Here is a 72,089-nt window from a genome sequence, read left to right as displayed (position 1 = left end):
CTGAACTTTGAACTAGTTCATGTAGAAAGTGAACTTTCCCAACACTGGTGTGTGTGTGTGTGTGTGTGTGTGTGTGTGTGTGTGTGTGTGTGTGTGTGTGTGTGTGTGTGTGTGTGTGTGTGTGTGTGTGTGTGTGTGTGTGTGTGTGTGTGTGTCAGGACATTCACAGGCAGCGCGTTCTCTTTTGTCTTGTCGTGCTTTCATGGTTTAAAAGCATTTGCATGAAAAAGAGAGTGATCATATAATGTAACACTAGCCAAAGGATGACAGAAAATATGGATGCTACATTAATTGCATTCAATATTTTAACGCATTAAACTGGACAAAAATAAAACGCATGTGTTAACGATAACTATTTATAAAATGTAACAACTTTACCTGATGTGACATTTGTGATGCGATCACAATTCAACAGAAGTTTGGTTTTCCCTATTATTTGTGTTTCATGTTCAGGACCCACGGTAACAGCCATACTGCTTAACTTGCTACTTTCGAAATACACATTAACCCTCTGAGGTCTGAGCTGTTTTCTGGGCCATGGAGGTGTTCTGACATGCTCTGACATTTGTGTTTTTTTCAGTTACTAGTGACATTTTCATGGCTAAAGTCTAATTACACTGTATTCAGCACAAACTCTGCTACAATAATATATCAGCAGCATGTACGTAAAAGTTTGTAGTTTTGAGATAATGACATTTATGCGTGGTCTGTGAAAATACAAAAAAAAAATCTCACTGAAATAAGGCCATGAAACCCATACTGATTATTTCTTCACAAGACTTTTGAAAATTGTATGACGTAGCCTAGAATATTTGCTCCAAAACTATGTGAAAATCACCCTGACTGCTCATTCAGATAAGACAATATATTGATTTTAAATTTCTAAGACGTGTTTTGTGTGAAAAAGCCTTATGCGAAAAGGCGTGATCATCTCATGAATATGTAAGCCTTCAACACCTGAGAAAGACAAAGACACTCCCCTAACTGCCCTATTAGGAGCGATCAGGCCCTGTCATTCAGAGCAACCTTGCACAAAGAATGAGGAGATTTAAAAAAGAATGGCTTTTAGATTGTTTGGATTTATTTACAACACAACATAATCCAAAAATACACAACAAATGACAAAAGAGCACATTGAAAACAATGATCCAAAGACAGAGACCTTTGTGCCATTCCTAAAAACATTGTACATACCATTTCCAAGGTGTTTGATTTTCACTTTACCATGTTCATGTACAGAGACTCATGTGAATGTTGAAGTCAGCAGGACTCAGTTGCATCTGGTCCCTGAAAGAAAAGAAAAAAGTGAACATACTGGTATCAAGAGAAACTAGGCCTGCACGATTTTGGGAATACATTTTAGATTTTTCTGGTTAAAATTGCTTTTTAAAATTCACAGAATACACACACACACAAATGTTTCCAACAATATATAATATAAAGAACACCATATTTGTTGTGCCTTGTAGGCATAAGCTATGTGCAGTACTGCATAAAATAATTGTATTTTACAAAGCAGCCTATAAATCTTCCAAAAGATTTCAGTAACAATGCTAGAGAAAAATATATTGATTATCTTATGTTACTTCAAATATTTCCATTCGTTATGATGATATGAAATGAGATAATAGTAAAAACATAAAGCCTAATGTTTGGTGCATTTTTTCTTTCAAACGCAATCGCGCTCCAAAATATGATACATTCAAACGCCATCGCGCTCCAAAATATTAAACATTATGGTTATACATATCTATGTTTGAGCAGATATCCACAAACAGTATTTAACAGTAAACACGGGTCTAAATAGTATAATATTCACCATATATCTAGCAACAGTTCAACTGCAATGTGAAGTTTATGCAACAATACCATAAACTAATAAGTAAGAATTTCTTACCTTATATCTTTCTTGTCTTCAAATCGCGTTCTTCTTCTTCTGATGTAAATCCAATGTAAGCTCACAGCGCGTCTTCCAAACTCGACGAAAAGCAGAGACTTGTGAAGTGTTTTGGTGTTTTGTGTTTGAGGTAACGAGGGCGTTCGCGTCCCATGTGGAGATTTGCATGTGAATCTCTTTTGCGCGAGTGGGCGTGTCGAATTAAAAGTAATTAGCAAGCGTTTGAGATACTGGACATCCTGTTGGTTTTATACAAATTACTTAAACAGAGAATATTTGTTTGCAGTTTGAATCCGATCATTTAAAAGTACACACTTAAATGTGTGTAAAGGTATATGGCTCATAAATGTGTGAGAAGTATTCGCTGAGTTTTGTTTCAGTTTATAGACGTGCTCAAGAAAAAAAAGTTCACCGCGACGGAGAGGCAGAACGCACACCCTGTTTATTTTCTTTATTTTACAAAAGCACAATGTTTTGATTTGATTGTAAGTGGACACATACAAAAGTAGAAATATCACAGATTTTTTTTTATATTTCTTTTTTCTGTATAACCATAAATGACGGAGTAATTTAAGTTTATTGTACTACAATGTGAAGAAAATCCAGCAAAACGCGGGGGCGCGCTTTCCGACCTCAGAGGGTTAAAGACATTTTAAAGACAGCAAAAACTGTTTAAACATGGTCATTACAAAATATGAACTAAAGAGCTTTTTTTTTGGTAAAATTCTGTTTTTAAAACAGTAACAATTTTAACAATGTTATGAGCAGTGGCAGGCCAGGTTTACAACAATTCACAACAATAAACTTGAGTCTCTGACGCCAACATACATAATTTGAAAACAAGGACTTTTTGTGAACATTGTCATTTCAACAAATGTCTCTGTGTGCCCCATCCGATATTTACAGTGTTGTGGCCCTGATGCGGCATTTGTTTATGAAGGCTTTTTTGACCTTACTTTTCTCAACCGGTGTCCAACCATCCAGTGTACTACAGCGCATGACGTAAGCTGCAAGAATAAAAGAAAAGAAAGCACAAATTACAGATTGCATTGAGTAACCGCAGTTACCACAACAGTATTAACAACTTTTTTCATCCTGATACAACAAAATTCACATTGTAATATCTCTATGGATCACACATAAGGAAATGCAGCAAAACTGTGAGGACAGTGAAACAATCATAACATTTAACGTAGCTATGTGATATATGGGTATCCAACACCTCTTATTGGGTTCCCACACATTTTTTACCTATGAATTTTCACAACTTTTTCCACAAATTGTTAACAATCACATGAGTAACATACTTACTTAGAATTGCATTGACTTTGAACTTATCCAGGACTCTCTTCCCATCTGGCACCTTTCCGTGTTTCCCAAATGCCACAGCATTCTGGCACTCCTCTGCAGTAAAGAATTCATCAAAAAGAAGATGGAACAAGCGAAGGCAGTCCTTCTTTGCGGTTGCATGGATTGCAGCCAGGTGAGTCGAGGACAAGAAGAGGCCACTTCCTGGATATAGCTCCTGCTGCCGAGATCTGCCTTTTGGAGCCCAAACACCAGCCTGAGGTTGGATCTGTTCCACTTTGTCCAGAAAACTTCTGAATGCCTCGATGTGCTCACCACCTGTGACACAAAAGATGTATATTACCTTACAGGGACACAGCAGCATTCATAAAGTAAAAAAAAAAAAAAAAAAAAAAAGACAAGTTTTTAAAAAGTCCAAAAGATTTCATGATTGGATAAGAGTTTTACCAAATTGTTTAAAGCTTTTAAGATTTAGCTTAAGCATCAAATAACTCCCAATGTCCAAAGTAAGACCATGTAGTAGAACTTTAAACATATACCAATATAAAAACATAATTACAATTTTATGTTGCACAATTTAATACACTAGATTATTACCCACGTTTTTTTTTACACAACTCTTCTGAATAGATATTAGGTGTGTTAGAAAAACTGTGAGAGGAAAAAAGAAGTGTTAAAAGAACAAGTAATTGCAACAGAGAGAACAAAACATACTTACTTATACCACACAGCACATCATGCAGTTTGGCCTTTTCCTCCACTATTTTTCCACCTCTGTCTTGCATGCTTCGCATGGCTTCCATGATCTGTCTTCTGCTGACTCAGGCGAAATGAAACATGGTTCTCCATATTCTGGAATTGGATCACGCTCGATGATTAAAGTATCTGCAGATGAGCTTGAAGTCTCATGTTCAGAGGTGCTTGTCTGGCTCTGGTCCCCAAGAACAGCAGGTTTTTGATGTGTATTAGGACTGTGCAACATTTTGAGGAAGCTTTCTTTGGCTGTAGGAGCTGGTGGCTGTCTTCGCTGATCCAAATCTGCCAAAACAGGCTGCTGTTGTGTTTGGTCTGAAGGTGTGGGTAGTGCTGTGTGAGGCTGGTGATGCTTTGAATACTGCGAAAGGCTGGAATTGTGTGAAATTGGAGACAGAGTGGTTCCATACTGGTTGAGCGACTGGACTGGTGAATGCTGGTAATGTTGTGGCGTATTTGGTGATGCCTGGGAAACTGGAAGTTGGTACTGTGGCCAGGCAGTTGCATGCTGGTGCTGTGGCTGGACAGGTAGAAATTACTCTGTAGGTGGAGGCTGGTACACTGGCCAGGTTGTTGGAGGCTGAATGACATTTTGGTCCACAGTATTTGGGTGATCCTGTGCAGAGGTGGACTGGCCTGCTTGAGGTAGGAATGGAAGGTTGTAGAATCTTTGTGCAGCTGCATCTCTTTTTTTCATGTCCTTCTTTGTCGCCTTCTTGGTATCCACCGTTTTGTCAGCTGTTCCAGTGAATTCTACTGTAGCATTGTAGAACTTATTGTCAGACCATCTTGCCAGTACTTCTTTTCCTGGTGTCAGATCTCTAAAGCAAGCGATGGGTTTATCATCTTTGTTTAGTATATCACAGAGATTAAAAATCTTTGCTGTGTATCCATCTTCAAAGGTCAAAAATACAAAAAGTCCTGAAAATGAACACAAAGTAAACAAAAAGGAGATTGTGAGTAAATCAGTGCAGGCTAAAAATCAATCTTACTTAAACATGCTACTATATCTTTATTGTCTTATTTCTAACCATCTTAGCAAAGCAACAAAATTACCTCTTCACTTTAGCCTTCAACTAGGATTAACTTTATTCTTTTAGCACTTTCAAATTTATTCGCTCCTGCAACTCTTTGATTTATGCACTCTCTATTCTATTTTTTCAATGTTTTTAATCCCTTTCATTATTTAATTATCACACATTTTATTTGTTTATTTATTTTACACATTGTCTATGAAGAGTATGGCGCAGGAATACTTTTTTGTAAAGAACTTTGAGCTGCAATTCCTATACAAATTATTTTATCCCTTCAATTTTGAGATGATTCGCAAAATTCACTAAAATGTACAAATAAGTTTCACTCCTTTTTCATGACATTCCATTAAAAATTCCTGTAGGCTATAATCAATATTTGTGCCAGCTACCAATATACAGTATTTATAAAAATTCCAGTAATAAGAGACCAAATACTGACGAATATTTTGGTTAGTAAAGTGTCCAAAATACGTTAAAAATAACCACTTAAACCAGTTTTAATACTTAACAAAATTAGCTAAGCCGTAGTATAGTAAAATAACTCAATTACCATCTTGGTTATCTCTGGGGGAGCTGGGGTCTGGTTCATACAAACTCATCTTTTTCGGAGGGTTTCGCGCTCTTCTGGGCAGTTTTGTATTAGTTCCTTCTGCACTCATTCTGTAAAATAAACAAAAGTACAACACATTTAATTATTGGGGTCTCACTGCACGAGATCAAATTTTTCCAATCATACACAATTTATGATTTTTTTTTTTTTTTTACATAAAGATGTTTATTGCAGACAGTGTTAATTTTGACAGCAAATTTTGATTTACTTTTAGTCATAGTCTTTTGACTAAAATGCCATTTAGTTTGTCATATTTTAGTCATCTGAATTGTTTTAGTCTAGTTTTAGTCGACGAAATACAGTAAGATTTTAGTCGACTAAATCTACAGTAGATTTAGTTGACTAAAATATAATGGGTTTCAATTTCTCTAAAATTTCCAAACCCATATACTCCTGGAGAAAACATATATTAACCTGCTAATATGATTTTAAAGTTTGAACGTGCAATACAGATACAGATTTAACTACTGTAACTTAAAAAATATCTTAAAATTAAATAAAACCACTTTTCCTAAAGTAGAAGAGTCTTTTTTTCAATGAATGATATATGAATTCTTTATAACTACTTGCATACATCATTCTCTATTCTTTCAAGCAGACATATTTATTTGTATGAATTAAATATAATTAATCCTTATTAAAGCTATTAACGAGCAGTGAATGCTTTTCTCTTTTTCTTTTGTTGCTTGATCAATATTAAGGACACAGACCGCATTAGGTTTATTACCCACTGTCACTTTAAGACATCGGATCATGTCCAATGACATGCGGATCCAATGCACTGATGCACATCCGATACACTCACAACTGTTTAAGACATAACCGACATAGTTTACGTGAATACTCTCCAAAACGGACATTTAGACATAATATTTGTGCAGGGCCGCGGGAAGTGGGGGTGCTGGGGGTGCTGCAGCACCCCCTGTTTTCACAGAATTGTAAATGCAACGCATATGTTTGTTCATTAAAATGTATACATTTTTAGCATTTAGTCATTTATTTGTAATAAACACTTTAAGTGGGCTATTTAAAAATTGTTATTTATATGTTAAATTATCTTTTTAAAACATAAGCGCAGAGTGTTACGTAATATTGTGTGTGTGTCGAAAGAATTTGTCCGCAGCTGCTCAAAAAAACGTCAAAAAAAACCCGTCAAAAACCCCACTGTCAGTGTTTTGTAAGGAACAGGCAAATATGTAAAATATAGCAGGAGACATTTTAATTGTTTACTAATAAAACAGTTAGGCTATTTTTTATGTCAGTGTCGGCTAGACAGATGAAGTTGACGACTCGCGATCTTCGCAGCGCCAGAGAGAAATGCACATTTCATACGAATTACATAAGCAGCGCAGTCTGTTTTCTTTCGTTTTGAATTGTTCTGCTTAAAAGTAGACATTTCAAGCTATCTATATGTCTCAGGTCTGTGAGGCAATAGGCTACCTTATACGCCCACGCTGAGTTTCATTATGAGACGAGCTCCAGGTTCGCCAGCGCCTCCGTATCCTGATTATTTATTTTCTAATAGCCTATATTTAGGCTACTTCTTATTAAATCCAGACAATTTGTTGATGAAACATCGATTAAAATTAAGATACAATTAATACAAAACGAAATTAAATTTAAAGACAGGCTTTGTGCTTTCAGTTTGAGGTCTCTGTGAAAGTTTTAAAACATTATTTTAGTGCCGCTTTAGAGCGCTCACGTCCGTAACGGAGAACTGTCTGTAACATTTTTTTATTTATTTTTTGTGAAATAAATGTAAAAAAAAATGCGACTTAGTCCAGTGCGACTTAGGCTATAGATGTTTTTTTCTTCCCCGTGGCGCATTTTGTGACTGATATGCGACTCCAAAATAAAAGGGACTCCGGAATAAAAACAGAATCAATAAAGTCAAAAATGTGATGTGCAGTTAGGTTTGAGTGTGTGCGCGTTTTTTGAGGAGTTTTATAGTCTTGATATTGTTTCTTATTCAAAAGTGGTGACGCCCCTATCCCCCCCCCCCCTCCCCCCCTCCCCCCCCAAAAAATCAGCACCCCCAACCTAAAACCTCTTCCCGCGGCCCTGTATTTGTGTGTATTTGTCCATTCAGACACGAAAGAGAGCTCAATTCCATACTCGCGCGCTGTATGTCTATGTGAATGGCTGCACGCTTCGGGTCAGGTGTGTGCGCACAGAAAACCGTACCGAATATAGCTCTTTTTTTTTGCGTCGTCACTCTTATTCAGATCTTCATGTCTGCTCTACTCATTCTCCCAGACGTTTACATGTTTTAACGTTTTATGAGACATGCAGCGCATGCCAACTCGTGTGCCGCTGGCGGGTAGATCACGTACGTTACAGTATCTACCACAAATGCAGGACATCAGACTGGATCGCTTCCCAAATCGTCACTATCTAACATTTTCGTCTAGTTTTTATTCGTTGACGAAAATGTCAATAGATTTTCGTCATAGTTTTTGTCATTCAAAACTAGTTTTTATTTAGTTATCGTTTAGTTTTCATCTGTGAAAAAATGTCGTTGACGAAAATTATTCGTCAACGAAATTAACACTTTAATGTTACCATGGCCTTCCTAGCAAGCCAACTATTTGCTACAAAATACGACCAGTTTCTTCAGAGAGTATCAGAACCCGCATACACTCGCCATTTAAAATGTACCCAAATTCTGTTTTAAAAAAACATGTTGCTTACCTTCTTTTGAGTCCTGTAACTGTTTCTTCCTCCATTCCGTCTGCCTGCAACTCCATACGTTAACTAACGCACGCCTTAACCTCGTTGATTCAGCAGCGCCCCTCCACTGTGAATTAACCAATGACGATGCAGCATTTGTGACTGATGGCGCTCTCTTCTAATGCTGACGTTGGGGCTGCATCATCTACAAGGTTCAAGGTTCACAGTGTTTTTGCGCCAACTGAAGCTCAAAAAAGAAAACAAAGGTGGAGGTGCAGCATCTATAAGCGGTGAGTGGATACAGCGACTTTTTAATAATAGAATAAACTTACTTGTGTTTTCTTTGTAATTTAAGGTTTTTGTGAGCTTTGTAAATGTACAACACATTATCTTTTAGTACTTGATTTTTTATTTTTACATTCAAAAAATCAAGTTTTATTTTTATTTCAGTTAACTGAAATAGTTCTTACACGCCCATTATTTCAGTGTCATATAATTTTGTTTTCATTTACTACAATAACCTTATGAAACCCTAATAATGAAATGGTTAGTATAAATGATTGTCACATGCCAAGAGTTTTCACTTGTGCATTCTGTACCAGCTAATAAATGTTACAACTGCGATCATTTTCATTATGATCATAATTTAGTCAACTTTATGTTAATCAATTTCTATTTAATAGGAAAGGTTGCACGTGTGTATAATTATTCATTTAATGTAACCCTTTTCAGTCTGAATAAATTTAATATATTTTGTGCCCTTTTATGAACTATCTGTACCTTTTTTTTCTATCAACCACAGGTTATTTTCCCTGCAGCCCCCGACACCAGTCAATATGGCTCTTCCATAGAAGTTACTGATACATTTGATAGTAGGGGGGGTAAGTGTAACACTATTTAACACTGTGTATTAGACTGCACTGTCTATACCACCATCATCAAAGAAGAGCATCTTCTATATTTGTGTGTGTGTGTGTGTGTGTATTATACAGTTGGAGCTACATATATTTTTTTTAAATAAAATGGCGCAGAAGTACAACTCACGTTGGAGGAGAAAGGTGAAGAGCCAGCAAAATACTTGCAAAAGATACAGAAGAAAGGTTGGGAAATTTACATTTTATTGTTTTTATATTGTCATCTGCAGTGATTGAATATAAGCACATTCACCCAAGTTCTGTATTTACGTACCATTTGAGGTGTTGGAACTTAACTTGCCACTTGATATTTCCACTCCACTACATCTTAGGGAAAAATTATATTTTAATGTTTACTACACTACATTTATCTGATAACTATAGTTTCCATTTGCTTTACAGATTACATGAAGCTTCAGAGTCAAAACAGCACATTTTTAGATTAATTTACATGAATGACTTAACTGATTCAGGTCAATAACAAATCTGATAATTGGCCAGGACATAATCAACCAACCCATACATGTAAATATTATGTAATTTACTTACACTTTTGAAACTGAAGTACATTTACTGTGATATCATATACTTTAATACTTCTACTAAAGTCTTTTTCATGTGGGTAACTAGCTTTTACCAAATATTTTAACAACTTCCCTTTTACTGAAGTGTGACTTTCAGGTAATTTATAAAAAATAAAAATAAAACATTTAGCTGCTATGTTCTTTACTCAGCTACATTTCATCAGTTCCATTGGTTCTGACAATGTTCCTCAATAATTTTATATAACAATAAAATATTTGTTTGAAATGACAGTCTGTTAAGATCACCTTTATATGTGGGATTAGCAAAATATTAAGAACATGTCTGACCTAGTAGTGTTCAACAGCACTACAAAGTACAGTTTTCAAAATGGCCATCCAAGTAAATAATCACCTCTTTTAAACAGATCCAATAAAATGTTAATATTTTAATCCCCATGAGGGGAGAATTTATAGCAGGATTTCCTACAGTATATACTGCATTGTTGTAACCTAGGTATGCCTTTTAAATTTGCATGCGAGTGTTAAATATGCTTAATGTATTATCATTCTCGGTTTTCTGCAGGACACACAAGGACAGGAAAATAGAGGTAAAACATGTGCAAACATGTAAAACAACTAACTCCATTTCCTTCAGTCTCCAAGATGGCATGTAGTTTATTTATTCTGTGGAAATCGCATGTTGCAAAGCTTTAAATTTTGATCGACTGGAGCGTTAATTCAAATAAAAGTTAATGTGTCCAATAAAACACTGTTACTGAAGTGAGACCTTCAAACCTCACTTGGGTTGTCAAGGGTTTACTGACAGCTCAGGTGATTATTATAACACTTTAATAGTCTAGTAATTAGTAATGTGTTTAGCATAAGTATAATGAAAAATAAACATGTTGAGACTAGTAAGCCATAAATTCACCAATCAAGTAAAAGCAAATTAATCAATTGATTTTTTTTTTGATTTTTTTTGAAGCAACAAACTGGAGGTCAGATGATTGCAGCACCGAGCAAGTGACCAGATCTGCTAATTTGGAAGACTCTTCAAACACAAATGTGTGTAACATCCATTACGCCAACCATTCATCCCAGTGCTATGGGCACACAAGTGAGATGCACACTCTTAATGTTGAATCAGAGCCTGAACAGCCTATTTACATGGGTACATTTCCTGAGCACTTACCTGAATTTGTTGAAGAAGGGAGATGACAATGCGTTATTTGATGAAGACTTTTCAATTGATGATGACCTATCATTTGAAGACAGTTTTGAGCTTAACCAAGAGGAGGGAACAGAACTCGAAAGCTCTACAAACACTGTAGATCATCCACTGTACAGAAATGCACCAGTTTCTGTTTCAGTCTTCTCCTCATAATGACTTTTGCAAACAGACACAAAATAACAGGAAAAGCTCTCAGTGATTTGCTTACATTAATATCTCTGCACTGCCCCTCTGATACACAGACTGAGTGTCTTAAAAATTTACACAAATTTAAACAGTTTTTTGATGATCCCTCCTCTCTGCTTTTGCACAAATATTGTAGCTCATGCTTCATGATTGTTGAGAGTACAGACACCCAGTGTAAAACCTGTGAAGCCAATGTGTTGATGGAGGGGTCAACCTCCTATTTCATTGAGGTTCCCATTGAAGCACAACTGAAGAGATTGTTTGCTCAGGAAGGTTTTGAAGAAAAACTTAAGTTCAGGTTTAATAGACATAAAAAGTGTCATGACAGTATTGAAGAAATATATGACGGAAAAACCTATCAGAAATTGACTACTTGCAATGGGCCTCTCAGTGATTCCAGAAACATTTCGTTAATGTGGAACACAGACGGCATACCTATTTTTAAGTCTTCAAAGTTTTCTGTTTGGCCTTTTTATTGTGTTATAAACGAGTTAAATTTTGTTGAACGCACGAAACGAGAAAACATGATATTTGCAGGTGTTTGGTTTGGGGATTCAAAGCCGTCAATGTTGACATTCCTTGAACCACTCTGTGGCACTCTGAACAAAATTGAAAGAGAAGGAATTTCTCTTCAGTTTGCAGGAGCTCAAGAACCTTTCATATGCAAAGCCTTTACCATTGCAGGAACCTGCGATTTGCCTGCAAAAGCTTTGGTACTTAATACTGTTCAATTCAATGGACATTTTGGGTGTCTAAAGTGTGAACAGCCAGGTCAAACAGTGAAGACCGGAGAGAGAGGTCATGTCCAAGCCTTTCCTTTCCAGAAGACAGATCCAAAAGGCCCGCCTCGTACTCACAAGGGGTTTGTAGATTATGCTAAGATGGCCTATGATTCCAACAGCGTTGTTCGTGGGGTGAAGGGACCTACGTTTCTCAGCAGACTAACAAGCTATGATTTGGTCTTGGGCACAGGTATAGACTACATGCATTCTGTACTACTGGGAGTAATGCGTCTATTGATGTTTTTGTGGTTTTCCACAGAGTTCTCTCGATGTGCATTCAGTATGGTCAGATCAATCAAAGAAGTTGACAAACGTCTGAAAGAAATAAGGCCACCATTTATGATTCGATTCCCTCATTCTGTGTCTTCTCACAGGATGTTCTTTAAAGCATCTGAGTATCGGTACATTTTGCTGTTTTTCGGGCCAGTTGTATTCCGGGGCATTCTTGCAGGACTGCACTACAACCATTTCCTGCTCCTTAGTGAAGCAATCTTTATTCTTCTGATGGAGTCAATAACCCCTGCTCAAATAGATCATGCTGAGAAACTACTCTGGAATTTCTGTTCCCAAATGAGTGGACTCTATGGTGAGCGATACATGACAGCCAATTTGCACTTACTTGTCCATTTAGCTGATAGTGTGAGAGCTCTTGGACCTCTCTGGACACACTCTTGCTTTCACTTTGAAGACAAAAATGGGTACTTGCTCCGTCTTATACATGGAACCCAGAATATACCTGCCCAAATGGTAAATGCTGTAAAGACTATACAATCTCTCCCTTAGCATCACACAAAACATAAAGCTGAACATAGTAACTACTGAGTTTTTGGCCAGAATGACAAATAGCAATAGTTATCAACCAAGTAATGTTGTCAATATTGTGGCTATGTTAGGGGCATCATTCAATAGATGTCTTGAAACTGATGATGTTTTTCTTCTGGAACAGTTTCTTGGTCAGGCTTTACATAGTAATGTCGTCAAGGCATATAACAGAGCTCAAATAGGGAAAATAATTTACACTTCCCAGCAGAATGTCAAAACCAAAAGACGAAACAATTACACAGTGTTATTTTGTGATGGTGCGCAGATCAAATATGGACAGATTAAATTATTGTGTTCCTACAAAGAACCCAATGAAGGTCAGAATGAGATAAAACTTGCATTTTTGAATGAATTTGCAGTTGCAAGCATAAATCTTCTACAAGATACTTTGACAGGTGGAACGTGTTTCCATATTGTTAGCCTCCTGGAAGTTCCTGTGAGAAAGACAGTGGTAGGACTTGAAAGTATTTTGGGCAAGTTGATGTTCATTGATTTGTCCTCAATGCCTGGTATTGTGTTTGCTGCACATTTCCCTAACAAACTTGAAAGGGACTAAAGATATTATAAAGTCAAAGATATGATCTTATTTTGAACAGAAGAGCCCATGATTTTTCCAACTAGTTGAAAATCCTTACTGAAAATGTAAAATATGTTGATGGACAAATAGTTTATACTGTGATGCCATCTCAACTGTTTTATATGGGCAAATCTATTGTCATACAAAAAGGTAACTTTGGGGCTAACATGAGAAGATGCATACATCTGAATATACAACATTAAATTTATTAATGATATGAGTTTTTGGCAGTTAAACTTTGATACATCTGAAATGTTGAAATTGTAATTTCTTTGCTCTCAAGTTACCAATAAATTACTGTTTTTATTTTACAATGTGTTTTGTGTGGTTAATAAAATTATTTTACTGAATTACATGCAGTGAAATATTTCAAATCATTTATAGAAAATAATATAAAAGAAGAGGGTCTTTGCAGAATATCTGAATATACAACATTACATTTATTAGTGATATGAGTTTTTGGCAGTTAAACTTTGATACATCTGAAATGTTGAAATTGTAATTTCTTTGCTCTCAAGTTACCAATAAATTACTGTTTTTATTTTACAATGTGTTTTGTGTAGTTAATAAAATTATTTTACTGAATTACATGCAGTGAAATATTTCAAATCATTTATAGAAAATAATATAAAAGAAGAGGGTCTTTGCAGCCTAAAATAAAAGATGTACAATTAATTTATTCATACAGTAATACATTATATTAAAAAAATCATGTGGATTAAGATATGATATGAAACAACCAAGTCAGTGATCCAAGTCTGAGAATTCAATGAGCACTTGTGGAAATCTCTTCCTTTGCTCTATCTGAGTTTAGCATGAGATGCATGAATTGAAGCTGGGATGAGAGTATATTGAGTTCATGGAGAGAACTCTCTGATTTCTCTGTCTGAGATCACAAAGAGACACAGAAGTTGAGAAACTCTGAGCATTATATTAGAGCTTGTTGAGATCTCTTCTGAAACTTTAAAGGAGACTAAATTGAGATTTAGTGCATCTTATTGCTCCAGAGAAAAGCCTGAGACACAGGAGAAATAAACCTTTGTCTCAGTTTGGTGTCATATGGATCTCAAAGTTGTCTAGGAGAAATAAATGAAACATTTTGGAGATCTCTTTTCAGATTTTCTTTTCCTCTGGGATGTAAGCTCAGACGTGTCTTCCAAACTCGACGAAAAGCAGAGACTTGTGAAGTGTTTTGGTGTTTTGTGTTTGAGGTAACGAGGGCGTTCGCGTCCCATGTGGAGATTTGCATGTGAATCTCTTTTGCGCGAGTGGGCGTGTCGAATTAAAAAGTAATTAGCAAGCGTTTGAGATACTGGACATCCTGTTGGTTTTATACAAATTACTTAAACAGAGAATATTTGTTTTCAGTTTGAATCCGATCATTTAAAAGTACACACTTAAATGTGTATAAAGGTATATGGCTCATAAATGTGTGAGAAGTATTCGCTGAGTTTTGTTTCAGTTTATAGACGTGCTCAAGAAAAAAAAGTTCACCGTGACGGAGAGGCAGAACGCACACCCTGTTTATTTTCTTTATTTTACAAAAGCACAATGTTTTGATTTGATTGTAAGTGGACACATACAAAAGTAGAAATATCACAGATTATTTTTTTATATTTCTTTTTTCTGTATAACCATAAATGACGGAGTAATTTAAGTTTATGTTGCTGCTATGTGAAAAAAATCCAGCAAAACGCGTCGGCGCGTTTCTCGACCTCAGAGGGTTAATGGACTTCCAGTTCCTCGTCATAGACAAGTGCATGTGAAACTGAGAGTGCAGGTTGAGAAGATTCCACTTTTTTTTTTCTTTTTATAGAAGAAATCTTATAGAAGAAAAATATATATTTTTTCGTTATAGAAGAATGTACATATAAAGAAAAGTTCAAAGTTAAAGGAATAAATGTTCCAGGTTTGTTTGTGTTTGTGGGAGTCTTCTCGCACTACATCGTATACATTTTAAAATATTGCTGATTACTTACAAAGCACTAAATGGTTTAGCTCCGCAGAACTTGAGCGAGCTCTTATCGCATTATAGTCCTTCACGTCTATTGCGATCTCAAAATTCCGGCCAGTTGATAATACCTAGAATATCAAAATCGACTGCTGGCGGTAGATCCTTTTCCTATTTAGCACCAAAGCTTTGGAACAGTTTTCCTTACTGATGAAGGACCTGTGCCTGGACGTGAGGACAGCACAGTCCTGAAGTGTCCCTTCCCTGTGAAGGCCTCCCTCCCCTCCCTTTACCTCTCTACAGATAAAGCGTTGTCGGGATAATTCTGGTTCGCGTGGCTACGTGGAAGCGATAAAAATTCTGTATTATAAATTTATAAATGATCAAACGCACATACCTATAGACTGAACTCGTAATACGCATGTGCACACCATCGCCGTTCTCACTGGTTCGCGTTTTTGAAGTTTGCGAAGAAAGAACTTAAGAGTTCTCTTACGAGAGGTTCTCTCGTACTTGCGTAAGTATCTTACGCTAGGGGAAAACCTCTTTTCCTCGAGATATTGAAGGCAAAAATTATCCTTAATTTTGCAATAATGTAAAACGCATTGCAGCAGCATGCAGACATGGGCGAGACAGCTCGCGCGCCCATAGGCTGCTCTGCGGCAACTGCACCAGCCTATCGATAGAGGCCCCTCATGACGTCAGAAACAATGAGGGTGCTTCGCGCCCATTACGTCATGTCCCGCCGAAAGCGGGTGGGGCTAGGGCTATAAATACGGCCCAGAGAGGCTGGTTTGGTCAGTTTTTCATCTCTTCAGCGGACTACGCATCGCTGGATCCTGAGAGGAAGCCGCGCCGTCTGACTCAAGCACCCAGCGGGATTTATCTGCATCTGAAGCTGCCGGTCGACAACTCGCCGCCTTCAGCCGCCATTCCTGCTGACGCTTTCCGGCGTACCTATATCCTTTTCATTGCTGTGCGTGTGTTCGCCGCTGCGACACGCACACTTATTTCCTAAAAGAGCACGAAGCGTCTTTTTCAAGATGCCTTGTTCTTCCTGCGGCTCATGCCGAGCTCCACTCAGCGACGGGGACCACCATGTCATCTGTGTTTCCTGCCTGGGTGAGGAACACGCAGCTATCGCGCTCGCCGAGGGCGGCTGCCCTCACTGCGAGTTAATGTCTATTGTGACTCTGCGGACTCGCCGGGCATTCTTTCTCCAAGCTGCGTCTTCGCCCGCCGGGCTGCCGCGCCGTAAAAAGCGCCGCGCTCAGTGGGTCCCTGAACCTCCTCCATCCCGCGAAAGCTCGCCGGTGTGCCCGCTAGCTTCGCCGCCTGCTTCACCCGAGTCTCTCACCGCCGGTCAGCGGTCGCCGTCTGCCGCCGCTGCCGCCATTGAGGATTACGGGGAAGCCGTACAGATGGAGGACGACAGTTGCTCTATCCTAGCGTCGGGCAGTGAGGACTGGTCGAGCTCCGCGGACCTCGCACCATCTTCTCACCCGCCCTCTGGGAAGAGAGCCAGCATTGAGGCGGAGCTTATGCGTCTGCTCGAGCAGCCCCAGCAGCCTGCACTCAACCGCCTGGACGGCTGTTTTCTGCAAAGGGACCGTACTTCGCAGCCTTCAAGACCAGCCCCCTTCCTTCCTGAGCTTCATGAAGAGGTCGCTAAGTCTTGGAGCGCTCCCTTTTCAGCCAGAGTGCGTACTCCCGTTTACGCAGCATTCTCCGTAGTCGACGGTGCTAAGGAAAAAGGGTACCACTCTCTTCCTCCCGTCGAGGAAGCGGTAGCCGCCCATCTTTGCCCGCCCTCTGCTGGACGGCGTGCTAAGACGGCGCTGCCATCAAAATCCTGCCGCACTACATCAGCTTTGCACGGTCGCGCTTACACCGCCGCCGGGCAGGCTGTTTCGGCGCTTCACTCAATGGCCATACTCCAGGTCTTCCAGGCCAACCTTCTCCGAAAAATGGACGAGGAAGGACCGGAAGCTGTGAGCCTACCGGATTTAAGGAGCGCGACGGATCTCGCCCTTCGCGCCACTAAATCCGCCGCGCAGGCCATGGGGCGGAACATGGCTTCTCTCACCGTTGCTGAGAGACACCTGTGGTTAACGCTCTCGGAGATGTCGGACTCGGAACACTCTGCGTTTCTCGACGCCCCCGTCTCCCCCGCTGGCCTCTTCGGATCGTCTGTCAAAGACTTCGCAGACAGATTCGCCGAGGTTCAGAAGACATCGCAGGCCATGAAACATTTCCTGCCCAAGCGCTCATGCTCCGCAGCAGGTCGCTCTAAACAGCCGTCTGCTCGCAGCTCCCAGCCGCAACCCTCAGCTGCCGCCGCCCCGCAGCGCCGACAGACCCGGGATCAGAGACCGCGCTCCCGCTCCGCCGGCCGCGCCCCCCGCCGCGTGGGCCACGGCCAAAGATTGAGGTAAAGCCCGAGGCCTCTAAGTCTTCCTAGCCAGTCTACGGAAGCGACGGTGTTCAAGTCCCGCTGCGGCCGGACTTCCACCAAAAATTTTCGCTCGCACAGTTCCAGTAATTGCGACTGTTCCAGCATATTCAGCAGTAAACGAGTCGGCAGCACAGCCCGCTTGCCTGCACACAAACGCCGTTTTTACGGCGACCCAGATAAATCCCAAAAAGAGTGTATTTTCTGGTATTCCGGCCACGGCCGATGGTGTTATGAGTGTGGTAAAAATGCCCACTGCCCAGTGCCCATTCCTACACACAGACACGGCCCGCCACACACGGCCCGCATGAATAAAATCGACTCATGTCGGTTGTGCACCAAATGTAGTGATTGTGCCCATGTCCCAGTGCCCACAAACACTACATGCTACATGTCTCACGGTTTCTGTAAAAACGAAACCAACACACATACAGTCTGCACAAACAGACGGTGTTTTCAACGTTATAGATGGGCCCGTTGTCCCGCGCCCTCATTCGCTCACAGACATATTAAACCCCACGGGGCTCACCACGCTCGCTCTCTCTCAGCACACCGCTGCAGAAGAACTGAGCGCGGGCAAGCTGCACGCTGTGATCAGCACGCCCCTAGTCTCACACGCTGCGAACGCGGCGCTCATGTTACAGCACACCGTTGCTCTCCGCTCGCCACTAGATTGCGACCAGAGCCCAGATATCATTCTACCCCTAGCCACTCACGCGAAAGCGTGGGCAGAGCTCCCCGGGGTATCAGAATGGGTGCTGAACATTATAGAAAGAGGCTATTCGCTACAGTTCGGTCGACGCCCGCAACGCAAAGCGGCGCGAATCGATACTACGGTAAAGAAGGAAGTAGCACACCTACTTCGAGCTGAAATAGCGAAGTTACTGAGCAAAGGGGCTATAGAACCCTTATCACAAGCTCAGAGCGAAGGGGGCATGTACAGCAGATATTTTCTGGTACCCAAAAAAGACGGGGGTCTCACACCCATTCTAGATCTAAGACGACTAAACAAAGCACTTCTGAAACGACGGTTCAGAATGCTCACGACCAAGAAAATCCTCTCGCAAATTTGCCAAGGGGACTGGTTCATGTCGATAGATCTGAAAGACGCTTATTTTCAAACACAAATAGCGTCACGTCACAGGCGATTTTTGAGATTCGCCTTCAAGGGCCAGGCATATCAGTACACAGTCCTGCCATTTGGCCTATCCCTGGCACCTCGCGTATTCACGATGTGCATGGATGCAGCGCTCGCACCCCTCAGGCTCCGAGGCATACGAGTGCTGAATTATTTGGACGATTGGCTGGTTCTAGCTCGCTCACAGTCGGAGCTCGTAGAACACAGGACCATATTACTCGATCACCTCGAGAATTTAGGTCTCACAGTCAATTGGGCGAAGAGTTCGCTGTCTCCCAGTCAGAAAATATATTTTCTGGGCACAGATCTGGACTCGCTGTCTATGACAGCACAGCTGTCGCCGCAGCGCAGACAAAGTATTCAGCGCATGACAGAGATTTTTCGCCACGGCACTTTAGTCCCGCTCAAAAAGTTTCAAAGGATGCTGGGTCTCATGGCTTCAGCATCCTCAGTGCTTCAGCTGGGTCTGCTTCGCATGCGCCCGCTACAGTATTGGTTGAAAGCGCGCGCGCCGCGCAGAGCTTGGACCTCCGGTCTCGCGCGCCTCAAGGTCGATCAGAAATGCGTCGCAGCTCTGAAACCTTGGACAGTGACCGACTGGTACCGGTCAGGTGTAAGCCTGGGGACTTCCTCGAGTGTGAAGGTGGTGTCTACGGACGCCTCAACCTCGGGATGGGGAGCGCTGCTCGAGGGCAGACCGTTATTCGGCCAGTGGTCGGAACGGGAAAGGCTTCTGCATATAAACTGCCTGGAAATGATGGCAGTCGACAACGCGCTGAGGCGTTTTTGTCCCCAGATAAAAAGACGCCACGTCTTGGTCCGTTCGGACAACATGTCAGTGGTGGCTTACATAAATCACCAAGGAGGTATCAGATCCAGAATCCTTCACAGGCTGACGGAACGCCTCCTGGTCTGGGCCCAGCACAATCTGTGCTCGCTCAGGGCAGCGCATGTGCCCGGCCATCTGAATGTGGGACCAGACAGACTGTCCAAAAACAATCTGCCGGCAGGAGAATGGTCTTTACATCCACAGACAGTCAAAATGCTATGGAGGACATTTGGCAGAGCGAAAATAGACCTATTTGCGTCTCAAGAGAACGCTCGTTGTCAGGAATTCTTCTCCAAGAGCAGGGATGCGCTGGCTCACGTCTGGCCCCGCTGCCTGCTCTATGCGTTTCCCCCTGTCACGCTCCTACCCCAGGTGTTAGAGCGAATCAGGGAGAGCGGATGCCCAGTGCTACTCGTCGCCCCATTTTGGACAAACCAAGTCTGGTTTCCAGTCCTGATGCAGCTGACAAGTACCGCCCCGTGGCCGATACCGGTGAGGAGGGATCTCCTCTCGCAGGCAAACGGCTCGATCTGGCATCCTCGCCCGGAGCTTTGGTCCCTACATGTGTGGGCCATCAACGGGTACCCGTTAACCTCCCAGCGGGAGTGTTAAACACGATCACACAGGCGAGAGCTCCATCTACGAGGCGGCTCTATTCATCAAAATGGTCTGTGTTTACTAGCTGGTGCACAGCGAGTGGCACTTCACCCTCACGCTGTGGAGTGCCGGAGGTTCTCTCCTTTTTACAAGAGTTTCTGGATAAGGGCAGAACCCCATCCACGCTCAAAGTTTATGTGGCGGCCATAGCAGCGTTCGCTGAACCACCGCTTGGCCAGTCATTAGGAAGGAACGATCTGGTCATTCGCTTCCTTAGAGGAGCTAAGAGGCTGAACCCTCCCAGACCACCCTCAGTTCCCGTTTGGGACCTTTCCACGGTTCTGGAAGCCATGAAAGGTGCCCCATTCGAGCCAATACAGTCAATAGACCTGAAACTCTTGTCTTTCAAAACAGTGTTTCTTCTGGCTCTCGCTTCAGTGAAGCGCGACGTGTATGGAGTTTGGGCCAAATGACTCGAGAGTCATACTCAAACCAAAGCACGGATATGTTCCTAAATCCCTCAACACACCGTTTAGGGCACAGGTTATCTCCCTGTCGGCCCTGCCGGTATATGAAGAGGAAGGGGACGCAGGCTTCCTTTGCCCGGTCAGGGCGTTAAGTGTCTCGCTCATCTGTTTTCAGACAGACGGAGCAGATTTTTGTTTTGTTCAGCGGACGTTCTAAGGGACTAGCTGCGTCAAAACAGAGTCTATCCAGATGGATAGTTGATGCTATAGCGCTAGCTTACACATCCAAGGGCCTGCAATACCCGATAGGTGTCAAAGCGCACTCCACAAGAGGCATGGCCTCGTCGTGGGCTTGGTCCAGTGGGATTGCTTTGCAAGATATCTGTATGGCGGCAGGCTGGGCCTCAGCGTCTACATTTATAAGGTTTTAAAACCTCGAGGTTCCCGCTTTGCAAGCTAGGTTGCTCTCGTTTTAAATTTTCAGTATTGCCCGCCCGATCCTATCGGCTCAGGATGCTGAAACCGCTAGAGCGTCGATCACTGATCGTATGTATACTTCTGTGGGCAGTGCGTAAGTCCCCCATATTTATCAGTCCAGGCCGTGTTCGCCCTGGCTGTGTGGAACACTTGATATAATATGCTCTTATCAGAGCTTTATATTACAGGAATGATGCTTTTTTAGCCCCTCTTCCCGGATTCTCTGTGAGTCCCTTGTGATTAGGCACTGTATGAGCCCCGGGCACCTGCCCTTGGGACTTTAGTGTTATGTCTCAAGCACGCACGGCGTTTTACACTGTGTTCCCCTAGCGTAAGATTCTTACGCAAGTACGAGAGAACCTCTCGTAAGAGAACGTACTCGGTTACTAGAAGAGGAAACGAGTACTTGCGTATCTTGCCGTGCATGCGTCATGTTCTGATTCGCTTCTGCGATGAAAAACTGACCAAACCAGCCTCTCTGGGCCGTATTTATAGCCCTAGCCCCACCCGCTTTCGGCGGGACATGACGTAATGGGCGCGAAGCACCCTCATTGCTTCTGACGTCATGAGGGGCCTCTATCGATAGGCTGGTGCAGTTGCCGCAGAGCAGCCTATGGGCGCGCGAGCTGTCTCGCCCATGTCTGCATGCTGCTGCAATGCGTTTTACATTATTGCAAAATTAAGGATAATTTTTGGCTTCAATATCTCGAGGAAAAGAGGTTTTCCCCTAGCGTAAGATACTTACGCAAGTACTCGTTCCCTCTTCTAGAGAGAACCGAGGTTACGTTAGTAACTGAGTACGTTTTCTGTTAAAACAGTGTCTTGTTAGCGGCCCCTAAGTTAATAACTAATGATCGTTGCGACGGAAGTGAATCAATCAAACTAACTTTAGCTGGACAATAACATTATTCTAGAGCTGCTATAAAGCCAAAATAATCTCTGTTACTTTAATTTCCTATTATCACTGTAAAGCTGCTTTGGAACAATCCACATTGTTAAAAGCGTTATATAAATGTAGATGACTTGACTTGACTACCAATGTAAGACTCATTTTGTTCAGCTCTGATTCACAAACAGCTTTATGAGAATCAGAAAGTCTTCATTTGCCGTCCTCAGCTTAAGCCTTCACTGGTACGATCCTTTGACTTTACTAATACCTCATGCTCATTATAAATCAACATCATTAAATACTGATGACATTTTTGTACAAAACTGAATCTCGAGTCTGTAGAGCAACCTGTGTTTTAGTATTTACAAGCACCCTGGTGTGTCCATGCGTGCAGTTTTACTCTTCTGTTGCTCATGCTGCTTTACACTCCATCCTGGATTTCTTTAGTCTCCACAAGAATAACAACTATAGCAATATAACTGAAAGCAGCAATTAAGGGGCCAAGCACGACAGCGAGAGTTACAAGTAAATTTAATAGGACATAGCATTATTTAATGTAACAACTGTAAAAATGACAGAGACAGGAAGGATTCAGACTGACATAATAAGACAGATTTCACAGATTTTTTTTTTTCTCCAGATTTCACAACAAGAAGAGAGTGTGAACACAAAGCCAGTCCTGCCATTATGTACCTAAACCACATGGTTGAATAGTTAAAGGCAAAAGAAAAAGTCAGACTTGGAACGGTTTTGTGCTATAGAGTTTAAGTGACAGAACCCAAATGTGGTCTAGGGACTTCACAGACTCCCACGAGAAGAACAATAAGAAAACGAACAAACACTGGAGATGCTTGGCCCCTAAAATAAAACATACATAATAACTTACTCAACAAGAACACAACAGCCTCTTTAAAGAGCATATTGATTGAAACGGCAACACAAGCTATCAGCTTCACTAAATCTTTTGTAATAAAAACAAATCTGAGCAGCAAGCAAACACAAAAATATTACCAGAAATGTCCTGCAGCACATGTGAGTCCTGCACCTTAAAAAACAGCTCAGGCTCTTAATCACTCTCTCACCAACACTCGGTAGTGCTCACTCGCTCGCTCTTTCGGACAGTCTCTAATTTCCTGTTACTCTGTGTTACACCCCGTCAAGGGAAAAAGGGGCAACATGAAAGAGTCAACGATGTGCGAGGAATTAGAACAAAAGTTATTTATTTTCTTAATTTGGGACATATGATTCAGGAGCTGACAAAGCCAAAATAACAAACAAAACAACCTTAAATTTAAACCTCTTTCCTAAACCTTAACCCAAAAGAAAAGAAAATGAAAATACAATCGGTAAACCTATCTCCCTAACCAAAAACAGAGATTAAACAGTTTACAATAAAGAAAAGAATGGCGTCAAACTCCCTACTTTCCCAAAAATAAATCAGTATTTACAATATGGATAACCAGGCAAACAAACTGAAAAGGGCAGTCCAAATCAGTGTAAGTAAACAGGCAAAGGGTCAAATGTGCCAACAGGGCCAATGAGATTTTTAGGTACAAACAGCTTTCAAATCAAACAAAACTCAGTCTCAAAAACTCTTAACACTCAGATAATACGCTTAACACTCAGATAATACGCTTAACACTCAGATAATACGCTTAACACTCAGATAATACGCTTAACACTCAGATAATATAATACGCTTAACACTCAGATAATATAATACGCTTAACACTCAGATAATACGCTTAACACTCAGATAATACGCTTAACACTCAGATAACACGCTTAACACTCAGATAACTAGCTCTCTGCTCAAACACAAAACCCACTCCTTCCTTCCTTTAGAGGGAGTGATGACGTGTCTTTTTAAAACACGCTGCACCAATCAGGATTGAGCAGCAATCATCGTGCAGGAACCAATCAGATGATGTTCCAATCATCCTGCAGGAATCCATCAGGTGACGTTCCTAGACAGACACACTAAGAGACTGACAAAACAACAGAGAGGCAGCAAAATACAAACCATAGGGTCGTAACACCCCCACACATATGAGTAAATATGGTTACCAGTTTACAAATGGCATCTGGACAAAGAGTCTGCAATAACATTGTCAACACCTTTCTTGTACCTAATGTGCAAATTAAAACCCTGACAAATGAGTGCCCAACGCATAAGTCTCTGGTTTTTGTTACACATACGCTGCAAAAAGACTAGTGGATTATGATCCGTGAACACATCAACGGGTTGCGAACTGGAACCAACATAAACTTCAAAATGCTGTAGAGCTAACAAAAGAGCTAATGCTTCTTTTTCTATGGTACTGTAATTGAGTTTATGGCGATTAAATTTCTTTGAATAGAAACATATCGGATGGTCAATTTTTTTGTCATCTTCCTGCAGTAGGATAGCACCGGCACCCGTACCACTAGCATCTACTTCAAGTTTAAAAGGTCTAGAGAAGTCTGGGGCAGCCAAAACAGGAGCATTGCACAACAAATTTTTCAAAGACTCAAAGGCAAGTTCACATTTAGAATTCTAGTTAAAAGACACAGCTTTACGAAGGTTGTCTGTGAGAGGTTTTACAACGTCAGAAAAGTTTACAGAAATTTCTGTAGTAGCCAGCCATTCCAAGGAACCGTCTGAGTTCTCTCTTAGATTTGGGCACAGGAAACTCAACAATGGACTGAACTTTAGCTTCTAACGGGCGGACGGAACCATGACCAACCTTTTTACCCAAGTATGTGACAGTGGCATGACAGAATTCACATTTTGCCAAATTAAGTGTAAGATTAGCAGCTTGCAACCTTAAGAACACTTCTTCTAGGGTTTGTAAATGACTACTCCATGTATTGGAGTAACACACTATATCATCGATGTAAGCTTCACAATTGTTCACATTGGCTAAAACTTTATGCATTAAACGTTGGAAGGTAGCTGGAGCGTTTTTGAGGCCGAAAGCTAAAACGTTATATTGCAGAAAGGCGTCTGGGGTGGCAAAGGCTGAGATCTCAGAAGCACGCTCGGTAAGCGGGACCTGCCAATACCCTTTAAGCAAGTCTAACTTAGTTACAAACTTAGCGTGTCCAATGCGATCAATGCAATCCTCCATTCTGGGAAGAGGGTAAGAATCTGACTTCGTTAACTGATTAATTTTCTGGTAATCAGTGCAAAAACGTGATGTCCCATCAGGTTTTGGAACTAACAAACATGGGGAACACCATGGACTAGAGCTTGGCGCAGCCAGACCATTTTCAATAAGATACTGGGTTTCTTGTTTCATTACCTCACGCTTTACAGGATTAACATGATAAGCGTTCTGCTTAACAGGACGATGATCACCAACATCAATGTCATGTTTCAACACATTAGTCATAGTAGGTACATCTGAGAAAAGTGTAGAGTATCTATCAATTAACTGTATCAGTTCACTTTGGGAAGATCTGGATAGATGTGAAAGTTTAGAACTGAGACTTACAAGAGATTCCGAATTCTGCAAACGAGCACCAGAAAGGCAAGCACTTCCTAAGTGAAGATCATCCATAGAAGGAGAATATTCAGAAGGAACCACATCCACAGAAGTAACAACAGCAGGGGTAGACAATGAAGAGTCGGCAGAATCTTTAGAGTTTAGGTCGAGAGACATACAGTTTAAGCATGTTTATGTGGCATATGCGAGTCTTTCGCTTTCTTTCGGGAGTTCGTACTACATAGTCAGTATTACTTAACTTTTCCTCAATCACATACGGCCCCGAAAACTTTGCTTGTAGAGCTGAGCCAGGCAAAGGCAGCAATACAAGAACTTGATCACCAACCTTGAATGAGCGTTGAACCGACTTTCTGTCATATCTGCCCTTCATACGGGACTGAGAGGTTACTAGTGACTGCTGTGCTAGTTGCCACACTGAATGTAAACGTTCACGAAATGAACTCACATGATCTAGCACATTTTTAGAAGGGGTAACCGACTGATTTTCAGAGAGTAACTGTTCTTGTAACACCTTTAATGGTCCGCGCAGACAATGTCCAAAAACCAACTCGGCTGGACTGAATCCAAGTGATTCTTGTACCGTATTGCGAACAGCAAACAACAGAAGAGGAACCTCCTTGTCCCACTCTTTCTTATGCTGGAGACAGTAAGTTCTAATCATGGTCTTAAGAGTCTGATGAAATCTTTCAAGCACGCCTTGAGACTGGGGATGATAGGCACTGGATACGCAATATTGTATGTTCAGCTCTTTCATTACCTTACGGAATACTCTACACATGAAATTAGATCCTTGATCAGACTGAATAAACTTGGGTAGACCAAATGTTGCACAGAATTTTACAATTGCTTTTACAATTGTAGGGGCCTTCAATGAACGCAGTGGAATGGCTTCTGGGAACCTAGTAGCAGAACACATCAAAGTTAATAAGTATGAGTGACCAGGCTTCGTTCTTGGTAAAGGACCAACACAATCAATCACAAGCTTCTCGAACGGTTCATTCATCACTGGAATAGGCTTTAAGGGGGCTGGTGAAATAACCTGATTCGGTTTTCCAGCAACTTGACAATCATGGCAAGAACGACAATACTGGGACACAGTGGACTTCATTCCGGGCCAGAAAAAATGTTTCAGAAGATTAGTGTAAGTTTTCTTAATACCTAGATGACCAGAAAGTTCATGATCATGAGCCACACTTAGCACATAGTCTCTGTAAGACTTTGGAAGGACTACCTGAAAAACAGCACTCCAGTCATGCTTCAAGATCTCAGGACTCCATTTACGCATGAGCACACCGTCATCTAAAAAATAAGCAACAGCGTGATCTTGTAGTTTGGATTTATCAATCACAGCAGAAATAAGTGAAGTCAAAGTATCATCAGCTTTTTGTGCCTCTACCAACTGTTTTCTGTCAAAAGGAAAGTCAAATCTAGGTCCAAAGCTCAAATTCTCTGAACAAACATCTACAGTTGAATCCTCAACACCTGGGAAATCTGAACTCATAAACGAGTTAGAGAGATCAATTTCATTTTCAAACTTGCGAGCTTGTGCTCGAGTCACAACACAGGAGTGGAATACACTGGGAAATTCCTGAGCCAACACATCGTCTTCTGATGCACAAGGTACATCAGTAACCTCGGGGAGGCAAGAAACTTTATTTCCGGCTAAATCATTCCCAAGAATAAGAGAGATTCCTTTCAGTGGTAACTGAGTAGATACGGCCACTTTTACTAAACCAGTCACAATGTCAGAACTTAAATACACAGAATGCAAGGGAACTCTAACCACACCAAGTTCAATTCCCTGAACTAAAACATCCGAATTACAGCTAGACTGTGAAGAAAACGGGAGCACATTTGCCAGGATAAATGACTGTGCAGCACCCGTATCTCACAAAATACGTACTGGTTTGGGTTCGGAGTCCAATTCAGAAAATGACACTGTTCCTTCACATACAAAAGGTTCAAACGTGGGATCAATAGATAGCAGAGAATCAGAAGAGTGAGTACGCACAAAAGCTACGCTTTTTCTCAGATTTTTCCGCTGTAGGACAGGACAAGCAGCAATCAAATGACCCTTCTCATGACAATAAAAACATTCCCGCAACATCATTGAAGAATCAGAAGTCTGATCGCTTTGAGCAGTCACTGCAATTTTAGAATTGTGACGGCGATCTACAGTAGGGTAATGTGAAGAACGTGGGGGCGGGAAATAAACTTTTTGCGTGAGCACAAACTCATCAGCAAAAACAGCCGCCTCTGACAGTGACAAAACTTTCTGTTCATTCAAATAAACTACAATCTTTTCCGAAATGCAGTTTTTGAATTCTTCCATTAAAATTAGCTCTTTCAATTGCTCAAAAGTTGTAACTTTACAGGCAGTACACCATTTTTCAAAAAGTGTGGTTTTCTCACGTGCAAATTCAACAAATGTTTGACTGGGGGTTTTCACATGTTTTCTAAACTTCTGTCGATAAGCCTCCGGAACTAATTCATACGCTCTTAACACGGCCGATTTAACCGCACCATAGTCTAAACTTTGCTCAAGCGTCAATGCGGAACATACTTCTTGAGCCTTACCAACAAGTTTGCATTAGCCGCGTTTCCACTGTCGGGCCAGGGCCGGGCCGTGCTAGTGCGTGCCAGGGCCAGTCGCGTTTCCACTGTCACTTCCGGGGCTTGATCGGGGCTTACTCGGGGCCAACGGCCAGGATTTCTGGCCCGTCGAATACCTTGGGCCAGAGCGGGCCAGCTCGGGCTAGAGGAGTGGTTACGAACAGAGGCGGAGTTTACCTGAGTCGAGAGACGGCAGCGCCGGATAATTCTGTCAGCATTAAAGACTTTTAAAATAATTTAACTCGCGTTCATGTTTGAATGCCTTGTGTTTGTGATGCAAAAGACTATGCGCGCTAACCATTACCATAGTAAACATAGTAAACGCTTGAAGATACGCATAGTAAAAAAACATACGCTTGAAGAAATCCGACCAATCATAAAGGCTATCACAGTCATGTTTTTATTTTATCTGTCAGTAGCCCACGTCTCGTCTCTTTATACCGGACTATCATAAAATAAAGCAACTTTTTTTTCGGGAGCTTCCTCTGTGCAGAAACGAGGACGTTATAAAATACATCGTTGCTGAACTTGCTAAGCTAAGCATTCAGCGAACAACGCTTCGAGTTCGGGAAAAAATAAAAAAGTTGTGGGCGCAGTACAAGGCGATTAAAACGCACAATGGACAAAGCGGTGCCCAGAGAAGGAACTTTCCATGGTTCGACTTGATGGACGGTGTGCTGGGTCACCGTCCATCTGTTAGTGGAGAGACAAGTCGGGACACTATGGCAGCCGCGGACGGTGAGTTAATACATGCTATCTTCTTAAAATCTACGTTTTCTAACTTCCTGCCTGAATGAACATCATAATTCCCGCTGAAATGGGTGAGGTTGTATGACGTTTGATCCAGGAAGGCGTGTTAAGGGCGGGGTTTAGGGCAGCGCTGCAGGGCTAATGGCCCGGCAGTGGAAACGCAAGCCCGGTGCTTGAGGCCCGAGGCCACTGGCCCGGCTCGGCTCGCTGTTAGCCCTAGCCCGGCCCTGGCCCGACAGTGGAAACGCGGCTATTGTAACAATAAAGGCCAGATATTTCTAGGCCACTTTAATGTGGCTGTGATGCGCTCAAAAACAGTGAAATATGTATCAACTTCACTTTCTCTAAATATAGGAACTAGCGAAATTTGCCTACTAACATCGAATTCAGGACTTACCGGCGACGCATGTGACGCTGTAGGGAGAGGAGAGGAGGTGCCTGCTGGACTCTGCACAGGAGTATTTCCCCGAAACTCAGGTGGATGCCGAGCCTGCTCGAACTTTAGTTCGAGCTCCAGCTCTTTCAGCCGGATGTCTCGTTTTGTCTCGAGCTCAACAGCTCGGACACGTAACAACTGACTTTGATATTGCTGTCGGCATAATTCCACTTCCAGTTCTTTCAACCGGACTGCCAACAATCGATCCTTCGGTGCAGGAGGATTAATGGGATCCATGCGAGCCCTATCGTCAAATTTGAACTCCGTCTCGACAGTATCCAAATCCATAGACAGTGCTGGAGATGCAACACCCGTAACCTCACTTTCAACACCAGGCAAGATCTTTTGTTTTACAAGCTCCATGTGCAGTACGTCCTTAATCTCTCTCTTAAGCGCATTTCGCGGTACTACTATATAAAAAAAATCCGCGATCAACAACAAATCATCCTTGCGACATTTTTCAAATTTTTCCTCTGTAGGAGCGAGCGTGAAATTATCAAGTTCGAATTTTGATGCCATGCCAATCTCTATATTTCCTCCCACACAAAAAGAAAATCCCCAGGCAAACACTAGCAAAACAAATTCGGCTAATATAACATATCCAGCCAAGGGACGAGCCCCCAATTTCATGTTACACCCCGTCTAGGGAAAAAGGGGCAACATGAAAGAGTCAACAATGTCAAGTCAAGTCAAGTCAAGTTTATTTGTATAGCGCTTTTCACAATACAGATTGCATCAAAGCAGCTTCACAGTATTAAATTAAAATAATACAACAAAGTTTGTTTCAAGAGGAATTTATTGATTGATAAAATTTAATTAAATATCCCCAAAATATCCCCAACTGAGCAAGCCAAAGGCAACAGTGGCAAGGAACCGAAAAACTCCATCAAGTGACCTAATGGTGTCCTAAAACTCCATCAGGTGCCTTAATGGAGAAAAAAAAAAACCTTGGGAGAACCCGGGCTCAGTCGGGGGCCAGTTCTCCTCTGGCATTGGATAGAGGCCGGATTGTAGTTTGAACTGTAGGATTATATGAATGCCTGGCTGAAGAGATGCGACTTTAATCTAGTTTTAAACTGGGAGAGCGAGTCTGAGCAACGAACAGTATCAGGAAGACTATTCCAGAGTTTTGGAGCCAAATGTGAAAATGCTCTCCCTCCTTTGGTGGTTCTGGATATCCTAGGTATGACCAAAAGCCTTGAATTTAGTGATCTCAAAGAGCGCGATGGATTATAGGGCGATAGAAGATCCGTTAAATAGACTGGAGCTAAGCCGTTTAGGGCTTTATAAGTCAGTAGCAATACCTTGTAATTAATACGGAACTTTATAGGTAACCAATGCAGTGATGATAAAATCGGTGTTATATGATCATATTTTCTTGATCTCGTAAGAACTCTAGCGGCGGCATTTTGGACTAACTGTAGCTTGTTTATTGAGGATGCAGGACAACCAGCTAATAAAGCATTACAGTAATCCAGTCTCGAGGTCATGAATGCATGAACTAACTTTTCTGCATCAGAAACTGATAGCATATTACGTAGCTTAGCAATGTTTCTAAGGTGGAAAAAGGCTGTTTTTGTAACATAAGAAATATGATTTTCAAAAGACAGGTTGCAATCGAGTATAACACCCAGGTCTTTTACTGTAGAGGATAAAGTAACAGGACATCCTATGATGTTAAAGTTGTATTGTGCGAGGTTTTGTGGGCGGTTTTTTGAACCGATAAGTATTACCTCTGTCTTGTCTGGATTTAATAAAAGAAAATTACGCGTCATCCAATCTTTTATATCTTTAACACACTCTGTCAATTTGGAAAATGTAGCGTTTTCATCCGGCCGTGATGAAATATATATTTGAGTGTCATCAGCATAACAATGGAAACTAATTCCATGTTTCCTTATAATATTTCCAAGTGGCATCATATATATTGAAAATAACAGGGGGCCTAATACAGATCCCTGCGGCACTCCATAGTTTACTGGAGTTATGATCGATTTTTCTCCATTTAAATAGACAAAATGGTAGCGGTCAGATAGGTATGATTTGAACCAGCTTAGTGCTTGTCCTTGAACACCAGTATAATTTTGTAGTCGATCTAAGAGTATTGTGTGATCTATAGTATCGAACGCAGCACTAAGATCAAGTAAAACTAGTATTGAGATACAGCCTTGGTCAGAAGCTAAAAGTAAATCATTTGTGATTTTAACGAGCGCAGTTTCAGTGCTATGATGCGGTCTGAATCCAGACTGAAACTTTTCATAGATATCATTTTGTTGCAAGAAAGAGCCCAGTTGAGCGGACACCACTTTTTCTAATATTTTAGACATAAATGGAAGATTTGAAATGGGTCTATAATTTGCTAGATTATTATGATCTAATTGTGGTTTCTTAATGAGAGGTTTTATAACTGCCAGTTTAAATGTTCTTGGAACATGACCTAAAGATAAAGACGAGTTAATAATATTGAGGAGAGGCTCTTCCACTACAGATAACACTTCTTTCAGTAGTTTAGTTGGTTTAGGATCTAATAAACATGTTGTTGTTTTAGATGAAGTGATAAGTTTATTTAACTCTTTTTGTTCTATAGTTGTAAAGCACTGTAATTGTTCTTTCGGGGTGATAATTGAAGCTGAATTGTAAGGCGCGATTGAAGATTGAACGTTTATAATTGTGGTTCTGATGCTTTCTATTTTCTCAGTGAAGAAGTTCATGAAATCATTACTACTGAACTGTAACGGGATATTTTGTTCGGGTGACGTCTGTTTATTTGTTAGTCTAGCCACGGTGTTAAATAGAAACCTTGGATTGTTTTGGTTGTTTTCTATTAGTTTGCGGAGGTGCTCAGCCCTGGCAGCTTTTAGGGCCTTTTTATAACGTGACATACTGTCTTTCCACGCGATTCTAAAGACCTCTAAATTAGTTTGTTTCCATTTACGCTCTAAAATACGGGTTTCTCTCTTTAAAACATGCGTAGTATTGTTATACCATGGTGCTTTATTTTTCTCTCTGACCTTTTTTAATTTAATAGGTGCAACCACATCCAATGTTCTAGAGAGAATGGTGCTCATAGTGCTAGTTAGTTCTTCTAGTTCATCTGTTTGTTTGGGTTCAGGCAGCAGCTGAGACAGATTAGATAAGCAATTTGAGAAATTATCTATGGTGGATGGGAGGATTGTTCTGCCTGGTTGATAACGCGACGCCGCATGACATATTACAGCAGTACGTAATATGCAAGTTACCATGTAGTGATCAGTGACTTCATCACTTTGTGGAATGATATCTATATCGGTTGGATCGGTTCCGTGTGATATAATTAAATCGAGTGTATGATTAAGACGATGAGTTGGTCCGGTGACGTTTTGCTTGACCCCAAATGAATTTAATAAATCTGTAAACGCAGCTCCTAACGCATCATTTGGATTATCTACGTGTATGTTAAAATCTCCAACAATTAATGCTTTATCGACATTGACTAATAGGTCTGAGAGAAAATCTGCAAACTCTTTTAGGAAATCAGCGTAAGGCCCTGGCGGTCTATATACGGTAGCCAAGGCTAGAGATAATAGGGATGTTTTTCTAACATCTAAGAGCGTAACATTTAGTACAAGTACTTCAAATGAAATAAACTTATAACCCGTTTTCTGAGAAAAGTCTTTCTTCAGAATCTCCATCTGGCGCAGCCTGATGTCGTTCACTCCCGCGTGCAGGACCACAGTTCCGACGCGCTCGTCACCGTTCAGGATCTCGGGAACGCGAGCAGCGATTTCAGAAACACGAGCACCAGGGAAGCAATGACTTTGCACCTTACTTGTACCTAACGTAGCGTGTACGTGCCGAACGATGGAATCGCCGATGATCACAGCATCGCGTTCTGTTTCGCGTAGAGGGGAGAAGCGGTTTTGTGTCGATAACTCGAAAACCGGGAGGGTCGGAGAAAGTCTTGGTCTAAACCTGACTCGCGTCTTCCGCTGCGGAACCACCCAGGCTTCGTGGTGGCGTGTTGGAGCCGGAGTGAACGAGACCATGGCTGATTGCGACCGATGCTGAGGAACGCACGGAGTAGACGCGGTCGGAGTCAGCGGGTTAGTAACGTTAAACACTGATTTGTGTGCGTCGGCGCGTGATGTTTCAAGAGCCAAACACCGGTCTCTCAGCTCGGCCTGTCTCAATAAAAGGTTGTGGATCTGTTTCTCAACAGCTTCCAGCTCAGACTGCAGTGCGTGAAGCTCAAATGTGTCCTCACCTGCACCAAGCGGTAGACTACTTACATCTGATATATTCGCCATTTTAACAGATGGACAGTGAGTTAGCAACGAAGCTACCAGTGATGCTATCAATATTAATACTAATTTATATTATAAGTTTGTTTGTAAATGAGTGTGGAGAAGACGCGTTCAGCCGTGATCCACGGACGTAACCTTTAAGAGTATGCAGCGTTGGATCACTAATAGGCTTGAGACGCGTCTGCTCAACAGTCCGCGTTGTAACTATGAGGTTTTTTAGTGGTAGGGGTGTAGAGTAGACGCACGATAGGCGAAAAAAAAGTGTTTGTTTATAAGTGAGTGTGGAGAAGACTCGTTCAGCCGTGATCCACGGACGTAACCTTTAAGAGTATGCAGCGTTGGATCACTAATAGGCTTGAGACGCGTCTGCTCAACAGTCCGCGTTGTAACAATGAGGTTTGAGCAGTAGTGCTTCTCAGTGAGGAAGAGTAGAAAATGTTCGTTGTAAGCGGGTTTAAAGAGAAAAATCAAGAATTATAAATCAAATCGATAGAGCTCCAAAAACAACAACGCATTCAGACGCAACGCATGATAATGACAGGACAAGACATTATTCACCGTGTTTGTTGAGTGTTTCTTATTCACCTGAGCTTTTATGAACTCAAAGGCGCGAGAGAAAATAAATAAATAAAAATAGCTGAGCGCAAGGGTGGCGCGTTAACAGGCTAGCGAATTACTAGCGTGTTATGCGTCAGGGTTGGGTAAGCTGTATTTAGTAGTAATATAAACAACTAGAAATTGTAGTAAATGATGGTTCAAAACAAGGAAATACGAGGCTAAGACGGAGCTTACAGCTCCGAAGCAAACACACTCACAGCAGGCAGCGAGAAAAATCAAGAATTATAAATCAAATCGATAGAGCTCCAAAAACAACAACGCATTCAGACGCGACGCATGATAATAACAGGACAAGACATTACTCACCGTGTTTGTTGAGTGATTCTTACTCACCTGAGCTTTTATGAACTCAAAGGCGCGAGCGCGCGAGAGACAAATAAATAAATAAAAATAGCTGAGCGCACGGGTGGCGCGTTAGCAGGCTAGCGAATTACTACCGTGTTGTGCTAGTAGCAACGGAAGCCAGCGATGTTGGGCAAGCCGTATTTAGTAGTAGTATAAACAACTAGAAATTGTAGTAAATTCTGGTTCAAAACAAGGAAATACGAGGCTAAGACGGAGCTTACAGCACCGAAGCAAAAACACTCACGGCAGACAGGAGCAATCGAGCAAGTAATAGACCTACAATGTCTTCTTCTTCTTCTTCTTCTTCTTCTTCTTCCTCGCAACAATGTGCGAGGAATTAGAACAAAAGTTATTTATTTTCTTAATTTGGGACATATGATTCAGGAGCTGACAAAGCCAAAATAAACAAAACAACCTTAAATTTAAACCTCTTTCCTAAACCTTAACCCAAAAGAAAAGAAAATGAAAATACAATCCGTAAACCCATCTCCCTAACCAAAAACAGAGATTAAACAGTTTACAATAAAGAAAAGAATGGCGTCAAACTCCCTACTTTCCCAAAAATAAATCAGTATTTACAATATGGACAACCAGGCAAACAAACTGAAAAGGGCAGTCCAAATCAGTGTCAGTAAACAGGCAAAGGGTCAAATGTGCCAACAGGGCCAATGAGATTTTTAGGTACAAACAGCTTTCAAATCAATCAAACAAACAAACAAACAAACGGTACTCACAGTCTCAAAAACTCTTAACACTCAAATACTCTTTACACTCAAATACTCTGAACACTTGTGACGGTGCAATGGAAGTAACCTATCATCCGTTACAGAACAGTACACAATTACTCAACCAATTCGACATAAATTTTTTTTTTTTTGTCTTAGGCCTGTCTTAAATCTTTTAGCTTTTCCTTTTTTTCAACAAAAACAATGTCAAAAGAAATTAAACATTTTTCACAGAATCATCATGAATCATAATGAAACAAAGTATTTCATCAACACTGGGATAAATGAAATGTAACATCAATTTCATCAGTTTGAACATTTCATGTATTGAGGCCCACAAAATAAAATAAGACAATAAAGGTCTTTGGTTTAACTCATATCACGTAACAGCAATAACTCAATGTGAGTAAACTTTTCTAACAGTTCGTAAACAAACCACCTCAGAAATGTTAGCGTTCGTTAGTGAGTGGTTAAGTGTGTGTGTATGTGTGTGTGTGTATATATATGTGCGTAGAAGATCACAGTTCAGTTTGTAGCGTCTTTTCCGTGGGTGGGCGAGTGAATGAATAGTTTGTAAGAGGAAGAGTGGTGTACTGTTCCAGTCCTACCTGGAGTCAACCGCACAGTATCTTGATCTCACAGTCCTCAATGAAAAGGGTAACTCACTCGCAGTCGCAGCGCTGTAACGTTCGGCTCGTGCTCAGCCCAGGCACCTCTGATAACGTGTCTTTCAGGAAAAACAACAGCAATAATCCAGACACTCTTTCACAGTGCAGCCAGCAGTTACTTAGGAACACAGCAAACTTCCCTCGAGTTTTCTCCTTTCAGCGGCGTTGTAATAGAGAATCAAAACAATGTCTATTTAACTCACGCACAGCTCAAACGCAGCCGGTGAACGAGCGTCTTTTAGAAATAGCAACAGCACAAATCCCAACACTCTCCCGCAACGCAGCCAGCAAAGTGGTTAGACATCAGGTAACTCAGGCGTTTTTTGGAAACTCCGGCAGCTGCTCGAACTCGTTCACACTGTGTTTGTCAAACTTCCCCACCTTAAGCCCCGCACACCTGTTGCTTAAATAATTCACTACGTACTTCCCGCTCACCACACCGCATTGCATTTTGGTCAGTGTAGTTCCTTATCTTCGCCACACACTCAGATAATACTCTTAACACTCAGATAATACTCTTAACACTCAGATCACAAGCTCTCTGCTCAAACACAAAACCCACTCCTTCCTTCCTTTAGAGGAAGTGATGACGTGTCTTTTTAAAACACGCTGCACCAATCAGGATCGAGCAGCAATCATCGTGCAGGAACCAATCAGATGTCGTTCCAATCATCCTGCAGGAATCCATCAGGTGACGTTCCTAGACAGACACACTAGCTGTGTCCCAATGTGAAGGCTGCATCCTTCGAAGGACTGAAGACTTCAAGGATGCAGCCTATGCGTCCTCCGAAGGACGCACCATGTAGCCTTCATAGGATTTCCTAATTGCGCAACCAGGTGTTTCTGATCACCGCTCCTCAACGGTGCGAGAGGACAGCTGCCATCCTGATAATTCATTTGATATAGCCTAATTGAGTAAACAGCTATGGAGCCAGAATTGGCTATTGTCATTTTTATGTTTTATATTTTACTGGAGGACATGTTGAGGATGTTTCAGCCCCGGCGCTGCCGGATCATGTATTTTCGGTTTAGCCCTGTTTGAATATAAAACCCAATTGAATATAAAAAAGTCCAGTATTTCTCGCGCTCGTCATCGGCAGCTGTCACGGTTGCCAGGCGACAAGAACAGTCCTTGTAGGCTAGACCGGTCCGAGCTTCAGATGCGCCCTTTGATATGGGACGCAGCTGTAATTAGCAACAATTTGTTAATATAGTGACAACAGACCTACATTTTGTTACTTTAATTTTCGGAACTGCATATTTCATTAAATATTCACGTGCAAATGTGAAGTAACCTACTGAAGTACCTGTTTTCCCTCACATAGGCTATGATTTTACATTAAACTACACAAAAGTATATAATGTAACAACCTTGAAAATATTCAGAAGTAAAATGCAGTAGTAGCATAATATAAATACAAAACTATAATAAAAACCCTGACAAGGAGTTCCCTTTCAAGGGAACTCGCGTTGCGTCGAAATTGACGCTATGGGGAACGCTTTGCGTGATGACGTCTTGAAGCACATGTAAAATCAGTCCAATGGTGTGGCGGAACGTCAGAGGCGGGTGACGTCACGTACCAGGAAGCTATAAAAGCCAGCCCGAAACAGAAAACGAAAGCTTTCTGAGTCTTCAGTTGCGCTCTGTGTGAAATCTGTCCCTGTTATTTGGTGTTGTCTGTCTATATTATATTATTATATTTATATATTCAGTATGGCGAGTAACAGTGTTGGGGAAGTTACTTTTAAAAAGTAGTGTTTGCTCGTTACTCGTTACTTTTTAAAAAAGTAATCCGTTACTTTACTTAGTTACCCCGTTTGGAAAGTAACTTTTTACGTTACTCTTACGTTACTTTTATGTTGCTTGACTTTGGGCAGAACCCAATATCTGTTCCTAAATATGTAGACATAAAGTTATACAATGGAGCATATAACATAGGCTAACAGGTAATTATTTTGTGCTCTTTATTATAAAAAATAGTATAAATTTCAAAAGAAAAAAAGTCCTTCTCATTGGCGCTGCTGTGTGCGGCAACTTTTATTCTCAGCCGGCTCTGCATCATGGGGTAGAGTGCGACACTCCGCGATGAGCCGTGTGCTCGCGCCACTTCTCTCCGCTCCGCTTCCCCTATCCACCGAACTTTAAATTTCGGCAACAGCCAATAAAGCTTCCCTGCTCTCTAACACCGGTGCGAATCGCATCTTGATAACATAGGACAAAATGATATAGAAGACATAAGCTTAGTTTTCAGACATACGACTCACTCTATCAAGGGAGTAGGAGAAAAAAAAGAGATTTTTTAAAAGTACACATATTCAAGCTTTCTATATATTTCTCAGGTCTGTGAGACAAGTAGCTTATGAGTTTCGGTTAATTTACAGTATGGAGAGGAGCTCCAGTTCACGCGCTGGTGCCGTCATGATTATTTTGCATGCCATATTTACTTATTTATTAAAATCAGGCAATTAATTGGTTGGTAAAACATTGATTAAAATTAAGATACAATTAATACAAAACGAAATTCGTTTTAAAGAAAGTCTTTCTACAAAAACAAACTTAATAAAGTGGTCTAAATCATGTCTGCCCACTCCATTTATCTCCCGATATATTGCACAAAATTATGATCTTACTCACGCTTTTCACTTTTCATATAATCAACATAGATTAAATTATTTATTTATTTTATTTAAACATAAATATGAAACTAAATAGTTTTCTTTAATTTACTTCTTATTTAATTCAGCCAACTGGTTGATAAAACATTGATTAAAATTAAGATACAATTAATACAAAACGAAATTCACTTTAAATACAGGTTTTCTACAAAAACAAACTTAATAAAGTGGTCAAAGTGGTCTCCACACTCCATTTGTCTCCCGATATATTGCGCAATTTTTTTATTTAATTTAATTTAAACATAAATATGAAACTAAATCGTTTTCTTCAGTTCTCAACAGTTCTCTTCTCTCAAGCGCGCAGCTGAGGCAGTGTCGCTGTCAAATATATCCATGGGAAAAGTAACGTTGCGCCGAATTGAAAAAGGAACTACGTTTCGTTACCAAATTTTTTGTAGTAACGCGTTACACTACTTTTTACCCAAAAAAGTAGTTGCGTTACACACAACACTGGCGAGTAAGCAGCAGCAGTTTAGAGTGTGTGTTCACCCCTGCCCGCGTTATTTAACGAGTGGGGACACTCACACTCTTTGTGTTGTCTATTTGGGTGAAGAGCATGCCCAGTCAGCACTCGAGGGTGCTGGCTGTGAGCATTGCGATGCGCTTCCTATGCATACGCTCAGATCCCGCCTGGCTTTATTTAACCAGGATCGCGTTCCCCAGGGCTCTGGTCCCGCCGCTGCCGAGGCACGGCGTCGATCACAGACCTGGGGTTCGCAAATGGATCTATCAGTGGATGTTGAGACGGGCTCTGCCTTATCTCAGCCTCTTTCTGATAGATCCAGTGCCTCTCATCAGGGTGTGGAAGCACGCGTTGCGGTTTCTTCCCCCCCGATGGAGGCACCAATACTGCAATTGTCCAGCTCTGAGGAGTTGGACGTTGTTAGTATTGACGCTGAGTCTGAGGATTCGCCACCTCAGTCTCATGCGTTTGAAGAATTGCTCGATGTTGTTACGAGAGCTGTCGAGCAATTATCTGTTGAGTGGCCAGAGGATCGGCAGGGCGCTCGTTCGAAAAGCAAACTCGACGAGCGTTTCCTGCCATCTCGTGCACAGCCTCAGCGCAGAAGCCATCCGTTTTTCCCCGATCTCCACACAAGAGGTGTCGAGATCGTGGGGGAAACCAGTGTCATATAGAGTGTATACTGCACAAACATCACACTATTCTTCCATTCACAATTATAAAGAGCATGGTTATGGGGAGATGCCGAAGGTGGAAGAGACGCTCGCGAGCTATCTCTCTCCAGCAACGGCATCTTCTCTGAAGGCTCCTGCACTACCATCCAAGCCAGTAAAATTCACATCTTCCCTGGTTCATAAGGCTTATGCCGCCGCCGGCCAAGCTGCAGCGTGTTTACACACAATGTCACTAATGCAAGCGTACCAGGCTGAATTATTGGATGATTCTGAAGAGGGCGGGGGTATTGGTTCCGAAACTGTGTCTGAGTTGCGTAGAGCCACAGATTTGTCTCTCAGGGCCACCAAGGAGACGGCTAAATCCATCGGCCGTTCTATGGCAGCCCTGGTGGCCACTGAGAGGCATCTGTGGCTCAATTTAAGTGATATAAAGGACAAAGAGAAACATGTTCTTTTAGATGCACCGGTTTCCACTGAAGGTTTATTTGGAGATGCAGTTAATAGTGCTGTAGCTAAATCTCAAGAAGCTTCAAAACAGGCAGCAGCACTTCAGAAACTTCTCCCCCGCCGTTCTTTCATTGAGGCTGCTGAGCGGGAGCAGCCTCACTCATCTAAAAAGAGCGCTGAGCACCGTGCCACTCAGAAACAGAGCGTTTCCTCCCGTGCTCCCCCACAAAAATCTCGGGGACACAGAGGGCGCTCTCAAACCCAGCAGTCTTCGAGGGGTAAAACGGATCTGTGGACCGTTATTACTGCCAAGAAGGCTGCTGGGAAAAAGTCCTGATGTCTGAGGGCTCAGGACAAATGAGGGTAGTCCCCCCCGAAGTAGAGCGGCCAACACCTCTTTTTACGGTGCCCGTCTCTCTTCGGTGCCCTCAGGGGACCGGTCTGCCAACCCTGCCGCCTCCGGTGTTTCAGGGCGCAGCGGTCTCCGGCGAGCACATATCTCAAGGACCACCCGGAAACGTAGTGGCCTCGGGATGCCCGCCCCCTCTGAGGAGGGTGTTAGAGCAGTCTGTTCAGTCGTTCCCTGCCGGTGCGCCGTTACAGGGCGACGAACCGACTACTCAACAGCAGGAGAAAAATACGGTGCCCGTCTCTCTTCGGTGCCCTCAGGGGACCGGTCTGCCAACCCTGCCGCCTCCGGTGTTTCAGGGCGCAGCGGTCTCCGGCGAGCACATATCTCAAGGACCACCCGGAAACGTAGTGGCCTCGGGATGCCCGCCCCCTCTGAGGAGGGTGTTAGAGCAGTCTGTTCAGTCGTTCCCTGCCGGTGCGCCGTTACAGGGCGACGAACCGACTACTCAACAGCAACACAATCCAGAAACCAGTCTCGAGAGGCTGGTACCTCTAGTAGAATCTTTGACAGCGTGGAAGCTACTGTCAAATGTTTCTCGTTGGGTCCTGCAGACCGTGGAAAAAGGGTATCAGATACAATTCTAGAAACGCCCACCTCGGTTTATGGGGGTCCTGCCCACAGTGGTGGGCCCCGAGCAGGTTCTGGTTATGGAACAGGAAGTAAACACTCTGTTAGAGAAAGGGGCCATAGAATATGTACCTCCCTCCAACAGGGAAACCGGGTTTTACAGCCGGTACTTCATAGTTCCAAAGAAGGACGGGGGATTGCGTCCCATTTTAGATCTTAGAATTCTGAATGAGTCAGTCATGCAGCTCAAGTTCAAAATGTTAACATTGAGACAATCGTGCCACAGATCAGGTCCGAGGACTGGTTTGTCACAATAGACCTCAAGGACGCATATTTCCATCCGTCCGTGTCATTGGAAGTTCCTGAGGTTTGCTTTCGGGGGCAAAGCATACCAATGTCGAGTTCTTCCATTCGGCCTGGCTTTATCACCCCGCACTTTCACCAAATGCGTGGATGCAGCTCTGGCGCCTCTGCGCCTCCAGGGTATTCGCATCACGAACTACATCGACGATTGGTTGATTTTAGCTCAGTCGCATCAGTTGGCGGTTCAACATCGGGATGTTGTTCTCGCCCATATGAAAGAGTTGGGGTTACGGCTGAACGCCAAGAAGAGTGTGCTTTCTCCATTTTAGAGGACCACTTTTTTAGGCGTGGTTTGGGATTCAGTGTCGATGCAGGCGCGCCTGTCACCGCCACGCATAGATTCCATCTTGGCAGCTGTGAAAAGTGTGAAGCTAGGCCAGCTACTCACTGTCAAACAGTTCCAGAGACTGTTGGGTCTCATGGCAGCAGCTTCCAACGTGATACCTTTTGGACTGCTGCACATGAGGCCCCTGCAGTGGTGGCTCAGGACCAGGGGGTTTCCCCGAGGGGCAACCCATTTCGCACAATCAAGGTCACGCGGCGATGCCTACGTGCCTTGGTTATGTGGAAGAAACCTTGGTTCCTGTCCCAGGGCCCAGTGCTGGGAGCTCCTTGTCGTCGCAAACTGCTAACGACGGATGCTTCCCTCACGGGTTGGGGAGCGATCCTAGAGGGTCGCTCATCTCAAGGTCTGTGGGAAGACCATCATCATTCCTGGCATATCTATCGCCTAGAGATGTTAGCTGTCTTCCGGGCTCTGAGGAGCTTTATCACAGGTCTCAGGGGACACCATGTGTTAGTGCATCCGGACAACACGTCGGTAGTCGCCTATATCAACCACCAAGGGGGTTTGCGCTCGTGCCCATTATCCAATCTGGCACGCCATATCCTCTTGTGGTCCCAGGGTAAGTTGCTGTCACTCAGGGCAGCCTACATCCCCGGGGTCCAGAATATAGGAGCAGACACTCTGTCGAGACAGGGGCCGAGGCCCGGGGAATGGAGGCTCCACCCCCGAGGTGGTGGAGCTGATATGGAGGGAGTTTGGCCAAGCATAAGTGGATCTGTTTGCGTCTCGAGAGACGTCTCACTGTCCACTTTGGTTCTCCCTCACGCATCCAGTTCCTCTGGGACTGGATGCTATGGTACAGACGTGGCCGAGGCTACGTCTGTACGCCTTTCCCCCAGTTGCTCTGCTACCGGGAGTTCTGGAGAGAGTTCGCAGGGACCGGGTTTGCCTGCTTCTTATAGCCCTGCGCTGGCCGGGCAGAGTATGGTTTCCCGATCTTGTGTCCCTCCTTGGCGGGCCTCCTCTGGAGCTACCCGTCAGGAGGGACCTTCTGTCCCAAGCAGGGGGCTCGATTTTTCACCCCCGACCGGAACTGTGGAACCTGTGGGCTTGGCCTCTGAGGGGGCCCAGGTCATAGAGTCAGGTCTCTCAACTGAGGTTGTTGAGACCATTCTACAGTCCAGAGCTCCCTCCACGAGGAAACTTTATGCCCTGAACTGGAGAGTATTCACTTCTTTGTGTAGTGACCGTCGGTTGGATCCAGTCAACTGCCCAATTGGTACAGTTCTGGAGTTCCTGCAGGACCGGTTCACTGCAGGTCTGACCCCGTCCACTTTAAAGGTTTATGTGGCAGCCATAGGTGCATACCACATTCTTTTGGGTGGAATGTCTGTGGGGAAAGACCCTTTGGTATCTCGTTTCCCTCATGGCACTTGGAGGCCTTCTGTCCTCCTCCCTTTCGAAAAGCGGACCAGGAGGCGAATAATTTGCTTTGCCCTGTTCGGGCGTTAGACGCGTATGTCCACAGAGCTGCCCTGTGGCGTAAAAGTGATCAATTGTTTGTATGCTTTGGGTCCCCTAACAAGGGAGGTCCAGTGTCTAAGCAAAGGATGAGCAAGTGGGTGGTTGAGGCTATCTCACTTGCTTATGAGGCGGCTGGGCAGCCTTCTCCTTGGGCTGTCCGGTCGCACTCTACTAGGAGTATGGCGGCCTCTAAGGCCCTTATATCAGGAGTGTCTTTGCAGGATGTTTGTGATGCGGCAGGCTGGTCCTCACCGCACACCTTCGTCAGGTGCTACTCTTTAGACCTAGACTCTACTCCAGGGTCTCAGGTTTTGTCTTACTAGTGCTGCTCACTTGATTTCACACAGGACAGACATTTGTAGCTATGGTGGCGTTGGTATAGACGTTCCCCATAGCGTCAATTTCAACGCAACGCGAGTTCCCTTGAAAGGGAACGCCTCGGTTACGACTGTAACCTCGGTTCCCTGAAGAGGGAACGAGCGTTGCGTCGCCTTGCCATATCTCCTTCATGCCTGTCAGCACGACTTCAGACTCTACGAAGCTTTCGTTTTCTGTTTCGGGCTGGCTTTTATAGCTTCCTGGTACGTGACGTCACCCGCCTCTGACGTTCCGCCACACCATTGGACTGATTTTACATGTGCTTCAAGACGTCATCACGCAAAGCGTTCCCCATAGCGTCAATTTCGACGCAACGCTCGTTCCCTCTTCAGGGAACCGAGGTTACAGTCGTAACCGAGGCGTTTTTTCACCTGCAGAATACATACCTAGTTTTACTCTTGATACTAAAAACTTGTTATTTTTTCAGAAATTACTCTTTTTGAAAAAGAAAAAAAGACCTCAGTGACATGGCAGCCGTCGACTGAGTCAGCCCTGCAAACCTGTTGGTAGACAACTTAGTGGATAGTGGAAAGATGCACTCAAACACTCTGGAGAGCGTCCCAGATGATGTCCCACCAGCAGAGAGGCCTTACCAGGGGCAGCCCATTCCAGTCCAGCAGCTCCAGGGTCTCCCTGCTCAGCTGAATAAAAGTCTACATCATTTTTTTCTTATTTTATGTACTGTAAATGTTTGTTGATTTTGATATGTTTAACGTATGTTGTTAATAGTTGGAAAAGGTACTTTAATGTAGCCCGTGGAACAAATGATTTTCATTTACCAATTTTATTTGAAAAAATAAAACAATGTCCAGAACAATTCATTCTCTTTTATTTACACATTTAAAGTTGCATAAAAAGAATGTACAGATTTTTTCTTTCCTTTTAAAAAATAAAAAGGAAAAAAATTAAACAAGAATATGTAGAAAAAAATATATATTTTTCAATCATTTTGTCAAGAAGAGAAAACAGCCTGTCCATCCTCTCCCTGCTCTCCTCGCCTCTGCCTTCCTGCTGGTGCTGCTGGTGCTGGTTCCTCCTCACCGTGGGCACCCACTGCTGAACTGGGCCCTGAGGACAAACCAGGGCCAAGTTTCAGCAGTGGGGTTCCCACTCACACCCTCACCTGTCCCAGGACACTTGCAATCCTAAGGGCAGAGCAAATGAACCATGGCTTGTTAACAACAACAGCACAATACATTTCAGCAAAGACGTGTGTATTATCTTTCTTACTTTGTAATTTTTTTTATTTATTTTTTTTAATTGCTCTAAAAAAGCTTAACACATGGGTGCAATCTTAAGTGCATTGTTAACACTGCAAAATATGACACATCAAGACATGCATACAAAATACTTAAGAAATCATATTTCTATATACTCAAATTTGGTTAAAACCACATAGCTTTCATGACAGCACTACAAAAACACATACAAGTGAAACCCCATTCCCTTATCAACTGCTTTTCTTATTGTTGTGGGCTTTATAGGGTGAGTGATATTTCTTATAATACACAAGTGAGATAGACTAGTGCAAATATTACAAATAGGTCGTTAAACTAATATTAGCACAAGTTTTGCCTCAAACTACCTGACAAATGAAGCCACGCAATGGTGACGGAGGAGTTAAGATGAAGTTTATAATAAACTTTAACTCGGTTTCGCTAGCTATTTAAGTAAATGAAAACATAATACTTACATTTAAATGTGAATTTGCTGTCCACCACCGATCTCTAGTCTCGGCCGCCTTTAAAAATAAATAAATAAATGCTGTCGTCACCGGCGCGCAATGACTTATGGGGTAGAATAGGGTAGGATAGGCCGCTAAGTGTCCATTTATGTATCCTTCCTTTCACGAGGAAACGAAGAGCGCATTTGGCGTCGCTTTTGAATCAGGGTAGCCTTCGTCGCGTCACGATGACGCAACCGGCTTTCGAATACGGCCTTCGGAGGATGCAGAACTGAATTGGGACAGCCTTCATCGCGCCGCGGTGACGCAATCGGCCTTCAAATGCGGCCAATCGTCCTTCAAATACGACCTTCGGAGGATGCAGCCTTCACATTGGGACACAGCTATTGAGAGACTGACAAAACAACAGAGAGGCAGCAAAATACAAACCATAGGGTCGTAACACTATGTCATGCTGGATCAATGTTCTGTCCCAGTCTCGTGCTGAGGAGAGATGTGTCCTCTCAAAGGAGAAGTGCAGAGAAGGAAAATACAACATGATTTGCATGTGCCTTTGGATAAAGAATGAGGGACTTAACTTACTGTATAACAGCACTGATTATTTTAAAGGATCTCTTAATGTGATTAAAATGATTCTGTATGTGCTTTCTTGTGATTAGGCGTGCATCTCTGTCTCTTCAATCTTCAGCTTTGTAATTTCTTCAGTCATTTTTAGGCATCTGTCTTTCTGTCCTACTCTCAAAAAATCTATAAATATAAGTAAAGTTTCTCAAGTAGATATTAAGGTAGAGATGAAAACATCTTAACATTAAAAAGGTAAAAGACGTCAAGATTTATATATAAATATGATTGTCCTTCCAGTTGAGCTTGATTGTACAGTACAATGACCAGTGCTTTTGAACCCAAATTGTTAAGAGTGAATCATTGCGTATGCAGAGGTGTAAAGTCCAGGTTCAGAAAGTAAAAATCCTCTTCAGTATTTTGTTCCAATCACCTGGATTTGCTAATTAGCACAGTCTTTCAGCCAGGAGAACTAATGAGTGGAATCAGCTGGCTGAGTTCATGGGTGGAATAAACATGTGGGAAGACTTTTACTTTCTTACCTCTGGACTTTACACCTCTGTGCGTATGTGTATTTAGAAGAATATGGCTGTGTGTGTGTGTGTGTGTGTGTGTGTGTGTGTGTGTGTGTGTGTGTGTGTGTGTGTGTGTGTGTGTGTGTGTGATGCACTGTCCTACTCCTGATTGAAGGAGGTATTCGTCACAAGGTTACGGTGTAGATTTGGATTCTGACTGTGTCGGTTGCGGCTCCGAACAGATGAGAATGTAGTGTCACACCCTGGAACTTTGCACTTGTAAAGGAGGCGAAGGTGCACCGTTTTGTAATGAGCCCTGAATGTGCCTTTGTTGCTGTAAACCTTCTGACAGAGATGGCAAGTGATGGGAGATGAGCTGTGAGACTGCAGGCTGAAGCACGGTGGAGACGAGACACTGAGCCTGTCGCAGGAGGAGCGACGACAGTGAAGGACGAGAGAGGACCAGGGGTCTCATTTATAAAACTGTGCGTAGGAACCTTACTAAAAGTGTACGTGCGCCCGAAAGGCAAAAATGGCGTACGCAAAAAAATATTCAGACTTATAAAACCGTTCGTACGCCAGAACCTGCGCAGAATTCACTTTATAAATCCCAGTCAGCGGAAGATTGTGCGCACATGCGTCTCCACCCCGAAATAACCATATATGGAGCTTACAATGCCTAGTTTTACTATGCAGATCCTCATCTGCATATCATTTGCATATTATTATTCATCCACGTGATAACGTTTAACGGTACAAGACACATTACATTAATAAAAATCAAGTAGTTGCCTATCCTGTCTGCGTACAGACAGGAGCAGCTGGCTCTTTGGTGCAGTTATAACAACCTGGAGCTGAACACGCTCAAAACAGTGGAGATGATCGTGGACTTCAGGAGAAACCCCCCTGCACTCCCTTCACTCACCATCATGGACAGCACTGTGACTGCAGTAGAGTCATTCAGGTTCCTGGGCACCACCATCTCTCAGGATCTGAAGTGGGACACTCACATAGACTCTATTGTGAAGAAAGCCCAACAGAGACTGTACTTCCTGCGTCAGCTGAGGAAATTCAACCTGCCACAGGAGCTGCTCGTACAGTTCTACTCAGCTGTCATCCAGTCCATCCTCTGCACTTCCATCACCGTCTGGTTCGGCTCTGCTACCAAAACCGACCTCCGTAGACTACAGCGGATAGTTCGGACTGCTGAGCGAATCACTGGCACTACCCTTCCCACACTCGAAGTACTGCACTCATCCAGAGTGAGTAAAAGGGCTCGTAAAATCACTCTGGACCCGTCACACCCAGCACACTTTCTGTTTGAACTGTTACCGTCTGGTCGACGCTACAGAGCACCGAGCACAAAAACAACCAGACACAGGAAAAGTTTCTTTCCCCAGGCCATCTACCTCATGAACACTTAAATGTTCCCCTACTGTGGAACAAACATGTGCAATACTTCCCTCAGACATTTCATTATAGCACCTTATAACTTTATATATATTTATAATTTATAATCTTTTTATTTTTTTTCTATTTTTTATTTATACCTATGTTACTTGTCACTTGTCTTGTCACTTTATATTGTATGTGTACTGGAAGCTACTGTCACCAAGACAAATTCCTCGTATGCGCAAGCATACTTGGCAATAAAGCTCTTTCTGATTCTGATTCTGATCCTTGCCTTGTTTTTGAATACATAAATCAAATAGTGTAAAATACATTTCAGAGAAAGTTTTCTCAATCTTTTTCACTGGCCGAATTGTATTTTTAATTGATTTATATTTTTAATGGAAACAGATAGGCCTTGGGCATTATTTGTACGAAACTATTTTCTCAGACAATCTGGTATTATCATGATAAGCAATTCTCTCTGTGGTTAAAACATTAAAACACAGCACGCCACAGGAAGTGTTCAAAAACATCGCATCCACAACAATATTTCTATTGATTGAATTTGAATATAAAAAATGTTGTAACTTCTCAGTAATGATTTCATGTTTAAGTGTTTAACTCCATTAATTTGAATGGCATATTTAATCTAAATGTTTATATCAGAAGTAAAACATAGTTTAAATCATTATTTTATTTATTTAAACTGTTATTTGCGTCAGTTTCACTAAACGGCCCAACGCGCTCGCTGGCGCGGACATTTAAGAAGGGATGGATATTTGCTTCAAGTGACAGGCTTGGTGAGTGAAATTATATTTGTATTATCTTTCTGTATATGTTTAATTTTCTTTAGATTTTTTGTCTAAAAGTGACCAAAAAGACACTTAACTCCAGCTCACCATCGGTGTCGCCAAACTGCTCCATCTCCAAAACGTTCGTACGCATGGGTCAAAGTTTGCGTGCAGGTGCGCACATTTTCCCGTCAAGTTTGTTTTTATAAATCACAACTTATGCGTCGGAAGTGGCGTACGCACATTTTCAGCCCCGTTTTGTGCGTACGCCACGTTTATAAATGAGGCCCCAGGCCTGGACTTTATGTTATGTTTTGTTTATGTGTGTGTGGCAGTCGTCTGTGAGGGGCTGCCGCTTTTACTTTCATTTTGTGTTCGTTTATTTAATGATTATTAAAGTGTAAAATGATCGCTGGTTCCCGCCTCCTTCCCTGAATTACTAACCTTGGTACACTGGAATAACATCGACTGCTGTGTTTGAGCATATTTTGACGGAACGGCTGCCTCTCCCTTGTAATCAGCGCCACTCCGTCCCTTAACTTCGCCAGGTTCCCGACTGGGGTGTGTGTGATTGGAGAGGAGGCGCTGCAGAGGAGAATTGGCGGCGTGTGATGAGGCACACCTGAAGAATATGAAGCCTCATCACCGCCACTGTTAAAAGCTGAGCGCGCGTCTCCTCGAGAGATCGGTCTCTTCTCCGTGCACGCAGGTGTCCTCGTGGGTCCAGGAGGGGAGCACAGAGGGATTCCCGCCACTGCCGACGAGGACACCAGATCCCCCTTTTGTTTTAACACTTTATTTCCCCCTTTTTGGACATTTTATGTTTCTTTATGTTCATAAAATGGCTCTCTGAAGCCTGACACCACTCCCACTGTGTCTGTTGTTTGCTCCTCCCGCCACAAAATATATATATATACATATACTGTGTGTGTATGGTGCAAAGTTGTGAAAAATACAATTATTTAAAACAGGCATCTTGTCTCATACGATGTATATTAATCCAGAATTACAGACATAAATAAATGAAGAGCTCATGAGGCTGACGTGACACACCATTACTGTACTTTAAAACAAACTGAAATCCACTGCGAAATAAATATGCTCATAGCAACATGTTTCTATGCAAACTTAAGCATAAAACAGCTGTAGAAAGAGTCTAATGGCTGTAATATAATAACAGTACACATTGTTTACATACACAGAACGCACAGACCTGCATTATTACAGTAGTTCAGTGTATCTGATCAATGAAACACTCCAATAACAGCAACTCAATGGCTGACGGTGAACACAGGATCATCCGTAGATTCTGTGTTTTTCGAACAGCACGACGGGACTTTGTGAAGCTTGTCCCGCGACAGATACAGAACCGGCTGGATGCTGCTGCTGATGTCCATGAAGCCGAAGGCGATGTAGTGGATGTAACAGTGGAAGACATCCGGAGAGAAATACTCTTGAAATGGGAAGAGAGCCACCGGCGGGAAGTAGTTAAACACAATGATGGCCAAGATGATGATGACCATTTTGAAGGCCTTTTTCTTGAAGGGATGCCTCTCGTCTCGGCCTGGAGCAGATTGTCTGAGGGCCCAGAGAATAGAGATGTTACAGAACAGCATGAACGCAAACGCTGCCAGAATCATGACGGTGAAGACTTTCTCAAAGTTAGGGATGTTTCCTGCACACTTTGCTGCGGCGTAGACTAAAGTGACGAGCCACACGGCGCCGGCGCACACCAAGCGATGCCGCTGGTCTTTGAGTTCGGTGAAGGTGATGGGATGGCAGACGGCCATGTATCGGTCCAGACAGATGCAGGACAGAAAGAGCGGCGACGAGTCTTTGACGCCGTAGAAGAAGCGCAAGACGTACCAGGTGCTGTTGCTGGTCAGATACACGATGTTGGCCAGTTCCAGCGGAGGAGTGAGGCAGAAGAAAGTGTCCAGCACGGCCAGTTGGACGATGAAGATGTCTGAGGTGGACGAGTCTCCCTTATTCTTATGGATGAGCCACAGAACCAAGATGTTGGCTGGGATTCCCAGGAACATGTTGATGAACTGCAGCACGAGGTAGAAGATGATGACGGTGGGCATGTGTGCACAACTAGCGTAGACGGTCTGCTCGACCGGAGAGGCGTTCAGCGGCCGGTGACTGATGAGCAGAGAGGAGTTGATGTATCTAAACAGCTCTATGATTTCCATCGTCCTCTCTGTGTGCTTGGACCAACCCCTGAAACACACAAACAGTGATGAAATGTACAATCAAACTCTTGCTTTGTGCTTTTCTGCTCCTCATTCAAACGGCACTGAAACAGCTTTGACTTTATGTCACGATAATAACATTCATGAGTGAATTTCACTGTTTGGATTCATGAAACTCTACACACTTGCAGACACAATTACTGAAGTTCACATGCGCACAAATACATGTTGAATTAAAGTATATCCCTACAGATGCCTTGACATCACATGTGACGATCTCTCATAATGCAACAAAAGGCTTTCTGTTAAAGAATAATCACTTTCGATAATCATTTAAAAAATGTATATTCTTTAGTCAAACCTTAAAGTCTTGACTAGGAAAAACAGGATTGTTACAGTTCATTTAACAAGCTACATCTACAACGGGGCATGTTGTCACATTATATTGTGTTGTCACAGTAGGAATCTGCTTTGTTTGAAATATGTAAAAATATTAAGTACAAAAATCTTCTATACAATAACTTTTTCAAAATAATAGAACAGTACAATAATTATGGTGCACAAAATACAAACAGAGATAAACAAGCAGCCTCATGACAACTATGTGACAGAATATGTATAGAGTTTGTGATATAAACTAGATTAAACTAGATTTGTCAAGTCAGGTTCATAGCACTTTATACAATACAGCTTCACAGTAATAAAGATCAGTTCAGGTATCATTATGATTTTAATTTCAACTGTAAAACAGCGCTACAAAAGATAGTTTCATTGAGTTGATACAGTGATACAAATTCATAGTTAAGTCAAAACATTAAGTTGAATTATTAAGTGACCTCAGTTGGTTGTTTCAAGACAGCCTAACCAATAAGTGTCACTGAATATGAATCATCTTAAACCACCAGTTGTTACATTTATGAAGTTTCCGTCAGTAGAGCAGTTAAGCATAATCTCTTACCTGTCTGAAGTTCCTGAGGTCTTCAGCGCAGAGTGAAGTTCGTCGTGAGAATGACAGCTCATTTTAGGCTGAAGACACTGACGACTCCTTCACCCATGATTCAACACCACTGGGAGCTTCAGGAGCCAATCGAAGCCAAGCGTTCCAGAGAATAAACCAATATGGAAATGTGTCCCCTCTTACAGAAGAATTATTTGCATATTGCTGAGTTTATGGACCAGATAACATGCTAACATATTAACATATTTACAGGGTTCATGTTTACGGATGGTGGGACTGGTTCAGAAGACATGTAGAAGCAAGTCCTCATCATTAACACTGATTGGCAATGATGCAACTCGCCATTGGCTCCTGACGGAAATTTGGTGGTAAACAACTGATGCAACCGTACATTAGTATTCTTCTGAAATTCACTGTAACAAAGTGTAATTTGTTACATGAAGATGACATGGAGGTTCATCTGGATGGAAGAATAAGACAAAGAGGCGGCTATGTGATTGTCAGATAGTGGCTTATTTTTTACCTTTGTGCGACAGAATCATTTTCAGTGTCAAAACAGAAGCACTTTTGTCATCTTAAGCTTCTTCAACAGCATGAAGCTTCGTCTGAATAAACACAAGAACCATTAAAGCACTTTCATCATCCTAGTTTGCACAGCCTCGTATTAAAGACACGATCGACACAGTCTTGCAGATCGTCACAATATTCATCCATATATGACAGATATCTCTGCTCTGCTTATTTGATTTTTGATTGTAACATAATTCAGATAAAATGACAGAGATGAGATCAAATGTAAGAGATCAAAGATGAAAGATTGAGGTAAAAACACTAATAACAACAAATATTTAAAAACCATCAAAATAGACATATGAGATATGAATAATAGAGATATGAATGATAGAGATATTGAGAAACTGTCCGCTACAGTAAGTGCTTGTTGTTAAGCTATTTAGTAACACTTTATTTTGATAGTCCATCTGTTGAGACTCCATTAGTTATTAGTAGCTATTCAGTAGCATGTCAACAGTGCATCAATTGACATTCAACAACACTGTTTCAACAGACAAGTGCATTTCAAGTGTTAATCTACAGATTTTACAAAAAGTGCCTGTTGACTGTCAAAAATTTTTTTTAGCAACAGGGTATTAACCAATTGTCAACTAACTTTCTGTAGATTGAGTCAACATCTTCTAAGCTGTCTACCAACAAATCAAAATCAATCTGTCAGTTGAAAGTCAACAGTCAACTCAGCATATGTTCTGTGTATGATACAGCATATCCTACTCAAGGGGTTTCAAATGCATCAAATTAATGACTATTTAAACTGATTAAAAACAAACAAAAATCTTTAATTTACCATCTGTTGACAATCAACTAAAGATCAGTTGCTTGTCAACAAATATATAGTTTGCGATCAGTAGATTGTTAGCAGACATTCTCAATATATCTTTTAGGACTATCGTATTAGAGTGAAAAACTGCTGATATCAGTAGAAAGTCTATAACCTATCAACAAATTACATACAGTTTTCCGTTAATTATATGCAACATATTTACCATTTAAAATGAGAAGTTTTGCATACATGACTGAAGTAGAACAAACACTATAGCCAGTACATCAGAGAAAGTAAGCACTTTTATTACATCAAATATAAATACTACAAATAATGCAAACTATTCTTTACTAGGTTATCAGCAGCAAATCTGAACCATCTGATTATGTGACAAACATTATATTGAGCATTTCAAAATGAGAAAACTTTCTCAATACTTGAGGAAAAAAAATCTGCACTGCCCTAGTCCAAGATCAAACCACAAAAACAAAGAAACAAACAAACTCGTATAGTTAACAACAACCTACTTTAACAACATTTCAACATTTCAAATGCTAGGCCAAGATTCAAAGTTATAAACAACACCAAGGCAAAAAAAAAAAAAAAAAAACATTTAATTAATACATGTTGCCTTTCGTGACAATGAGGGGTGGGCGGGGGTACAAGTTAATGCATAACCAGCAACTTTTACAGATACTTCCTAAACTGATCTGTGGTTACTATTCCTTATGTCCTTGAGAAGTCTTCCAAGTACTCCATGTTTATATCTTCTTGCTAACCAGTAGGACCACTCTATGAAGCTGAGCTGTTTATTTAAAGCCTTCTCAGAACGATCCCTGCTTATGCCAAACTTCCCTCTTGTAAGTCTGCCACGTTCTCTCAATGTTTTGAGTATGTAGTCCTGTTTGTGGATCTACATAATTCTGGCTGTGGTTGACTCTGACATGATTGTTGTCACGAAGCATAGGAGTCATACAGCTCCAAGTGCAGTTTGTCTTTATTAAACAGAGCAGTCACCAGGCAAGGGTCATACACCAGCAAACACAGCAGAGAAGATCAGGCAAAATCGTGATCAACAAACAGGCAGGATATCAGGGCAGGCAGCAAACAAACAGGATACAGGAACCAGGCAGAAGATCAGGAACAGACAAGGTCACAACAGGCAGAACCTGGAAAACGCTTGGAAATGTTCACAGCAGCAAAACAAGACTTAGCCCCCAGTGTTGTGTGAGTGTGGTTTAAATGAGTGTTTGACCATGAGGTGCAGGTGTGTGTGTAATCAGTGCAGTGCAGGTGTATGGTGTAATCAGTCCAGGGAGATGCATGATGGGAAATGGAGTCCATAATCACCCAGGGAGTGCGTGGCTAATCGTGACAGACATCTTGTCTGGAGACACCGGCTCGGCGGCGGACATCTCGTCCAGAGACACTGGCTCGGCGGTGGCCATCTCGTCCGGAGACTCTGGATCGGAAGACGTGACGTGAACAGTCTTTGAACCAGTTGAAAAAAAAATCTAGTTATTGCTAGCACAACACGCTAGTAATTCGCTAGCCTGTTAACGTGCCATCGGCGTGCTCTTTATTTATTTATTTTTCACGCGTGCGCTCACGCCTTTTACGAGTCCATCAAACAATTTAGGTGAGTAGGATCAGTCAACAAACACGGTAAGTCATGTCATCTTCTCCTCTTATTGTTACTTGCACCTCATGCAACATGTTTAGCATATCCTTCTCTGTCAGCACAGGATTTACATGTGATAAATGCAGGGAGATAGTAAAGCTGACGGGGAAGATTTCAGAACTAGAGACACGCATCCAAACTTTAATCGAGGATAGTAAGAATGCAAGGGCTTTAGATACTGCTTTGGATGCGACTAGCTTAGTGAACTCTGTACATTGTTCGGTTCCGGCTGAAGTACAGCCTGTGCAGCAGGGCAACTGGGTGACGGTGAGACGCTGTAGTCGCGGGACAAAACACCGCTCTTCCGTTCCGATAACAACATGAAACAGGTTCTCCCCACTCAGTGAAACACCCACTGAGAATCCTGTTGATTGTGCCCTAATTATTGGCGATTCTATTATACGGAACATGAAAATAGAGACACCAGCCACCATAGTCTAATGTTTGCCGGGAGCCAGAGCACCTGACATCAAAGCAAATTTAAAAGTGCTGGCAAATGCTAATCGTAAATTCTCTAAGATTGTTATTCACGTCGGCACAAATGATGTTCGACTCCGCCAGTCGGAGATCACCAAAATTAACGTTAAAGAGGTGTGTGAACTGCAAGTACGATGTCAGGCACTGTAATTTGCTCTGGCCCCCTTCCTTTTCGCAGGAGTGATGAGATACTTAGTAGACTGTCCTCACTCAATGTCGAAGTGGTGTCCGCAAAATAATATAGAATTCATAGACAATTAGAAAATTTTTTGGGGCAGACCAGACCTGTTGAAAAGAGATGGTATTCATCCCTCCTGGGATGGTGCTGCTCTTCTCTCTAGTAATATGGCACATAGTCTTACAGCTCAAACATGACAATCTGGGGCTCAGGTCAGGAAGCAGACAGACTGGGTAAACCGACCGTCTGCTAGCTGTCTCACGTCACCAAGGTCAGATAAATCCCATCAGATAGAGCCTCTTTCACCTAGCTATCATCACATAGAGACTGTGTCTGTTCCCCGAATTTGGAAATCCAAAAAACTTTTCAACCCATCTAAGGTTAAAAATGTAATTGATGTTCAACAAATAAAAAACAGCTATAATACAGATGAGCAAATGATAAAGCTTGGGTTGCTGAACATTCGATCCCTTACTTCAAAAGCACTTATTGTTAATGATATGATTACTGACTATGATATAGATGTGCTGTGTTTGACAGAAACCTGGCTAAAACCAAACGATTACATTACTTTAAATTAGTCCATCCCGCAAGATTACTGTTATAAACATGAACCTCGTCTGAAACACAAAGGGGGAGGTGTCGCAGTAATTTGTAGTAATATTTTCAAAATCACTAAGAAATCTAGTTTTAAATATACTTCTTTTGAAGTGTTGGTGCTTAATGTAAAAATATATAGTGTAAATGACAAATCACATTTGAGATTTGTGCTGGCTACTGTATACAGGCCACCAGGGCACCATACAGACTTTATCAAAGAATTTGCTGACTTTCAATCAGAGTTAGTACGGGCTGCAGATAAAGTACTAATTGTTGGTGATTTTAATATACATATAGATAATGAAAAAGATGCATAGAGATTTAAAGATATTCTGAACTCTATTGGAGTTAGACAAGACGTGTCAGGACCTACTCATTGTCGTAATCATACTCTAGATCTAATATTATCACACGGAATAAATGTTGATGCCATTGAAATTCTGCAGCAGAGCAATGACATCTCAGATCATAATCTAGTCTCCTGTAAACTTCATTTAGCCAAGGCTGCAAAGCCGACTCCGTGTTACAAATAAGTTAGACCTATCACTTCTGCCACTAAAGATTGCTTTATTAATAATCTTCCTAATCAGTTTCATCATCTCAGCATCCCGGATAGCTTAGAAGAACTTGATATTGCAACAGAAACTTTTAACTCTCTTTTTCAGCACTTTAGACACAGTTGCTCCGTTGCGCTTAACCCTCTGGGGACCAAAAACGCGCCCGCGCGTTTTGCTCGTTTTTTTTTTTAGCAATGAAAAATAAACACAAAATGCTCTGTTAATTTTGATCTTTCATTTTCGTGTAATACATCAATCGATCCTGTTCAGTTTCTATTTTTTTTCTGTATACTCACAATACAAATAAAGTGTTTTGCTTTTTGACAAATAAAGAAAAACTAACATGATGCTATTTCTGCCTTCTCTCTGTCAGTAAACTCCCATTTGAAACGCGTTCGAAAATTATCTATAACTCCGCGAAAATTCAGTCAAACAGGCAAACAGACCCACGGGCATAAAGCTTGAGATCGCAGCTTTTAAATGAAGTAATTTATATAAAAAACAAATATTATCAGCTTCTGTAATCTGTATAAAAAGAGAGCGACTCCAGTCGAGCTCATTAGGAGCCATTCAAAAGTAATTTGACCACGCCCCGGAGAGCGCGTGCTATTCAAACGCAAATTCTGAGAACCATTTCAGTCTGTGAAACGCCCCCACATCAGCTGTAAACAAAGAGGCATAATATAGCCTACCTTATGGAGAAAATTTTCCGTGCTGATATGAGGAGCAGATCCCGCTGAGGAGTGAGGTAGGCTAAGTTATCCTTTCTCAAGTGTTAATGTGGAATAACGTTATGGAATAACGTTGTAGGCTTATGTAAACAAAAAGATGAATCGCGTTTCTATAATATGAATAGCGTTTCTGTGAGATGAATGAAGGGTACATATTTGTAAAGACTGTTTAGCCTAAATATGAATCGCGCGTCTGTGTGTGAAAGAATAAACTGCTTTTACAGTTACAGTTACTGCGTTACAGTCAGGCGAAGTATGAAAGACAACATTTTGTTGACTAGATTTGGGTACAGTTTTTACTGTAGAATATACTGTCACATCAAATAAGCTTTTCTGCTCATATATATAAAATACTATTTTGTCAAAAATAAAGTCATAGACTAAGATGTTCCAATGTTGGCTATATTCAAACTAATGAATACATATGATAAAATGTAGGCCTATAATCTTTTTTTTTTTTTTTTACAAAGAAAGAGTACTTTTTTTTGCAGAAATATTGCTGAAATTGTAATTATTGTTGTAATTGTAACCTTTTTAATAAAATAGCAAAACATATTTACAAGATAGATGTAAGCAAAATCTTAAATGGTCAATATAAGTCTTCTTCTAAATATATAGGCTATTTTGTCCTTGCATTGTGGCTCAGTCAGTGTCACACCTGAATGAATGGCTAATTATGCAGAGTCATTATGCAGAGTGGGTGGGACTGGGTAATCTAAGGTGTAAACTACTCCTCCCCCTCGCATATTGGCTTTCCAAGCAAAACCTGTTTTACACCATTTAAATCAATGTATTTTTTTTTTTGTGAACGATAAAGCAAGACTATTTTCACATAATTTTGAAGCTAGAACTCCAAGAGAAAACATCCATTAGTCAAAAGTCTTGTGGGCACATATTTTGTATGAGTTTTGTGGTCTTATTTCAGCAACTTTCATTTTTATTTTTTTAAATAACCACGCATAAACATTATTCTCTTAAAAATACAAACATCTACATACATGTTGCTCGCATATTATGGTAGGCCTGTTTGTGCTATATAGAGTGAATTTACACCTTTGCCATTAACATGTTTATAAATAACTGAAAAAAGCACAAATGTCAGAGCATGTCAGAACATCTCAAGGGCCCCAAAAACAGCTTGGTCCCCAGAGGGTTAAAGAAGATTAAAGAAAACAGTCCAACATCGTGGTACAACGAGCACACTCGGACCCTTAAGAGAGCAGCCAGAAAAATGGAGCGCAACTGGAAGAAAACAAAACTAGAGGTATTTCGCATTTCATGGAAAGAGAGTTCGATTGCATACAGAGAGGCCTTAAAAGCTGCTAGATCTGCTTATTTTTCAACCCTATTAGAAGAAAATAAACAAAAGCCTAGGTATTTATTTGAAACAGTGGCTAAACTTGTAACACTCTGACCGTACTAAACAGCCGAGTTTACAAAATTAGGACCGCCTGTTCCTGTTATCTGTTCAGTATCAGTTACTAAATTGCAAGAGATCACAAATAACACAAAGGGATATGTTTAACAAACAACCTCCGTGTATTTACTACTTCACAGAACATTAAATAACAACCCATACAATATTACCTTATACAACACCACTATATACAACCAGTTGAGAATGTGTGTGTGTGTGTGTGTGTGTGTGTGTGTGTGTGTGTGTGTGTGTGTGTGTGTGTGTATGTGTGCGTGCGAAAAGTCATATAGTCCAGCGTGTATCTACAATGTTAGGATCAGCCTCACCGGTGCGAATGTCAAGTCCGTGAGCGTGATCAATGAACGTGATGACTGGCGTATGTCCTCCGATCAAAGTAATCCCGGCAGCGAACCAACTAAGTACTCCACGGAGGAACGGCGACCCGGCGCTTCCAGGACAGACAAACACGGAATAATCCCCATGCACTCCGGCAGGTTAGAGGATGAGAAGACACTTCTCCCGAAGACCGGCATACCGGTTCCTTATATGGCCAAACTCATAGACACTTCCTATTTACCGGACGAAAACCCACGTGATGAGAAGTTATTATTGGACAAAAAACGTCCTCACGTAATAACCTAGAATACTGTCTAACACTTGATGGCTGCTCTGTCAAGCCTTCGTCGTCAGTTAGGAACCTGGGTGTGCTCTTTGATACTAATCTTTCATTTGAAAGTCACGTGTCTAGTATCTGTAAAACCGCATTTTTCCATCTTAAAAATATATCTAAATTACGTCATATGCTCTCATTGACAAATGTGGAACAATTAGTTAATGCGTTCATGACCTCAAGGCTAGATTATTGTAATGCTATTATGGATGGTTGCCCTGCATGCTTAATAAACAAACTACAGCTGGTCCAAAACGCAGCAGCTCGAGTTCTTACCAGAACTAGGAAGTATGACCATATTAGCCCGGTTCTGTCAATACTGCATTGGCTCCCTATTAAACATCATATACATTTTTAAATATTGCTGATTACTTACAAAGCACTAAATGGTTTAGCTCCGCAGTACTTGAGCGAGCTCTTAACACATTATAGTCCTTCACGTCTATTGCGATCTCAAAATTCCGGCCAGTTGATAATACCTAGAATATCAAAATCGACTGCTGGCGGTAGATCCTTCTCCTATTTTGCACCAAAACTTTGGAACAGTCTTCCTAACATTGTCCGGGAAGCAGACACACTCTGTCAGTTCAAATCTAGACTAAAAACACATCTCTTGGACCTAGCATACACATAACACATTATAGACTTCTATAATTCAATGCTAGGCTGCATAGATCAGGTCAGCTGGAACCGGGAACACTTCCCATAACACTTCCCGGAAGTGAGAGGACGCTGGCGTGTTTTGGCTGCCGCTTCTCACACCGGATGAAAAAGTTTGTTTGCAACTAAACGGTTTTACCTACTGACTTTGTTTGGTACTGGTGGTATCTGTTCCTGCCTCAAGATCTGGACTGTGTCTTTGCCTGGTCGCCGCATCTGCTGCCTGTCACGTTGTGACTCTGCTGTGACCACCAACAAGCTAGCTCCCGGGGTTGCCTTCGGCCCATCCCCGCTGTGTTCTGCTCGAGCAGTAGATTACAGCCCGGTTACTGGCCGGCCTGCACTCCGGAGCAGCCTGTCAGCTATGCGGCTACTGTTTATGACCTTCCTGCTGGCCTCTCTGCGGCTCTTGTCATCTACGGCTCTGACCATGGCGCTTCGATACACGTCCTTGCAGCTTCTCAGATTCAACCACCGCACACCTCCCTCACTGGACATCACCTCTACTCTGCAACAACACTGTCTTCTCCGCCGTCGCCCTTATATCCACCGAGGCTCCCGTCGCAATCTTCTCTACTATTTCAGTGCCGAAAACAGTATTCCATCTTTCTGGTCCGGCCGTAGTTCACTCCTGCTTGGACACCGGCGCAACAACAACATCCGCATACGTCATCCGCGCACTCTTCACAGGACTTCATCTAACCTCCTGCCCGTCTCAACTTCCACCACTTGGATTTCACAACAAAAGCCTCTTAAGACAGCGCTATTCAATACAAGATCACTTAACAATAAAAGCTTGCTCCTCTGTGAATTCATTATTGACAATAAACTGGATTTTCTCTGTCTTACTGAAACCTGGCACAAACCCATGGATTACATTGCATTAAATCAGACCACCCCACCTGGATACTCCTTCATCGACAACCCCCGTCTGGACCGGCGAGGAGGTGGCATCGCAGTCATTCACCGCAGCGATATCTCCATCCGCCCCATCCCCATCCCGGTTGTATCCTCATTTGAACACTTGGCTTTCAGACTTCCTGGTTCCCAATCACTCACTGCTGCAGTCATCTACCGCCCTCCCAAAACTTGCCCATCATTTCTTTCTGATTTCACTGACTTCGTAACTCAGCTGTCCTCTATTTCTCCGTCCGTTCTCCTCATTGGTGACTTCAACATTCATATCGACTCTCCGGCAGCAAAATTCACATCTGACTTTTTGGACATTTTAAACTGCCTCAACCTCACCCAGCATGTCACTTCACCTACACATAATCATGGACATATCCTGGACCTGGTCTGTTCCACACCCTCCCTCATCATACATAACCTTTCATTGACCGACCTCGCAATTTCTGATCATTTGGACATCACCTTGGATATCATTACCCCCTCTCCTACCGTCAAACACAAAAGAACAATTACATTTCGAAACCTGAAATCCATTAGTCCCATCTCTCTCACCTCCTCCATATCCCATGCCATCTCTACTTCTTCGCTTCCCTCTGATCCGATTGCCTCTGATCTAGTCAACTTCTACAACCACACACTCTCCACCTGCCTCAACCAAATAGCCCCCCTTAAAACTACCTCAGTCTCCTTCTCCACCTCTGCACCTCTGCACCTTGGTACACCCCAGATCTTCACATTCTCAAAAGACAAAAAAGACAACTTGAAAGGATCCATAAAAAATCCGGTCTCACTGTCCATGTCCAAGCCTACAAACACGCCATAACCACATAAAATTCTGCGCTCAAAACTGCCCGGTCCAACTTCTACTCACAACTCATCCACTCAAATTCTTCCGACTCCCGCACCCTATTCTCCACATTTGCAAAACTGACCAAACCCAAGGACAATATAACCTCCACATTCACTACAGACAAATGCAATAACTTCCTGTCATCCTACCATACAAAAATCCATACCATACACTGTTCACTTGCATCCGCTTCCTCCGCTTCTCCTCCTTCTGAATATCAACTAACTCCGCTCACACACCACAGCTTTTCCTCCTTCTCTCCTCTGTCTCCCTCTGACACCTCCAAACTCCTCTCAACCATGAAATTCTCCAACTGCCAGCTTGACCCGATCCCTTCTCCCCTCTTCAAAACCTGTCAACAAATCCTCATCCCTGACTCAGGTTTGGAAGTCTTATGAATCTCTTTCTTGGAGGAAATGGGATGAAGTCACATCCTCCAGTCTCAGGAAGCGGTAAGCGCTCTATGTGATTAGAAATTCTGTGTAGAACTTCCCTTACGTCTGGATCTGTTCCATCCCCGCTAAAACTTGCGTCCATCACACCCCTCCTGAAAAAACCTGGCCTCCACTCTGACAATCTGAACAACTTCAGACCCATCTCCAATCTCCCGTTACTTTCAAAAATTCTGGAACGCACCGTCAACACACAACTCCACCGACATCTGCACTCCTCTCAACTCTTCGAAACATTTCAATCCGGATTCCGTCCACACCACAGCACAGAAACAGCACTTCTTAAAGTCACAAATGATCTCCTCATTGCTGCCGACTCTGGTTCCATATCCATCCTCCTTCTCCTCGACCTCTCCGCTGCATTTGATACAATAGACCATACTGTCCTCCTCCATCATCTTAAATCTCTTGGCATCTCTGGCACAGAACTTCTCTGGCTCACCTCCTACCTCTCTGACCGTCACCACTTTGTCTCTGTTAACAACTGCAACTCCCACACCTCCCCTGTCACCCCTGGTGTCCCCCAAGGTTCCGTGCTCGGCCCACTCCTCTTCACCATCTACATGCTTCCCCTCAGTCAGATCATCCGCCACCATGGACTCCATTTTCACTGCTACGCCGATGATACCCAACTCTACATGTCCACCAAATCCATCACCCCGGCTATCCTCTCCACCATCACCAATTGCATTTCTGACATTAAAACCTGGATGGACAATAACTTTCTTAAACTCAACAGCAATAAAACAGAACTCCTTATCACCGGCCCAAAATCTCTCCTCTCTTCTTTTCAGAACTTTACTCTCCTTATCGACGGACATAATGTCACCCCCTCCCTCTCTGTCCGAAACCTTGGTATCATAATGGACTCCACCCTCTCATACCGAACACACATCAATCATATCACTAAACTATCCTTCTTCCACCTCCGCAACATTGCCCGCTTTCGCCCCTCCCTTAGCCTGTCAACAGCTGAAATCCTCATTCACGCATTCATAACTTCAAGACTTGACTACTGCAATAGCCTTCTCTATGGACTACCAATCAACTACAAAAACTGCAATACATCCAGAACTCAGCCGCCCGCCTTCTCACCCACACCCGGTCCAGAGAACACATCACCCCTGTCCTCCAGCAGCTCCATTGACTACCTGTCCATTATCGCATTCAATATAAGCTCCTCCTCCTCACCTACAAGTCCCTCCATAACCTGGCCCCACCCTATCTCACTGAGCTCCTGGAACAGCACCAACCCACCCGCCACCTCCGCTCAGCTGGCACCAACCGCTTTACCCCGATCTTCCGCACTAACCGCCGGACCTTGGGGGATCGAGCCTTCGCAATCGCCGCCCCCACCCTCTGGAACTCACTCCCTACATCCATTAGAAACTCCGACTCACTACCAAACTTCAAATCAGTACTCAAAACCCACCTGTTCAAACTAGCTTTTCCTTAGAACCCCTTTTGTTTTGTTTTGTTTTATTCCCCATGTGAAGCGTCTTTGAGTGTCCAGAAAAGCGCAATACAAGTGTGATGTATTATTATTATTATTATTATAAATCCTGATGTACTCGTTACATCATAAGAAGAATGGAATCTACGCTAATTTTAGTGTTTTTGTTTATCCCAAGGTTTTCCCGCAGCCTGCCGGATCCAGGCTGTATCCAGATCTGATGAAGGACCTGCACCTGGACACGATGTCATAGCGGGGTGCTAAAGTGCCAACTATTTTCTCCTTATGGAGGATCTCTTCACCACTCTTCAGATAAAGTGTTGTCGGGAAAATTCGGTTCGCGTATCTACCCCGAAATGTGATTTAAATTCTGTATCAAAAATGTTAAGGCCAGACAAGTAGTTTTTTAAGGCTTGGTTTGTAGGGAATTTCAAACCTGCGCACATATATTCAAACGCGCATACCAATAGACTGAACTCATAATACGCATGTGCACGCCATCAGCATTCTTACAGGTTTCGCGTTTAAAGTCTGTGTAGAGTTTCCTGTTAAAACGGTGTTGTGTTAGCGGCACCTAAGTTAATAACTAATGATCGTTGCGATGGAAGTGAATCAATCAAATTAACTTTAGCTGGAAAATAACTTTATTCAAGAACTGCTATAAAGCCAAAACAATCTCTGTTACTTTAAACTATCCTTGTATCTCTGAAAAGCCGCTTTGGAACAATCTACATTGTTAAAAGTGCTATATAAATGAAGATGCCTTGACTTGACTGGACTTGTTAACCAGTCTGATTAAACCTCTGTGCTTCAGTTGTTGTTTGTCGGTCATTACTGCTGTTTGTGTATTCCTGTTGTTGTTCTCCAGTCGTTGTTCTTCTGCCTTCTGATTGTGGATTTTACCTTTGTTCCTGGATTATTCTGCAATTATGTTTGTGTTTATGTTGTCTTTATTTATGTTTGCAGCAGAACTGGTTCAAGCAGATGGAGAGGCCATGATAGATACATTATGGAATATCTTCAATAAAATCTGGCAAACAGGCGAATGACCGACACCATTGACTCAATCCTTGATAATTACCCTCCTGAAGAAAGGCAACCTTCAGCTATGCCATGCTAATACCGCACCATCAGTCTGATCAGCCACCCAAGCAAAGTGATGCTGAAAATTGTACTAAACAGACTGAGACCACAAGCAGAGGAGATCATTGCCGAAGAACAGGCGGGTTTCAGAACAGGCCGCAGTACGACAGAACAAATCTTCAATATCAGAATAATTTGCGAGAGGTACCTACAACATCAGCAAGAACTCTACCACGTATTCATAGATTTCAAGAAGGCATTCAATAGGGTTTGGCATGCGGCTTTATGGGCTACCATGAGGTTATCAACATCAATGCAAACCTGATCAAGACACTAGAATGTCTCTATGACAAGGCTACCAGTGCAGTCTACTCCAGTAACACCCTAGGAGAATGGTTTCGAACCACAGTCGGAGTACAACAAGGCTGCCTGCTCTCCCCCACTCTCTTTAACATCTATTTAGAATGAATTATGACCGACGCATTGGAAGACCATGAAGGTACAGTCAGCATCGGAGGCAGGACAATTACAAACTTGCATTTTGCCGATGACATCGATGGATTAGCTGGAAAAGAACAGGAACTCGTCGACCTTGTGAAACACCTTAACGAGGCCTTGGCAGCATATAATATGCAGATCAATGCAGAGAAAACCAAACTGACGACCAACAACACCATTGGAATCAGCACTGAGATCAAGATAAACAATGAGAAGCTTGATACTGTTAACAGCTTCAAGTACCTGGGAGCCATCGTTTCGGATGAAGGATCTAAGCCAGAAATACTCTCCAGGATAGCCCAGACCATAGCCACCATGACCAAATTGAAGGTCATCTGGAACGACAGTAACATCGCCATCGGCTCAAAGATCAGGCTGATGCGTTCCCTGGTCATGTCAATATTTCTATAAGCATGTGAGTCATGGACTGGAGAAAGATGGCGCCATTGTGTGTGGCTTGCCGTCTGTCACTGTCATTGCCGTGTGTGTTTTTGCTGTTTGTTTTGCTTTTTGCCCGGGATGTCGACTCTCTACTGGTGTATGATCGCCAAACACTGCTGGATCTACGATTTTCTGCTGAAAATATAGTAAAATTGGATGATGGTGGACGTGAAACTTTGCCCCCACTCCTGGCGAGGCTCCCGGCTCACCTTAGGCGCGCCCCGGGTCCACCTTCTCGGCGTGAGCGCCGACGAAAGCGCACCTGCCGCCGGGGAAAACGTAGTGGCCGGCTGGTGAGGTTGAAGGCCCATCTTGCATGTTGTTCTACGCCTTTTTGGACTGAGTTTGGAGTCGTGCCTAGCCTCGTTATTCCTCGACGCTCGCTGGACCCTGTCGACGCCTGGCTGATACCTGTCGTCGGCCCGGAAGAGGTGTTCCAGCCCCGCGGCCCCTGCTCTCCTCGTCCCCGCTGGCGAGGAGTGAATCACAGCAACTTGCGGTCTCTGTGTCGGGTTTCATGAACATCCAGCGCCGCTGACCCGCCGGTTCCTGCCAAGTTTGGGCTGGTAAATGCTAGATCTCTAGCAAATAAGACTTTTGTCTTAAAGGATTTTTTCACGTCCCGAGGATTGGATTTCCTCTGTGTAACTGAGACATGGCTGAGTGATGGTGAGTCCAGTGCTTTCACTGAATTTTTACATCATGATTGCTGCTACCTTAACTCCCCGCGAAAATCTGGCCGAGGAGGAGGAATAGCGACTGTATATAAGAGTCATTATAAATGTAAGCAGTTATTGCTGTCATCCGCTTTCAGCGAGTTTATTTGAGATTGGTCCAAGATTTCCAAATTGCCTTTCCTTTCAAAAATCCTGGAGAAGATTGTGCACAGTCAATTATTGGCCTTTTTGGAAGAACATAATATACTAGAGGTTTTCCAGTCCGGCTTTAAAACCTTGCACAGCACCGAAACCGCTCTTTTAAGAGTTTTTAATGATATCTTTTTAGCTACTGACTCTGGTGACTGTGTTATCCTTGTGATTTTAGATCTAACTGCTGCATTTGTCACAGTGGATCATGAAATATTGATTTCACGTTTAAGGCAGTGGGTGGGCATCAGTGGCAGCACTGGAGTGGTTTAGGTCATACTTAGCGGATCGAATTTTTTGTGTTAGCTTAGGTGACTCTGTATCCTCCTCTGCTACTCTCTTGAGTGGGGTCCCACAGGGCTCAGTCCTCGGCCCTCTACTTTTCTCTCTGTATTTGCTTCCACTTGGTTCCATACTTAGAAAGTAAGGCATTTCATTCCACTGTTATGCAGATGACAGTCAGATTTATGTACCTCTTAAAAAGAAAAATGACAACTCTGTTGGACAACTACTCAATTGTTGCGACGACATAAAGGCCTGGATGGCTCTGAACTTTTTTAATTTTAATGATAAAAAAACAGAAGTGATGGTTTTTGGAGGCACCACTGGGACCCCGCCTGTAGATCTGGGCTCCTTGGCACCCTATATTAAACCTAGCATCACAAACCTAGGAGTTAAAGTGGACCCTGAGCTTAAATTTGACAGTCAGATCAAAGCTGTTGTCAAATCAAGCTTCTTTCATTTGAGGCAGCTGGCTAAAATAAAGCCAATTCTGTCAAGACAACATTTTGAAACTGTAATCCACGCCTTTGTAACTACATGGCTGGACTACTGTAATTCATTATATGTGGGGGTTAGTAGGTCCTCCATCACCCATCTCCAGATGATACAAAATGCAGCAGCACGTCTTTTAATGGGCACACGTAAACATGAGCACATTTCCCCTATTTTAGCTTCATTACACTGGTTGCCTATTCAATTTAGGATCCATTTTAATATTCTGTTATTTGCTTTTAAATCACTAAATGGTCTTGCCCCGCCATACCTTTCTGAGCTTCTACACTCTTATAAACCCGTCCGCGCTCTCAGGTCAGATGATCAGCTGCTCCTGACTGTGCCTAAAACTAAGCGTAAGCTCAGAGGGGGCCGTGCCTTTGCTGTGTCTGCTCCTAAACTATGGAATGATCTGCCTTTGCATGTTAAGCAGGCCTCTTCTTTATCTGTTTTTAAAACCCTTCTTAAAACTCATCTTTTCTCTTTGGCTTTTGACACCTAGTAAGATGTCGACTTTATTTACTTGATTTAATTTGTTACTTTGAATGTTTTTATTGTGTGGTTATTAATTGTACATATGTTTATGTTTATTTTTCTGTACAGCACTTTGGTCAACTTTGGTTGTTGTAAAGTGCTTAACAAACAAATATGGTATGGACTCTGACAGCCGATATTGAGAGAAGGATTCAGGCAGTGGAGATGAGATGCTTCCGTAGACTTCTTGGCATCTCCTACAGAGATCATATCACCAATGTAGAAATGAAAAACCCTGTATTGAAAATGCCATCGGGTCATATGGAGACCTCCTATCTTCAGTAAAAAAACGCAAGCTGAAATGGTACAGGCATGCCACAAGATCATCAGTACTTGCCCACATAATATTACAAGGCAAAGTACAGGGAAGCAGACGAAGAGGTAGACAGAGGAAGAGATGGGAAGACAACATCAGAGAGTGGACAGGTCTAGAGCTGAGTGACACAGTGCGGAAGGCAGAGAACCGGGAGGAATGGAAGAAGCTGGTTGCCAAGTCTTCAGTGGTGCCCCTACGGTGCAGAAGACTACGGGATAAGTGAAGTGAAGTGATGTTTGTCTATTAAAATTTGTGCTTGCATCTGGATTCACTCTCTGCCCCGTCCCTGCTTGCACATTACAGTGTGCTTGATCAAACTGTGAGCCACAAAGGATAATTTGTACCTAGTATACTGTATTTTGGACACTAGTTTTTTTTAATTCTAAACATAACAAAACCTAAGCATATTAATACAATCTGTCAAACAAACATAGAATTTGAATTTGAATTTATTGAAAGGATAGCCCCTTGAGATGTAAAATCTAATTTTCAAGGGAGTCCTAAAAACACAAACAGAATAATACAACACAAAACACAACAACCTTACAAAACAAACATACACTACAAATATACAAAACGCCTCGGTTACGACTGTAACCTCGGTTCCCTGAAGAGGGAACGAGCGTTGCGTCGAAAAGCTGACGCTATGGGAACGCTTTGCGTGATGACGTCTTGAAGCACATGTAAAATCAGTCCAATGGTGTGGCGGAACGTCAGAGGCGGGTGACGTCACGTACCAGGAAGCTATAAAAGCCGGCCCGAAACAGAAAACGAAAGCTTCGTAAAGTCTGAAGTCGCGCTGACAGGCAGGAAGGAGATATGGCAAGGCGACGCAACGCTCGTTCCCTCTTCAGGGAACCGAGGTTACAGTCGTAACCGAGGCGTTCCCTTTCAAGGGAACTCCCGTTGCGTCGAAAAGCTGACGCTATGGGAACGTCTATACCAACGCCTCCATAGCTACAAATGTCTGTCCTGTGTGTAATCATGTGAGCAGCACTAAGAAGACAAAACATGAGACCCTAGAGTAGAGTCTAAATCCAGAGAGTAGAACCTGACGAAGGTGTGCGGTGAGGACCAGCCTGCCGCATCACAGACGTCCTGTAACGATACTCCTGATATAAGGGCCTTAGAGGCCGCCATACTCCTAGTAGAGAGCGACCGGACAGCCAAAGGAGAAGGCTGTCCAGCCGCCTCATAAGCCAGTGAGATAGTCTCAACCACCCACTTGCTCATCCTTTGCTTAGACACTGGACCTCCCTTGTTAGGGGAGCAAAAGTCACTTTTACGCCACAGGGCAGCTCTGTGGACATACGCGTCTAACGCCCGAACAGGGCAAAGCAAATTATTCGCCTCCTGGTCCGATTTCGAAAGGGAGGAGGACCTCCAAGTGCCACGAAGGAAACGAGATACCAAGGGGTCTTTCCCCACAGACATTCCACCCAAAGGACTGTGGTAAGCACCTATGGCCGCCACATAGACCTTTAAAGTGGACGGGGTCAGACCTGCAGTGAACCGTTCCTGCAGGAACTCCAGCACTGTACCAATTGGGCAGTGGACTGGGTCCAACCGACGGTCACTACACCAAGAAGTGAATACTCTCCACTTCAGGGCATAAAGTTTCCTCGTGGAGGGAGCTCTGGACTGTAGAATGGTCTCAACAACCTCGGTTGAGAGACCTGACTCTATGAGCTGGGCCCCCTCAGAGGCCAAGCCCACAGGTTCCACAGTTCTGGCCGAGGGTGAAATATCGAGCCCTCTGCCTGGGACAGAAGGTCCCTCCTGACGGGTAACTCCAGAGGATGCCCGTCGAGGAGGGACACAAGATCGGGAAACCATACTCTGCCCGGCCAGCGCGGGGCTATAAAAAGCAGGCAAACCCGGTCCCTGCGAACTCTTTCCAGAACTCCCGGGAGCAGAGCAACTGGGGGAAAGGCGTACAGACGTAGCCTCGGCCACGTCTGTACCATAGCATCCAGTCCCAGAGGAGCTGGATGCGTGAAGGAGAACCAAAGTGGACAGTGAGACGTCTCTCGAGACGCAAACAGATCCACTTATAATTTCCATATCAGCTCCACCACCTCGGGGGTGGAGCCACCATTCCCCGGGCCTCGGCCCCTGTCTCGACAGAGTGTCTGCTCCTATATTCTGGACCCCGGGGATGTAGGCTGCCTTGAGTGACAGCAACTTCCCCTGGGACCACAAGAGGATATGGCATGCCAGCGCAAACCCCCTTGATATAGGCGACTACCGACGTGTTGTCCGTATGTACTACACATGGTGTCCCCTGAGACCTGTGATAAAGCTCCTCAGAGCCCGGAAGACAGCTAACATCTCTAGGCTATAGAATGCCAGGAACGATGATGGTCTTCCCACAGACCTTGAGATGAGCGACCCTCAGGATCGCTCCCCAACCCGTGAGGGAAGCATCCGTCGTTAGCAGTTTGCGACGACAAGGAGCTCCCAGCACTGGGCCCTGGGACAGGAACCAAGGTTTCTTCCACATAACCAAGGCACGTAGGCATCACCGCGTGACCTTGATTGTGCGAAATGGGTTGCCCCTCGGGGAAAAACCCTCTGGTCCTGAGCCACCACTGCAGGGGCCTCATGTGCAGCAGTCCAAAAGGTATCCCGTTGGAAGCTGCTGCCATGAGACCCAACAGTCTCTGGAACTGTTTGACAGTGAGTAGCTGGCCTAGCTTTACACTTCTCACAGCTGCCAGGATGGAATCGAAGCGTGGCGATGACAGGCGCGCCTGCATCGACACTGAATCCCAAACCACGCCTAAAAAAGTGGTCCTCTAAAATGGAGAAAGCACACTCTTCTTGGCGTTCAGCCGTAACCCCAACTCTTTCATATGGGCGAGAACAACATCTCGATGTTGAACCGCCATCTAATGCGACTGAGCTAAAATCAACCAATCGTCGATGTAGTTCGTGATGCGAATACCCCGGAGGCGCAGAGGCGCCAGAGCTGCATCCACGCATTTGGTGAAAGTGCGGGGTGATAAAGCTAGGCCGAATGGAAGAACTCGATATTGGTATGCTTTGCCCCCGAAAGCAAACCTCAGGAACTTCCAATGACACGGACGGATGGAAATATGCGTCCTTGAGGTCTATCGTGACAAACCAGTCCTCGGACCTGATCTGTGGCACGATTTGTCTCAAGGTTAACATTTTGAACTTGAGCTGCATGTACTCGTACAGAACTCGAAGATCTAAAATGGGACGCAATCCCCCGTCCTTTTTTGGAACTATGAAGTACCGGTTGTAAAACCCGGTTTCCCTGTTGGAGGGGGGTACATATTCTATGGCCCCTTTCTCTAACAGAGTGTTTACTTCCTGTTCCATAACCAGAACCTGCTCGGGGCCCACCACTGTGGGCAGGACCCCCATAAACCGCGGTGGGCGTTAATAGAATTGTATCTAATACCCTTTTTCCACGGTCTGCAGGACCCAACGAGAAACATTTGACAGTAGCTTCCACGCTGTCAAAGATTCTACTAGAGGTACCAGTCTCTCGAGACTGGTTTCTGGATTTTGTTGCTGTTGAGTAGTCGGTTCGTCGCCCTGTAACGGCGCACCGGCAGGGAACGACCAAACAGACTGCTCCAGCACCCTCCTCAGAGGGGGCGGGCATCCCGAGGCCACTACGTTTCCGGGTGGACCTTGAGATATGTGCTCGC

At 42.8% G+C, this 72,089-nt stretch overlaps 1 protein-coding gene and 1 long non-coding RNA gene across 2 annotated transcripts; both read right to left on the bottom strand.

The window, feature by feature from the left end:
- Positions 1-15,161: 15,161 nt before the first annotated feature.
- LOC309498488 lies at positions 15,162-46,986 on the bottom strand. Its single transcript, XR_014205965.1, has 3 exons — positions 45,952-46,986; positions 22,243-23,247; positions 15,162-15,239 (listed from the first exon to the last, which is right to left on the bottom strand). It is a non-coding gene; the product is annotated as an uncharacterized lncRNA (long non-coding RNA).
- A 3,052-nt stretch (positions 46,987-50,038) lies between these two features.
- On the bottom strand, positions 50,039-50,962 carry hcar2 (hydroxycarboxylic acid receptor 2; the record flags this gene model as incomplete). The annotated part of the gene is made up of 1 exon (XM_082169977.1): positions 50,039-50,962. The coding sequence occupies one exon, from the start codon at positions 50,960-50,962 to the stop codon at positions 50,039-50,041; it is 924 nt and encodes a 307-aa protein (XP_082026103.1).
- Positions 50,963-72,089: the final 21,127 nt, after the last annotated feature.

This window comes from Leuciscus leuciscus, assembly GCF_965113295.1.
Source record: "Leuciscus leuciscus genome assembly, chromosome: 5".
NCBI lineage: Eukaryota > Metazoa > Chordata > Actinopteri > Cypriniformes > Leuciscidae > Leuciscus > Leuciscus leuciscus.
This window is presented reverse-complemented; position numbering and strand designations above follow the sequence as displayed.